This window comes from Sycon ciliatum, chromosome 3 (assembly GCF_964019385.1).
Source record: "Sycon ciliatum chromosome 3, ocSycCili1.1, whole genome shotgun sequence".
Taxonomy (NCBI): domain Eukaryota; kingdom Metazoa; phylum Porifera; class Calcarea; order Leucosolenida; family Sycettidae; genus Sycon; species Sycon ciliatum.
In genome coordinates, this window is record NC_088645.1 from 21181175 (window position 1) to 21253263 (window position 72089).

General features: G+C 47.8%; 2 protein-coding genes and 1 long non-coding RNA gene across 3 annotated transcripts; all 3 read left to right on the plus strand.

Annotated features, from left to right (window-relative positions):
* Window positions 1-19283: 19283 nt before the first annotated feature.
* On the plus strand, window positions 19284-21257 carry LOC135812925 (uncharacterized). The gene has a single exon (XM_065326143.1). It carries the CDS (start codon window positions 19284-19286, stop codon window positions 21255-21257), a length of 1974 nt encoding a protein of 657 aa, XP_065182215.1.
* Window positions 21258-34808: 13551 nt separating this feature from the next.
* Window positions 34809-37866, plus strand: LOC135812574 (uncharacterized). The gene is made up of 2 exons (XM_065325901.1): window positions 34809-35227; window positions 35753-37866. Exon 2 carries the CDS (start codon window positions 35757-35759, stop codon window positions 37737-37739), a length of 1983 nt encoding a protein of 660 aa, XP_065181973.1. The 5' UTR covers window positions 34809-35227; window positions 35753-35756; the 3' UTR covers window positions 37740-37866.
* Window positions 37867-60675: 22809 nt separating this feature from the next.
* Window positions 60676-62965, plus strand: LOC135812575 (uncharacterized). The gene is made up of 2 exons (XR_010552851.1): window positions 60676-61195; window positions 62126-62965. It is a non-coding gene; the product is annotated as an uncharacterized LOC135812575 (long non-coding RNA).
* Window positions 62966-72089: the final 9124 nt, after the last annotated feature.

The following is a 72089-nucleotide window of genomic DNA, read 5'->3' on the forward strand; positions in this document are numbered from 1 at the left end:
GAGCAAGTACAAGTATGTGTGTGTATGTGTGTTTATGTTTGTGCGTGGGTGTGTCTTTACCTTTCCATGTGTGTGTGTGTTCGTGTGTATGTGTGTGTGTCTCTCTCTCCATGTGTGTGTGCGCATATGCATGCCCGCATGCATGTGCACGTGTACGTACGCCGTCTCTACCACACAGATCCTGGTAAAAGCAGTCAAGAATCTTCTTCGCTCTAACGTTGGCCCAGACGTAGACGCAGAGTGGGCTGTGAGGGAGCTCGACAGGAATGGAGATTGTCACTCATTTCAGCGCCACTCATTTCCGCTGCTGTACATTTCAGCGCCCTCATGCCAGCGCCACCTTTACCTGTCGAATCTCACTTCTGCGCAATCTCATCTGAGCGCAATCTCACCTAGTAGTAGTTAGTAGTTAGTAGTGATCGTGATCGTGGTAGGTAGTAGTGATCAACAAGATCGTGGATCTGGTGGCGGAGGTTGCATGCATTCAGAATCATTTACCGCCGATGCACACGTCTTGTTCCAATGAGGCGTCCGACAAGAGTGATGTTGTGTTCTCTAATCTAGTGTTTGGCGGTAAAATCCATTCAGCAATTCGATATCTATCTCCAGAGTCAGCCGATGGTGTCTTGCACTAAGATGACGCGGTGGACGAATCTTCCACAAGAACAGTTCGAGATGTGTTGCGATCAAAGCACCCCACACCCGTTGACCCTCCGGAATCCATCCTACTGGAGGGCGATGCTGCGATAGTCAACCCTATCTTATTCCCGAGGATAACGCCCGAGCTGATTCGCAAGATGTCTCGACAGATGAAGGGTTCTTCTGGCCCATCCAGTGTTGACGCGGATGGGTGGTGCAGAATGCTCACAAGTTACAAGGCTGCATCTGATCACCTCTGTCGCGCATAGGCGCTCGCAGCGCAGTGCTTGTGTACAGAGGCAATACCGGCTTCCGATGTGAGTGCATTTACCGCATCTAGACTCATCCCGTTGACCAAGAAGCCGTCCGGTGTTCGCCCTATTGCTTTCGGCGAAGTGTTCCGTCGTCTGATCGGTCGGGCGGTGATGTCTGTGATCAAGCCCGACGTTCTACGTGCTGTCGCTCTCATACAGCTCTGTGTGGGTGTGCCATCTGCCTGCGAAGCTTCTGTACACGCTATGCGGAAGATTTTCAACCGTGATGATACAGAGGCGGTTCTCTTCGTGGATGCAACAAACGCGTTTAACTCCCTGAACCGAACTGCAGCACTTCACAATATTCCAAGGATCTGCCCAGCTCTGGGAAAGATATTTCAGAATACCTACTCAGATAAGACTAGACTGTTCGTGGCTGGTGGCGGCGAGGTTCTCTCCCAAGAAGGAACCTGTCAGGGCGATCCCCTGGCTATGGCGTATTATTGTTGTCACTATTATGCTGTAGCAACTGTACCGCTAGTTCAGAGGTTGCGGGAGGCAAACCCTGATGTCAACCAGGAGTGGTATGCCGACGACGATGCAGTTGGCGGTGATATTAACTCCCTCGCCAGCTACTGGAAAGATGTTAACATTATCGGACCCGAGTATGGATACAATCCCAATCCCACGAAGACCACTCTCCTGGTGAAGCCTCAGCACCTGGACCGGGCTGAGGAATTGTTCGAGGGGACGGGAGTCTGCGTCACGGCGGAGGGTCACCAATATCTCGGTGGGATCATTGGCTGTAAAGAGTATTGCCATCGTGCCGGAGACAGGTACGTCAACCACTGGCGACGGGAGATGATGACTCTCGCTGCAATGGCCGAAATGCAACCCCAAGCCGCCTACGCTGTGCTAACAAAGGGCTTATCGTCCAAATGGTCCTACCATTTGACAGCCTCATCGATAAACTCCGTCACCCTGGCCCCTCTAGATGAGGCATTGGATTATCATTTTCCTCCTGCCATTTTGGGCCAGGGAATGGCAGCTGACAGCTCGCTGAGACAGCTTCTGTCCCTTCCGACAAGATTCGGGGGCTTGGCTATCCCTATGGTAGCTAAGTCTGCAGAGGCAGACCATCAAGCATCACTTGCCATCACGGCGTCAATGGTGAACTTGATCGACGCCCACCGTAACCAGAGCGTCCGAGACTCTCCAGCCATCAGTCCGGACCAAAACACGCAGAGCATCTTGGCCCTCGCAGAGGACATGGCCAATCCTGTTCTAGAAGCCATTGGCGAGGCACGAGGCATCGCCCGACAAAAGCGTCAGGAAAAAATCGGTGGATGCCGCCAGATGCAGACAGAGCTTTCAGAGGGGCTTTCAACGGTCCAGCGGCAGCTGCTCGCAGTAGCGGATGAGAAAGGCGTCTCAGCATGGTTAACAGCACAACCGTCCTGGACAAACCGCACCGTGCTGAGAAAGTCGGATTTTAGAGATGCGCTATGCATACGATATGGTCTGCCACTGGATAGTGTAAGTGATCATTGTGTCTGTGGGAAGTCCATGACCACCCACCACGCCCTCACGTGCCCGACCGGCGGCTATCCGTCGGCTCACCACAACGAGCTTCGGGACCTCCTGGCGGGAGTGCTGCAGGAGGTACTGCCCGATGTGGAGGTTGAGCCACGTCTGCTCCCGCTACACGGTGAGGACATCTCTGCCGCCTCCGCTAATCGTCAGCCAGAGGCACGCCTGGACATACGGGCTAGGGGTTTCTGGTTGCGGCAGGAGGACGACTATTTTGATGTAAGGGTCACTGACCTTGGGCCGTCCTTGCTGTCTCGTCCGGAAATCCTTAGCCACCTGAGAACACATGAGAGACTGAAGAAGGCGGCGTATGGTGCCAGAGGCAACCAGGTGGAGAGGGCATCATTCACGCCACTGGTGTTTTCGACCTCGGGTGTGGCGGGTAAGGAAACTACTATTTCTGAAGTCGCTAGCTGCTCTCCTTGTAGACAAAAACAAAGACTTGGTATATTCTGCTGTGATGGGTGAGTTACGCACCCGGGTTTCATTTTGCCTGCTGCGATGGGCAGTCTCGTGCTTCAGGGGCTGCAGGGCCTCCTACATTCGCCGCAGGGTCGGGAGCCCCTTTGCAGCTTATTGCCGCCGGCTCTGCTGACACGGCCGGAGCTCTGACTGTTCGCCTTTGCATACAGGTAGGCATTATTATTAGGTGATGATTTCGTGTGAAGCTTTTGCGTTCAATTTTTATATTTCAATTGAGTACGAAGTAGGTGTTGCGACTTCGGCAATGATTTGTAAGAAAGGGTTTGCTCCCCACACCGGAGTCGGCGGAATAGCGCGAGCTCCGGTGTGGGGAGCAAACCCTTTCTTATTTCAATTGAGTGTTCTATTTTATTTCCGAAATTGGGTTGTCTTTTTGCTTTGACTCTAACTTCATGGTGTTGTGAATAAAACCGTTCTCAAGTAGTTAGTAGTAGTTTTTATTTTTATTTTACTAGGGGAGTCCCAACAGGCTACTGCCTTTTTACTGGGAACCCTAGGTGAAGTTTAACCTTAATGAACAGAGCAAGAGCCTGTCGACAGTCAGCTGGAAGCCTGCCGCCAGAAAAGAAGTAGAGCGCATGCCATACTGCGTATAAACGAGTGGGAGAACTAAGGCTCTTTGTGCCTTGCCCCGGGTGCATGCCTGGTGACCAGGTGCAGTTGCCCGACGCTGGTACAAAGACTGAAGAAGAGGACTAGCAAGATGCTGGGCCAAGCAGCGGTACACAAAAACATAGAGCTTGAGGCTAATACGGTGTTCAAAAGAATAGAGGTGATATAAGCGAAGAAGTAGTTCAGTGGGCGCGGTACGATCGAGTCCAAAATTTCTACGGCCATATCGGAAAGCAGTAACTTTGGCAAAACCGAATTACACAATTTATGGACCTGTGGCTGGACGGTAAGATGCTCGTCTATTAATAAACCAAGGTATTTGGCAGTGCTCGTAGGTGTAGGAGCCTTTCCTTTACAGGTCAAGGGCTGTGCAGCGCAAGGACAAACAATCATGTCGAGGGATGGCACAATCGATTCGCAGCAGTTGTCGGCAAGGTTCATCCAAATTAGTGGCGTCTCATCGGGGCGCTGCAAAAGGAGCAGGCCACGACGCCAACGTTGCTCCAACAAATAGCAGCAGGCCAGCAAACCCATCGAGTCCGTCGCAAATATAAGTAACTGAACGCCCGCATTGAAACCTTACAACGCCGGCTCAATGAAGGCGACGTTACGCCTTTCTGGTGTTGGACATAATTTAATGCATTGAAATGTGAAAATCTGTATAAATTTTGAATTGCGTCGAAATGAGTTACTTTGTGTGCTTTACAAAGGGATCATGCTAAAATGAGCCTGCGCTCAAATGAGATTGTTCTATTCGAGTGTGGTGGAGGTTGGGGTTCGCGATCGTGAGCGCGTTGGAATGAGCTAAGGGTTAAGGGTTTCGCTGAAGTGGGGGCTTACCGTAATGGAGTCCGTCTCGGTGAGGTCTATAGTTTATTTACAAGACTTGAAAGCAAGGGTAAACACCTTACTGCTCACAACCTGGTAGCTGCCTTGCTACAGGAGAATGGATCCCACCACAGTCCACAGCACTTTAGTAGTCGCATAGCTGGCCGACAGAACACGGAAGCGACGTCGTTCGGCGATGCAGATACACTACAGGTGATGTCCGTCCCCGAAGCTCTGTACCACCGCCGCCGTTGCTAGCTGGCCTACAACGACCACCCCCTGCCTTGTCGACTGCTGCTCCTGCTGCTTCTACAACGTATGGATTACCAGATGCTAGAGCACACGCACCAGCGACCAATGCATTTCATGCACCAGCGGCTATGAGATCACATGCACCAGCACCCCTTGTATCACATCCTCTGGCGACTATACAGCGTCAGACATGGCAGCGGGAATCACGTTCGGTGCAAGGTCTGGGCGTATGGTTCCACCAGGGGGGGGGGGGGACAATCGGCATAGAAACCGCCATCGTAAGCAGTACCGTGTCGCAGTGCATGAAGATCAGACAAGTCTCACCTCACCAAGGATGGCTAGTCATACCGAGCTAGCGGCTAGCTCTCACTAATAGAGTCACTCTGCTACCAAGAATAGCAGCGGTAGTGGTGGCCGCAGTAGTGCACATCTACACGACAGCTATTCTGGACCCACAAGTGTCCTGCAAGCACGACAATGGTTAGAGGATATTCAGGCACAACGACAACGTGGTCAGTTCAGTCTGTCCACTGAGGTGCTGGGATCGAAATCCGGGAACCCACCAAACTCTCACAGCGCCAAAGACTCCAGGGCTGGATTTCGAGAACACGTTTCCGCCACGGGTGGCAACTACCAGCCGTAGATAGCAAACACGGTTGTTGTAGCAGCGGGAAGGATGGTGCCAGAACAGCTGCTGCAGCAGCTGTGTCCTACAACACATACATACATACAATTAATATTGCGTCTAATATTGCGTCTATATTTTTGAAAGGGACAAGGTGCACATTGCAAACAGCACACACACACAAAAGCACACCACATACACTGATGTTGTGACCCATCCACCCAGTGACACGTATGCTGTTTTGTTCTTAGGAATTTCTTCTATTTCGTTTCTAACACAGGATTCAGCGGAATTATTATGATGAAATATCATCGAAGACGACCGATTTAGTCGCCCAGGAGCAGCCCTGAGGTCGTCAATCAAATTCATTGGAGGACTTGATATTTCGTACAGCAGCAACGACAGCAGCACGGCCGTTACTGCCCTAACGATATAATTATCACTTTCGTACCATGCAACACATGCATACAATTAATATTCCGTTCATATAACCGTCCAGTACAAACACGGCTTCTTGGAGTTTCGATAAGCCAGCCAGCCAGCCCTGGAACATCCGTTAGGAATACGGCGGCGTGCTGTGATTTTCTCTAACAGATTTGCCTGGCAGGGTAAGAGCGAAATAGACCTGTAATTCGTGGGCTCCGCTGTGCTGACTTTGTTCTTGAACGCAGGAATAACTGGGCTGCCTTTAGGTTTAGTATTTCCAAGAATGTTATATTGTGATATTCTACAGTTGGAATACATCACAGTCAAATACTTGGTAAGTTCAAACGTGATATAAGGAGCACAGTTTCAAACGTTAAAGTTTGAGACCTTGACTTAATGATGTTGATAGACGGTCATCAGAAGTTTATCTTTCTTGTATATGTATTAACTGATCACGATAACGGCGACACTGATCTTGTCATTGTCGTAGAAGTGTGTGAGGACGGCGACGCTGATGTCGAGGATGAGGAGACAGAAGATGTAGAAGTCGTCTCATAACTTTCAGGAGGAGAGGAAGATTATACTGTGTTAGTTTGTGGACTCTAACACATAAATACATTGAGTCCCTCTGATTTACATGTTTTGCATTTAATAAGTCTTTCTGCCCAACAATTTTAATAATATTAATTGCTGTTACTCCAATATCATTCTTGTTTTCACTGCTGAAGATAAGGCGGCTCGGTAAGCAGGAACAGCCGCAGCAGGGCCGGATTTCGGAGCCATGGCACCACCAAAACTCACAGCGTCAATTACTAACTACATCAACAACATGCGGGAACACAGCAACATGAAGCAAACGTCATCACAGAATAAATGCAGCCACCCTAACCATCCTACCTAGCACCGCAAAAGGAGACACACACTCATCGACAGGCTGTCGAGAAGCCGCTTCTCCCTGAACTGCTGTAGCTTCCAACAGTATGAATGCCGAGAAATATTACTGGCAAAAGAACCAATGACCATGTCGCCATAGTTTTGTTTGGCCGTCGTGTGGCCAATTCCATCTGTGTATCATGTTGTTTCTGCAATATTTTTATTCGAATTTTGTTCCATCAATATGTTGTCAATCGTTATGTCAATGGAGACGTCCGAACTGATGCTTTCCTTCTCGTTGACGTCGATGCATCTTCGGACTATGACGCCGATAAAGAAGAGTTTGGCGATGAGTTTGACATCGTCCAGTAAAAAGAAAGGAAGCGAAGAAGAAAGGCGAGAAGAAAGAAGCTATTGGATGCTGCTCGCGCTTTTCAAGAGTATGACGCCGATGATGAACACTCAGAGGAAGATTGTAGGTTTAGTGTTTCCAAAAATAAGTTATATGGTGATATTCGTCAGTTGGGAAACATCACTGTCAAATATTTAGGAAACTAGGAAGTTCAAATGTCCTGTACATGTACCGGTATAAGGAAAGCAGTTTCATGGAATCGAACATCCTAATGTCTGCAATACCAGTTGTGCACGACGATTCTGAAATGATCGTCAAACTACATGGGTAGTATCGACGCGGGTATGCGGCGGGGTTTTACGCCACCCCATGCTCGTGGTATTGACGGATGGTCATCAGATGTTCAATATCCATGCTTTAACGCATCAGGACAATGACGAGACTGATGTTATTTTTAAAACGGTTTAAAGTATGGACCTTTTCATGACAAGCTGGACATCCTCTTGAAGCCTATTCTGCTGCCTTCATTTGACCATGGAGAAACCATAGCCCCTCGAACTATAAAGTTTGAGTGTATCCTGACTCAGCAGCACCTTGCCATAATGGTGTTGATGAATGGTCATCAGAATTTCATTTTTCATGTACATGTATTAACTGATCGGGATAAAGGTAAAACTAATTTTGTCCTTGTCGTAGAAGTGTGTGAAGACTCGGACTAAACGACGCTGATATCGAGGATGAGGGGACGGATGATGTTGAAGTCGTTCAATACAAGTCAGGAGGAGAGGCAGATTATACCTTTTGTGATGGAGATTATGACGCCGACGACGAAGATGAATACTAGCAAGAAGAGTTTAGGCTCAAGGTGTAGCTAAAAGAACCCAGCTGTCATATGAGAATCGTGAGTACCAATGGTGAGGTAACCATGCTTTTTTACAATACATGTAGAACATGCGACAGCAATGTGAATGTGGAATGTACATTGAAGAAGAAGAAGAAGAAGAAGAAGTGTTCAGAACTGTTTTCTTGTAACGGACTTCAGTGAATGCACAGGTACGTAGCTGTGGATGAAATACTAAATCAAACACTATTATAGGAAAGAAAAAGAGGTGCGGAAAACGAAAAAGAGAACTAAGCAACTAGAATGGCGCTAAATTGCAATTTTGTCCTCTGGTGTGAGGCTCGCTCGCCACCGTTGTGCTTCTAACTTTCATGCTGATTTTAGTGCCAAATATTTGGAAAGACGAACGGAATAATTGCCACATCTCGGCAAACGCCTATCAGGTTGATCTCCTGTTTGAACATGCGCATATGTGTGTGTATGATGTGCCCTAGCTCACTTATAACTTACACACGTACATGCCAGTCATGTCCATGATACCTTTCCTCTGCACAGGTCCACCACACTATTGTTTTGAAGATTTACATATTATTACTTCTGAATCTGCGGACACAATGCTGTTTCGTTCTTTTTGAACTCATCAGCGCAGCACAGAGGAAATGAGGCCGAACCCGATAGCAATGGAAATAAAAATTTCCAATCAGGCCCGAACGTACCTTGCCAGAGTGCTCAAACTGACAAGTCAGTGAGCTCTGCATAACGCAAACAGCAAACAGCAAACAGTAAACAGCAAACAGCAAACAGCGTTACATACTATGATAACGCTGGCTCCATCCCTTATCTCCTAAGCTATTGATCAGGGGGTGGTGCTGTCTAGCAGATTTGCCGAGTGGAAGGTGGACGTTCTCCTCGTGTGCTCCGGATGGCAGTCGTGAGTCAGTGAGGTGTCAAGTTCGCCAAGAAGCGTGTGTTCCTAGTTGGAACAACCAACTTCATGACTATTACCGCAGAAGTCGCAACTTCTAAGTTCGTATTGTTGTCCCTCACGCGGACGTGAGACTAGTTGTTGGAGGTGACAGCGGTGTGGCTAGCTACTGGCTGTCAACGTCTGTTTAGCACAACTCCATGAGCGACACTGACTCATGCTGCTCCCTGAGGCTTCAAGAGGTGTTTTTCGCGCTCGAAATAAAGCGTCTCTGTAAGTTTGTATCCCTAGTGATGGTGTGGCCTTGAGAGCAGTATATGATTGTTGCTTTTCAAACACAATCTTCCTCGGCCTACTCAAGCTCAACTGATGAGGGGTGAATTCTCCGAAACACTGTGTATTGAGCAGGGAGTGGTGCTTTATTTATTTATTTATTTATTTATTCAAAATCTCCTGGCCCGTCCGAAGACTGCCAATAAACATGAGAGGTCAGGTGATAGCCAACCACGGCAAGCTAAAAGGGAGAAAAAGAAAGATGCTGTCAGAGAGGGAAAGGAGATAGGGAGAGAAAAAGAAAGGGAGGCACATTAGTAATACATGGGATCACTTCGGATGAGACAGTGTGGAAAGCTGGACTTTGAATTTCCTGATATCCTGGCATGTCTTAATGCTAGTAGGCAGGTTAGACCAAAGGGAGTATGCTGAGAAGAAAGGGGATTTCAAAAACAGAGAGGAACTAGCTCGGGGCAGTGATAAGGCATTGCGTGTTGGTCTAGTGGTAACAAACCAGTTGTACTTGGCAATATGTTTCGGGACTTGGGCTAGGAAGATTTTTTGCACAAGGATACAAAGATGCTGCTGATGTCGGGCAAGAAGAGGGTGCGTGGAAGCAAGTTTATAAAGACAAAGGGAGGCAAATGTTTGGTCTTTTCGAAACAGAATTTTCAGAAGCAAGCGTTGATGTACTTCCAGTCTGTGGAGTAAAGTCTGAGACAACCCGCACCAAGCTATATCGCAATAGTCAAATATAGGCAAAATGTACGACTTAAAGAACAATTTTCTGCAGTTATCATTCAAGTGTTGGCAGTGGGGTTGTAGCATACCTAAGGACGCACTCGCACGCTTGCACACAGACTGGACTTGTGGAGACCAGGAGAGTTGGCGGTCGAGAATAACGCCCAGGTGCTTGTGCTCGTTAACAACTTTAATAGGTGTACTATTTAGACCAGGAAAATACAGAAGCTGAGTGGGGGGCGAGGGAGAGAAGAACATGGCCTCGGTTTTGGCGAGGTTAGGCTTCAGTTTCCAGGTTTCCATCCATGTTACTGTAGCGTTGACCCCGGACTGCATGGAGGCCGTGAGGTTGTCTGCCGAGCTGTCGGAGCACATCAGAGCAGTGTCGTCAGCAAAAAGACTTACATTTGGTACAAGGGCTGGCAAGTCATTAACGTACAGTAGAAATAGGAGCGGCCCAAGTATGGACCCCTGGGGTACCCCAGACACGACTAGTAATGGGTCTGATAGGGAGGTAGATACTCTGACAGTCTGGTGGCGGCAGGAAAAATAGGATGAGAGCCATTGCAGGGCTGGACCATGTACCAAGAAGACGGACTCTAGCTTTGCAAGCAGACCACGATGCCAGACGGTGTCGAAAGCTTTCGCTAGGTCAAAGAACACGATGCCAACATGCCGCCTGAGGTTCCGCTGGGTGTAGATGTCTTGTACTAGACGTGTTAGTTGGAAAGTTGTGGAGTCTCCACGGCAGAAACCGGATTGAGATGGTGAAAGCGCTGGGGTGACGTGGCAGTACAGAGACTCAAAGAAAATACGTTCACAGACCTTTGACACAGCGGGAAGGAGAGAGATTGGTCTGTAGTTGCCAGCCTGAGAGCGTTGGCCTTTCTTATAGATCGGGACGATAACAGCAGATTTCCAGACGGACGGAAATACTCCTGTACGATATGACATGTTAAAGAGCAGGCGCAAGGGATAGGACAGAGATGGCGCAAGCCATTTGAGAACCTCATTGGGTATGCCATCTTCGCCAGGGGACTTACAATTCTTCAGGAGTAGCGATTTTGCCGGACAAGAATCGCAACTCCACCATATCCTCTGGTTGCCGTACCGGATTTGTTATCATGAGGTGGTCGGTCGCGACGAAATGTGGTATAACCGGAGATGGTGAGCGCTATGCTTGGATTTAGCCATGTTTCATTTAGACAGATGACATCAGGTTTGTTGAAATCAGCAATGACAGACAGTTCGGCAGATTTGTTAACGATTGAGCGGCAATTTACGGAAAGCAAGGTCAGTTTACCCTGGCAAGGGGGGAAGTAGGGCCGAGCCAGTGGATTCAGCTGTGGTCGCGCCATCATGCTGAGCCTGAGGAGAGGAGTTGTTTGCCTGGTTGGCATTGCTGGTGTCAAAACTGTCCGCGGCAAAACGCCAGGGCCTAACCGTGTGCGAAAGAGCATCCGGCCAGAACCCTTTGTCACCGACTGTGTTCTCATCAGCTGCCTCGACGGTCACCCGTGCGTAGGCAGTTCTGAAGTGCTTGGATGCAAATATGACACCTTCCTGAATCTGCACTCCTCGGGCAGAGCACCATTCAGCGATGCGGAGCAGTGTGGCTGCACGTTGCCAACGTAAAACACTTTGCGTTTGGCCCGGGGTGATGCCGTGAGGTCTACTGCCGGCTCGCTATCACGAGCCGGCTTGGTGTAGCGGGATGTTTCCACCCGCCTTGTTATGCTTTGAGCTAGCTGGGACTGACTACTAGTATCTGCCGCGTGCCTTTGTCTCTGGGCGGCTCGCTTTCTTGCACGTTTGCCGCGTGGAAGGTGCGACGTGCTCCTCGTGTGCTCCGGGTGGCAGTCGTGAGTCAGTCAAGTGTTAAGTTCGGCAAGAAGCGTGTGTTCCTCGTTGGAACAACCAACTTCACAACAATGATAATGAAAATAATAGTAAGGTTAGCGCTCCCCTTTGCTCTAAATGGTAAAATGATATTCTCAGCGTGTTTGTCGCTAAAATTATGATGATGACGACCATGGGCTTTGTTGTGGACTTTGGTTGGTGAAAATGGGCCAGGCCTGAACATTTGCGGTGACTTAGTCATGTGAGAATGAAAGTCTGCAGGAAAAGCTCCCACGTAAAATGCAACATCCCAATTATTAACTGGTTTTGAGGGAAAGAGACAAACGGGAAAAGTCTGAAGAAAAAATTGACTGTCACCACCAGGACTCGAACCAGGGACCCTCGCCCATTTATTATTATTTTTTTACGTTCATTTTCGCGTTGAAGTCGACCGATAGGTCCAAATCTTCGCTTGTGCTGGACAACGAAGACAGGAGGATAAAAAACAATATGCTGTGGGAAAAAACGTCAAACAATCACTGTATCAGAACCAAAAGAGCACAGATAAGAAGAAATGGGGCAAAGGAGCCGCAGATGTATTAATTCTCGCTCCATATACACTGGCACACACGGAGACATAGACAGAAATAGCGACAGCACACAACGTGAATGGTAGTTGGCCGCAGCCAGATATGACTCAGAAAAAGCATAGCACGGCGACAGGGAGAAAAAAGGCAGAGAGAACACAGGACAAAAGCGAGTAGGCCATGACCTACACAAAGTTGCTCATAGTCCAAGGAGCTAGCACCCTGATCTGGTGAACGAAACGTATAGCCGGTAGGACCATTCTACTGGGACCCGTCCAACATAGTACGTGGCAAGCGCATTCATTCATTGAGACAATCATACAGACTCAACTGACATCGCACATTGCACAATACGTCAATTAGTAACTAAGACATTGAGATTGGGAGGCGGCGGACATTACACACTACCCAATGCACCCATCCATAGAGACTGTTATACTCGAACTAGTCTGATGTCGAAGTTCCTGATCTGAGAGAAGGTTGGTGATGACTTGCAGCGGCCCATATTCGCCTCTACCTAGCAGAGGACGTCAGAGGAGTGTGGGTTTTCGCCGAGGGAAAATGTAATTCGTCTGTAACGTTGCCTAAAAGGCCCAGCCAAGGCTGCCGCCGTAGCGAAGCTCACGGTACCGGAGAACCTGTGTGGTGTGCGTGCGGGGGGGGGGAGTGTGTGGGGTGTGCGTGTGTGTGTGTGTGCGGGTGGGGAATGTTTGTGCTTACACACGAGTGCGTTTCCTTACTTCATCGCGCAGTGACTTCTCCCACAGGTCGCCATCTCAGCACAGTTGGATGTTGTTGTACCCAGTCTTCTCGACTCCAGTCATAACAGCCTGCATCACTGGTACCAGCGGCGCCATGCTGTGTTGCGAAGGAAAACGCTCCACTCTTCTGGATTCATTGTTGCGGCAATATTATCTTTCATTGGTAATTCTACGTAATGCCCAAGGACAAAGCGTTCGCCAGTATTATGACAGTACTCGCTGGGTACAGGTACGTGCGCCCTACCAGCACTTTCACACTAGTCGACAGCAGACGTACTAGACAAAGGCCGTGCGCGGATGCCCGGGTCAGCAAATAAAATTGTTAGCACTCTCCACATAGTGGCACGCACAGTAGCAATCGGCGTGGCTACAACATGTACTACTAGTCTCTCTGAGCTCCGCAGATGAGACCTAAGGGGCCTTCCGTAAATGCCGATATTTATTTAGAAACGAAAACTAGTCGTTTCTCTTTAACCCCCCTCCCCCCTCCCTGAGAAACGAACACATACAAATGGTACCGTATTTTTCGAAGTATAGTGCGCACCTTTGTATAACGTGCACCCTCAATCTTCATTGGGGGTGCGTACTTCAATCTTCATTGAAGTACATGCATTTCATATTCGGAGAATAGTGCGCACCTGCGATTTAGGGCCACTAATAGCACGGTACATAGTATCGATATTTTTGGGTTTTTTCTGGACCTGCTCACGCATGCAAAAATTAAATGTACATCGATATTTTTCAAGAAACGAACAGGCGCTCAACCCCCTCCCCCTAAACGGTATGCCCCCACATGAGCGCGACCCAAAACAGCGCCGTTGACTTCAGTGCCCCCCACTGCAGTCGTGGATAGTTGCTGCACAACTCGTTCTCATGTGTTTCTTGAACTTTCTTCTCTTTTTTGCATATCTTTTTTAGGAATGGGTTTGCTCCTGATATCTACCATGGTAATACTAAAAGCAAGAGTACATAACACTGATTATGCACTCTTGCTAACATGAGCCTGCACATTATGGGTCACGTGTGTAATGAGCTGGCTTATATTCGGACGTTAACGTAATTGGTCGCGCCAAAATGGGGCGTGCAAGAGATGAGACGAGCTGTAGTGACACCGTGTCACATTAGGTCGCGCTGTACTGGGGGTGCTAATATGAACACGCGCCGTTTATGGTTGCGCTGTTTTGGGTCTAAATCCCCTAAACGACTAGTTTTCGTTTCTAAATAAATATGTATATTTACGGATGGTCCCTAAGGAAAAAGTATCGCTGTGTTTCTCGCAGCTAGAGAGTGCTCTGACGTTGATGCGTTGAGCCGGTTTCAACAATGATATTGTTGTTCAATAGACATCATTGCGCTGGATTTGACCGGTCACTCTGAGCTCTGCTCATGAGACCTAACAAGGTAGAAGCAAGTCTCGATGACTCCGCTCCAAGACAGCCGTAAACGTCGTAAAGTTCTATTTTCATTTTCACAACAAAACCAGAGTGCACTGTCAGTACAACACAATCACGTCACTAATAAATCATACGCTAGCCTACACTACAACATACAGTACACAGACTACCCGCTACACGTTTTTTTAGTAGGAATTAGCGTCAAAACAAACGAGTACAGGTTAACACCATTATCCGTTTCCTTGAAACCACGACGGCCTGACTTCTAGTAAGTCTTGGTAGTAGTACTGTAGTACATAATTATCGACTAGGACCAGTACTGGCAGTAGGTATACGAACGCGTGTGCGCATAGGTATGCGGCGTAGTCGCAGATCTCGATCTACACTCCAGACGTTCGCATATGCATGATCGAGCATAGTACTGCCTGGGTAACGATGGTGATGGTGACGATGATTCCTCTTCTCTCTTTTTTCCCTTCACTTTTTGGCTTTAGTTTTAGCACCGGTTACACTCGAAGGTCCCTGGTTCGTGTCCTGGTGGTGACAGTCAATGTTTTCTTCAGACTTTTCCCGTTTGGGTCTTTCCCTCAGCCCAGTCATTATGTTTATGTTCGCATATTTCCATTCATTGTGTTATGTGTATTTTGCCCGTAAACATGATAAAAGAGGCTATGTCCAGTACAGTCAGCTTCGCGTATAACGACACTCGACGGAGCACTGGAAAAGTGTCCTTATTCGCGAAGTGTCCTTACTCCCGAAGTCTCATTATATGTATTACAGTTAGATGGGACTTTGGTCTGGGCATGGAAATTCTGTCGTTATTCGCGAATTGTCGTTATATCCGCAGTCATGCAGTTCATCGGCGCAGTCCTGTGGAACCAGCTCCCGCCTGATCTCCGTTCCGAGCCCAGCCACCTTCAGTTCTGCTAAAAGCGCATCATGGCTCCGTGTAAATGCTTTTCGGCTAGTGTTCTTCTGTGGTATAGCGGACTGAAGAATAGTAAACGTGTTTTTCAATATATGTGTGAAGGTATTTTGTATATAGTATGTTCCCATTCCGTTTTTGCTTTGGTGTAGCCCTGAGGTTGATTGCTTATTTATTTCTACCCTTCCTCTCTCCATACTTCTGTCCCACCCTCTCTCTCATTCCTTCTGTCGTCCACATGTATCAAAGGAGGCGAAATCGCCTGTTTGTGGTGCGACGTTAAATTAACTTCTACAACAACAACAACAACAACAACAACAACAACAACAACAACAACAACAACAACAACAACAACAACAACAACAACAACAACAACAACAACAACAACAACAACAACAACAACAACAACAACAACAACAACAACAACAACAACAACAACAACAACAACAACAACAACAACAACAACAACAACAACAACAACAACAACAACAACAACAACAACAACAACAACAACAACAACAACAACAACAACAACAACAACAACAACAACAACAACAACAACAACAACAACAACAACAACAACAACAACAACAACAACAACAACAACAACAACAACAACAACAACAACAACAATAACAACAACAACAACAACAACAACAACAACAACAACAACAACAGTCGTTATTAGTGAAGTTGACTGTACATGTATATCACATGTACACATAGTTGTGAATTCCAGCAGAAATCCAAGAGAGCTCGATACCGGGAAGGTAGAGCCGTGACACACTAGTCAGAACAACAGATGGCTTGATCAGTCACAACTTAAAGTTTCATGCCATCTCAGGCACTCATCAGGTGATATGAACATCAAGAAAAATAACCCACTATTTAAAGCCCAGCATGGCGGGACAAGGATTACAGAAAGCGCTAGGGGCACATACATGTACATGTACATGTATGTGGTGACTCTAGTCTAGAAGAAGAGTACGAACGCTCTAACAGAAGTTAACGCACTACAAGCCAGACATACTGACACGCTGTGCGTTGAGAAAAGTCAGTATCCCTGCCTGCAACTAACTAACTAGCTTGGAAGCCAACCAAAAACAGGTCAGGAACACTGTTCTCAGCTCAACCCAGTTACAGACAGTGGGAGTCTGAGTCCTAGATCCTCCGCCTCGTACATGTAGCTTCAGGATGCACAGAGGTCTGCACCATGGGGGGTAGACAGTGGGAGTCTGAGTCCTAGATCCTCCGCCTCGTACATGTAGCTTCAGGATGCACAGAGGTCTGCACCATGGGGGGTACCACCAGTGCACAGCTCAAGCGCTCACTCCTGCTACCTGCGTTAGCTACCGGCAAGGCGCACAAGGTCAAGGGTCCGAAGAAACCAGCACCAGCCACCAGCTGTATTTTGTGCGACTATCAAGTGCAAGTGTCGGCAGTCGCAGTGGAGAGACTCAGAGAGTAAAGATCATGATGATTGTGTGCTGTGCATGTGCTTGTGCTTGGTGACTGTTGCCTGCATGTTTGGGTCTTCATCAGGATTTTAAATTCTACTATTACTACGACTAATACTACATGTACTACTTGAAACCCCTAAATAGTAATACTACCATGCCGACAGACTCAGGAGATCTACTACAGTACACTCTACACTACAAGTACAGTGAAATCTCGTTAGAACGAACACTGATAAGACAAAAGTTTGCCTAAGAAGAACTAGTATTCGTAACTGTATTTGATAAAAGTTAAAACCCTGTGTATTCACTGGGTAAAACATATAGATAAGAAGAACTCCCGTTATTACGAACAAATATCATCGGTCACTTGATGTTCGTCCTAAAGAGGTTTGACTGTGCTTGTATTTATGTATTCTACACAGTAGGCCTTATACCGCCGAGGAAGTCTCCGTCCAAATCGAGTCTACACTCATGTATTTTATAAGTACAACGTTTCGTTTGGAATTACTAGTAACCCGCTTTACATGTTACTACTTAGCGGGCACGAAATAACAAACGTTTGTACCAAACTACAGAGTTTTTTTCTGAAATTTAGTACAAAACGAGCCTGCTGGTGGAGTCTAACGAAAGATTTCGCGAACGAACATTAACGGTTTCTATCATTTTAGAGTTTTTCAGTGGAATTGTCATGGCCAAGATGACGTCCGATCAGATCGACCATCTGTGATGTGGCTATTCCAAACTCTTTGGAACTAATTCACCTCTCCCTTCGGATGAGGTTGTGGAGTTTCGAAGAGTTTCGTTTTTCTGAAGAGGCCTCTTCAGGAAAATGAAACTCCTTGAAAAGTCAAAGAGTGACGAACACTCCTCGAACGCGCCCCAAAGTGTATGTTCTACAACCTTATCCAAGCTGGCCTGCATGCACTCTCGTACTCACCTTTTGTCTCCTTTTTCCGTTGGCCTGGGTAGCTACTTGCCCGCCCATAATTGCCGTAGCTACCCAGGCCCTTTATCTTGCCGTTCACACTTGATCTCTATCTCCTAGAGTACATGAAAACCAGAGTGTGCAGCTCGAATGGGTTGCTGTCACGGCGAAATTCGGTGATTACATCATTTTAGTGATGTAGCGCGTACAAGCAGGATTCAAGCAGGTCTCTTTCTGCACAACCGCAGCTCAGTTATACGCACTACGCCATTTCCCGCCTCAGATCTGCACCAAAATGATGTAATCACGGAATTCTGCCGTGACAGACACCCATAGCAGAGAAGGCCCCAAGCTGCACACTCTGGTTTTCATGTACTCTTGCTATCTCTTGTCTCTCTCTCCCATAATGTCGCCGTAGTAGTTCGTCTTTGTCTCCGTCTCCCCAATAAATGTCGTTCTACCTACCTGTCTCGTTGTCCGTTGTGTCTGGAGAATTGAGTGAAAGCTGTACTGAACAGTACTATACACGTCACGATCTACGTATTTCTATTCGCACTTGGTAAGCATGGTAGAATTACAGTTCGTGCAACACAATGACGTGCATGCAGTTCGGCTTCGGTTTGGGAAGAATATGAATTGGTGGGACGATGATTATTATTTGAAGTACGTAGGTCCCACCACGGGAGAGAGTGGAGTATTTCTATTGTTTGGGGGAAACTAGCAAGTACTAGTAGCATGATGGTTTGCTCATGTGTAGATAATGATGTCTACGTGTCCTGCTCATCCTCGCCATTTCCAGGCGCAGGTGCTAGATGCTCGCTACGAGGGAGCCACAGGTTGTCTGAGATCGTCATAAATGCTTGTGTTTAGAGCTGAGGGCACGGCATAATAGTACTAACGTTAGTAGTAGCGGACAAGAAAATCGTAGCTCTTTTTAGTTTTGCTCCTGTGGCCTGCTTTCGTCCTTTGCCAGTTTGTGAGGCGTTGTGACAGTGGAGTAGAAGTAGTAATTGCCTCTATCGTGCAGTGATACCCTCAGCTGATAGCAGTACGGTATAGTAGTCAAGTAGTAGCGTGTGCCGGCTGCCAAGCATCCACTCGGACAACGTCGGACCTGTCCGTTTTGCTTCAACACAAGGGTAAGGAAAGAAACTGAAACATCTGACACTGTCAGGGTAGATTCCACCTCTGCTAAAAACGACATCATAATAACATTAGGTGAAAACTATGGATAACATGATTGTAGAGTTGTGGCAAGTGAAATCCCCCATTTGCGATAAGGGGACAGCACCTCAAATGTACATCGATGATGTAATGCACTGCACCTAAGCTGTATGCATCGCAGACAGATCGAAAGGTTACAGCGTAGATACCCACAGTTCACAAACATGGTACACATCACTAGTGACATAAGGAGTGCTGGTATCCAATCTTCATTCATTTTTGCCAGCACCGTTTGAACCCTGACTGGTGAGTACAAGTACTGTCATGAGACAAATAAAAGTTGTATGTAACACATGTACTACGTATGCAGGGCTGCAGGTCCCAGTGCATGATGCATGGTGCAGTTCCTTATGCCAAGTGTAGAATTTCACTTGCCAAGACTGTAGCATGTTAGAATCCTTTTCTTTTAATAATAATGGGATTCAGTGTTGTCCATTTTGACCTTATCAGGATCATGGCATTGCGAAGTAAGATGAAAATCAACAGCAACAACATGGATGACGCGGTAGCTGCTGCCAATGACTTTGTACTGGCTGCGCGACACAACCACGACGGCCTGGCTGATACCTACCATCGTACAGTTCGCGATGGGAACGGGACAGCTTTGAGCGATTTGTTACGCCATATGAGGTCTTGGCCGGGTAAGTGTCGTTTACCAGAGCTCACAGTGAACATACAGCTCACTGGTAACGGTCCATACCCGAGCAAAGAGGAGCTCATGCTGTATGCATGCGGAAAGCTGCGCGAACGGTTTGCCCCAAAAAGCCGGCGGCCTAGTGCCCATGTGTCCAAGTCCTATCGAGATAACATCCATACTTTCAGTATGGATGTCACGCCAGCAGCATTGTGCGGGAGCCACACAGCTCTGCATACTGTTGCTACCTCGCCAGTCTCGCCAGGCTCAAGACGAGCACGGGCTGCAGCTCTACAAAGGGATGCAACTTCACGCCAAGCAACTGAGCCGTGTATCGAGCAATCAGTACCTGGATCAGCTGCTGCCAGAGACGACGACGCTACAGCTGACCTTGATCAAAGCAGCCTGCCACTTCGGCCCCGATGTCTGTTTCCGGACACGGAAGTATCCCGGGCTCATGATCCTCACTTTCAAACGCTGACAAGTACTTCAAATGGCTCTGGCATTTATGGCATAGATGCCAATGCTCATACAAGAAGCATGCGTTTGTCTTTGAGCAAGACAGAGCGCTTCCCAGACTTCCACCTGGTGCTTCTGCTGGGTGGCCCAAGTGCCATCGTAAGTGTGGAGGAGAAGCTAGTGCGCATGTGTGTACGCACTGGTCTAGATTGGTTGGACGACTGCCTGGACAGCTGTGCAGAATGTTGCAGCAGCAAGATCTTTTCCTCCACACCGAGAACCAGTGAGAAGTTACCGACGTACGAGGAAATAGACGGTGTTGGATCCGTAGTTGCCGGCGGCGTCTTCGATGATAACAGCCAAGACGTTGCTCAGTTTGCAAAAACGGTCCGGGCCAAAGTGACTGGTCTGTGTCCTGGTGCTACTCTCTGTGACAAAAGCCATACAATCTGGTCCTTCGGTGGCAACAATAGACAGAATTTGCTGACCACCGCAGCGACGTACTCCATAGCAAATAACCGCTGGCAGGAGCATACCGATGTTGTAAGGTACGGTTGGTCGCACGGACAAGGTGTGTTATTAGATGATGATGACAGTGTGCTTTGCGTGGGCGGAAGTTACCATCCATGCGCACATCCCAAGTGTACTGATCGCTCTGTTCTCAAGTATCAGCGTTCTCTCCTTGCTACCAAGCGGCGCCAAGTACCCACGTGGCTATCTCCCATGAGCACCAGTCGTCTGGACTTCGCGCTTGCTCCTCTCGACACAGGAAGCAAGGCACTGATAGCTGCTGGCGGAAGAAGCCAAAGTGGTAGTTACACGAGCTCGTCCGAGATTTACACCGTGTCAGAAGACAGCTGGAGTAGCGCTGCACGCATGTCCATGCCACGTTCTTGCTGCACGGCTCAGCTTGTCAACAAGGAGCGCGTGTATGCAGTTGGTGGTGTGTACGAGTCATTTCAGACTCCACTGGACACCGTGGACGTGTACGACATCGGCAGTAACAGATGGTCTACGCCAGGTGGTGCACGACTGGCCAGACCGCGCCACACCTCAGCATCCACTGTCCTCAATGGCAATCTCTTCGCATCCGGTGGTATGTGTGACGGCAGCGTTCTATCCAGTGTGGAAATGCTAGATACGCGCGAGGGCAAGTGGCGACAACTCACGGAAATGAATCGACCGCGTGCAAACCATGGCATGGTCACAATGGCGGAGATGGGCGCCATGGGCAACATATTTGTTTTCGGTGGATACGACGGTCGTGCCTACCTCAACATGGCAGAGTGGCATGATATGCGCTTGAATCGTTGGTTTAATTGGCAACAAATGTAACGTGTGTGTGTGTGTGTGTGTGTGTGTGCATGCGTGCATTCGAATGCATGCATGTGTGTGTGTATAGTATGTATGTGTGTGCGCGTGTGTGTTTATAGTACTTGTGCGTGTGTGTGTATAGTACGTGTGTGTGTGTGTGTGTGTGTGTGTGTGTGGATAATACTTGCGTGTGTGTGTGTGTGGCTGTGCGTGTGTGCGTGTGCGCGTGCGTGCGTGTGTTTATGCATTTGAATACTTGCTGCTGGGCGTATGCAGTTAATGTGTGGTGTGCCTGAACCTAAACCACTTCCTCCCATTGAACAACATTCCGTGACCGTACTGGCACCTTACTTCCTTTTTTTTCTCTGAAGTTCTACTGCTCATTTTTCTACTTTCGTATCTTTCTGTTTGGCGCGCATGAGCGGTGCTGAAACCAAGACCCCTGGTCGGTTTAGCTGCTTTTGCCCCGCCTCCACTGCTTCGGCTGCCATCGCCATGTGCATCTCTGTGCGTTTTGGTATGTGGCCATCTTGTGAAAAAAAATAGTATTCGGACACTCTGTGTGTGTGTGTGGGGGGGGGGGGCTGGTTGTCTGTATACATGGCTGTGTGTGTGGCTGTGTACTTGCACACACAATTGCATGCTATAAAGTCTAGCACTGTCAACTGTGTAATGTCCTCAGGTACATACACATACTGTTGAATGATTCGAATGCAACCAACTTACTTGCACTTCATTAGTGTTCGAGGGGACGGGAGTCTGCGTCACGGCGGAGGGTCACCAATATGTCGGTGGGATCATTGGCTGTAAAGAGTATTGCCATCGTGCCTGAGACAGGTACGTCAACAGCTGGCGACGGGAGCTGATGACTCTGGCTGCAATGGCCGAAATGCAACCCCACGCCGCCTACGCTGTGCTAACAAAGAGCTTATCGTCCAAATGGTCCTACCATTTGAATGCCTCATCGATAAACTCCCTCACCCTGGCCCCTCTAGATGAGGCATTGGATTATCATTTTCTTCCTGCCCTTTTGGGCAAGGGAATGGCAGCTGACAGCTCGCCGAGACAGCTTCTGTCCCTCCCGACAAGATTTGGGGGCTTGGCTATCCCTATGGTAGCTAAGTCTGCAGAGGCAGACCATCAAGCATCACTTGCCATCACGGCGTCAATGGTGAACTTGATCGACGCCCACCGTAACGAGAGCGTCCGAGACTCTCCAGCCATCAGTCCGGACCAAAACACGCAGAGCATCTTGGCCATCGCAGAGGGCATGGCAAATCCTGTTCTAGAAGCCATTGGCGAGGCATGAGGCATCGCCCGACAAAAGCGCCAGGAAAAAATCGGTGGATGCCGGCAGATGCAGATACAGCTTTCCGAAGGGCTTTCAACGGTCCAGCTGCAGGTGCTCGCAGTAGCGGATGAGAAAGGTGTCTCAGCATGGTTAACAGCACAACCGTCCTGGACAAACCGCACCGTGCTGAGAAAGTCGGATTTTAGAGATGCCCTATGCATACGATATGGTCTGCCACTGGATAGTGTAAGTGATCATTGTGTCTGTGATAAGTCCATGACCACCCACCACGCCCTCACGTGCCCGACCGGCGGCTATCCGTCGGCTCGCCACAACGAGCTTCGGGACCTCCTGGCGGGATTGCTGCAGGAGATACTGCCCGATGTGGAGGTTGAGCCACGTCTGCTCCCGCTACACAGTGAGGACATCTCTGCCGCCTCCGCTAATCGTCAGCCAGAGGCACGCCTGGACATACGGGCTAGGGGTTTCTGGTTGCGGCAGCAGGACGCCTATTTTGATGTAAGGGTCACTGACCTTGGGCCGTCCTTGCTGTCTCGTCCGGAAATCCTTGCCACCTGAGAACACATGAGAGAATGAAGAAGGCGGCGTATGGTGTCAGAGGCCACCAGGTGGAGAGGGCATCATTCACCCCACTGGTGTTTTCGACCTCGGGTGTGGCGGGCAAGGAAACTACTATATTTCTGAAGTCGCTAGCTGCTCTCGTTGTAGACAAAAACAAAGACGTGGTATATTCTGCTCTGATGGGTGAGTTACGCACCCGAGTTTCATTTTGCCTGCTGCGATGGGCAGTCACGTGCTTCACGGGCTGCAGGGCCTCCTACATTCGCCGCAGGGTCGGGAGCCCCTTTGCAGCTTATTGCCGCCGGCTCTGCTGACACGGCCAGAGCTCTGACCGTTCGCCTTTGCATACCGGTAGGCATTATTACATGTATTAGGTAATGATTTCGTGTGAAGCTTTTGCGTTCAATTTTTATATTTCAATTGAGTACGACGTAGTGGTTGCGACTTCGGCGATGATTTGTAAGAAAGGGTTTGCTCCCCACACCGGAGTCGGCGGAATAGCGCGAGCTCCGGTGTGGGGAGCAAACCCTTTCTTATTTCAATTGAGTGTTCTATTCATTTCCGAAATTGGGTTGTCTTTTTGCTTGCTTGCTTGCAGAGCAAGAGCCTGTCGACGGTCAGCTGGAAGTGAGTTCCACCTGCCTGCCGCCAGAAAAGAAATAGAGCGGGAGAACTAAGGCTCTTTGTGCCTTGCCCCGGGTGCATGCCTGGTGACCAGGTGCAGTTGCCCGAAGCTGGTACAAAGACTGAAGAAGAGGACTAGCAAGATGCTGGGCCAAGCAGCGGTACACAAAAACATAGAGCTTGAGGCTAATACGCTGTTCCAAAGAATAGAGGTGATATAAGCGAAGACGTAGTTCAGTGGGCGTGGTACGATCGAGTCCAAAAACTCTCTTCATTGCTATGTGACTAATGGTTGTGCTTAAACAATGTAGGTAAGCATTACTGGCATATTCTAGGGTAGACAGAATAATAGACAAGTAGAATGTTCGCTTTGCATCATTTGTTAAATTTCTACGGCCATGTCGGAAAGCAGCAACTTTAGCAAAAACCGAGTTACACAATTTATGGACCTGTGGCTGGAAGGTAAGATGCTCGTCTATCAATAAACCAAGGTATTTGGCAGTGCTCGTAGGTGTAAGAGCCTTTCCTTTACAGGTCAAGGGCTGTGCAGCGCAAGGACAAACAATCATGTCGAGGGATGGCACAATCGATTCGCGGCAGTTGTCGGCAAGGTTCATCCAAATTGGTGGCATCTCATCCGGGCGCTGCAAAAGGAGCAGGCAACGACGCAAACGTTGCTCCAACAAATAGCAGCAGGCCAGCAAACCCATCGAGTCCGTCGCGAATATAAGGAAATGAACGCCCGCATTGAAACCAAGGAAATTCCTTTCCTTTCTTTAATGCATTGAAATGTGAAAATCTGTGTTAATTTTGAATTGCGTGGAAATGAGTTTCGTTACTTTGTGTGCTTTACATAGGGATCATGCTAAAATGAGCCTGCGCTCAAATGAGATTGTTCCATGTGAGTGTGGTGGAGGTTGGGGTTCGCGATCGTGAGCGCGTTGGAATGAGCCACGCGGTTAAGGGTTTCGCTGAAGTGGGGGCATTACGGAATGGAGTCCGTCTCGGTGAGGTCTATAGTTTATTTTCAAGACTTGAAAGCAAGGGTAAACACCTTACTGCTCACAACCTGGTAGCTGCCTTGCTACAGGAGAATGGATCCCACCACAGTCCACAGCACTTTAGTACTAGTCGCATAGCTGGCCGACAGAACACGGAAGCGACGTCGTTCGGCGATGCAGATAGCACTACAGGTGATGTCAATTCCAGCAGCTCTGTACCACCGCCGCCGTTGCTAGCTGGCCTAGAACGACCACCCCTGCCTTGTCAACTGCTGATCCTACAACGTATGGATTACCGGATCCTAGAGCACACGCACCAGCGACCAATGCATCTCATGCACCAGCGGCTATGAGATCACATGCACCAGCACCCCTTGTATCACATCCACTGGCGACTATAGCGTCAGACACGGCAGGGGGGATCACGTTCGGTGCAAGGTCTGGGCGTATGGCTTCACAAGGGGGGGGGGGGACAATCGGCATAGCAACCGCCATCGTAACCAGTACCGTGTCGCAGTGCATGAAGATCAGACAAGTATCACCTCACCACGGGTGGTGAGGTGCTAGCGGCTAGCTCTCACTAATACTTATAGAGTCACTGTGCTACCAAGAATAGCAGCGGTAGTGGTGGCCGCAGTAGTGCTGCACATCTACCCGACAGCTATTCTGGACCCACAAGTATCCTGCAAGCACGACAATGGTTGGTGGGGGATCTTCAGGCACAACGACAACGTGGTCAGTTCAGTCTGTCCACTGAGGTGCTGGGATCGGAATCCGGGCACCCACCCAACTCTCACAGCGCCAAAGACTCCAGGGCTGGATTTCGAGAACACGTTTCCGCCACGGGTGGCCACTACCAGCCGTAGATAGCAAACACGATTGTTGTAGCAGCGGGAAGGATGGTGCCAGAGCAGCAGCAGCAGCAGCCGTGTCCTACAACACATCCATACATACAATTAATATTCCGTCTAATATTGCGTCTATATTTTTGAAACGGACAAGGTGCACATTTCAAACAGCACACACACACACTTAAAAGCACATCACACACACTAATGTTGTAACCCATCCACCCAGTGACACGTGTGCTTTTTTGTTCTTAGGAATTTCTATTTCGTTTCTAACACAAGATTCAGCGGAATTTATATGATGAAATATCATCGAAGACGACCGATTTAGTCGCCCAGTAGCAGCCCTGAGGTCGTCAATCAAATTCATTGGAGGACTTGATTTTTCGTACAGCAGCAACGACAGCAGCACGGCCGATGCTGCCCTAACGATATATCACTTTCGTACCATGCAACACATGCATACAATTAATATTCCGTTCAGATAACCGTCCAGTACAAACACGGCTTCTTGGAGTTTCGATAAGCTAGCCAGCCAGCCAGCCCTGGAACATCCGTTAGAAATACGGCTTCGCGCTGTGATTTTCTCTAACAGATTTTCCTGGCAGGGTAAGAGCGAAATAGACCTGTAATTCGTGGGCTCCGCTGTGCTGACTTTGTTCTTGAACGCAGGAATAACTGGGCTGACTTTAGGTTTAGTATTTCCAAGAATGTTATATTGTGATATTCTACAGTTGGAATACATCACAGTCAAATACTTGGTAAGTTCAAACGTGATATAAGGAGCGCAGTTTCAAACGTTAAAGTTTGAGACCTTGACTTAATGATGTTGATAAACGGTCATCAGAAGTTCATATTTCTTGTATATGTATTAACTGATCACGATAACGGCGACACTGATCATGTCATTGTCGTAGAAGTGTGTGAGGACTGCGACGCTGATGTCGAGGATGAGGAGACAGAAGATGTAGAAGTCGTCTCATAACATTCAGGAGGAGAGGAAGATTATACTGTGTTAGTTTGTGGACTCTAACACATAAATACATTGAGTCCCTCTGATTTACATGTTTTGCATTTAATAAGTCTTTCTGCCCAACAATTTTAATAATATTAATTGCTGTTACTCCAATATCATTCTTGTTTTCACTGCTGAAGATAAGGCGGCTCGGTAAGCAGGAACAGCCGCAGCAGGGCCGGATTTCGGAGCCATGGCACCACCAAAACTCAGAGCGTGAATTACTAACTACATCAACAACATGCGGGAACACAGCAACATGAAGCAAACGTCATCACAGAATAAATACAGCCACCCTAACCATCCTACCTAGCACCGCAAAAGGAGACACACACTCATCGACAGGCTGTCGAGAAGCAGCTTCTCCCTGAACTGCTGTAGCTTCCAACAGTATGAATGCCGAGAAATATTACTGGCAAAAGAACCAATGACCATGTCGCCATAGTTTTGTTTGGCCGTCGTGTGGCCAATTCCATCTGTGTATCATGTTGTTTCTTCAATATTTTTATTCGAATTTTGTTCCATCAATATGTTGTCAATCGTTATGTCAATGGAGACGTCCGAACTGATGTTTTCCTTCTCGTTGACGTCGATGCATCTTCGGACTACGACGCCGATAAAGAAGAGTTTGGCGATGAGTTTGACATCGTCCAGTAAAAAGAAAGGAAGCGAAGAAGAAAGGCGAGAAGAAAGAAGCTATTGGATGCTGCTCGCGCTTTGCAAGAGTATGACGCCGATGATGAACACTCAGAGGAAGATTGTAGGTTTAGTGTTTCCAAGAATAAGTTATATGGTGATATTCGTCAGTTGGGAAACATCACTGTCAAATATTTAGGAAACTAGGAAGTTCAAATGTCCTGTACATGTACCGGTATAAGGAAAGCAGTTTCATGGAATCGAACATTCTAATGTCTGCAATACCAGTTGTGCACGACGATTCTGAAATGATCGTCAAACTACATGGGTAGTATCGACGCGGGTATGCGTCGGGGTTTTACCCCACCCCATGCTCGTGGTATTGACGGATGGTCATCAGATGTTCAATATCAGTGCTTTAACTGATCAGGACAATGACGACACTGATGTTATCCTTAAAACGGTTTAAAGTATGGACCTTTCATGACAAGCTGGACATCGTCTTTAAGCCTATTCTGCTGCCTTCATTTGGCCATGGAGAAACCATAGCCCCTCGAACTATAAAGCTTGAGTGTAGCCTGACTCAGCAGCACCTTGCCATAATGGTGTTGATGAATGGTCATCAGAATTTCATTTTTATTGTTCATGTATTAACTGATCGGGATAAAGGTGAAACTAATTTTGTCCTTGTCGTAGAAGTGTGTGAAGACTCGGACTACGACGCTGATGTCGAGGATGAGGAGACGAATGACGTTGAAGTCGTCCAATACCAGTCAGGAGGATAGGCAGATTATACCTTTTGTGATGGAGATTATGACGCCGACGACGAAGATGAACACTAGCAAGAAGGTTAGGCTCAAGGTGTAGCTAAAAGAACCCAGCTGTCATATGGCAATCACGAGTACTAATGGTGAGGTAACCATGCTTTTTTACAATACATGTAGTAACAAACATGCGACAGCAATGTGAATGTGGAATGTACATTTAAAAAGAAGAAGAAAGTTTTCAGAACAGTTTTCTTGTAACGAACTTCAGTGAACGCACATGTCCGTAGCTATGGATGAAATACTAAATCAAACACTATTATAGGAAAGAAAAAAAGGTGCGGAAAACGAGGAAGAGATCAAAGCAATTGGAATGGCACTAAATAATTAATTGCATTTTTGTCCCCTGGTGTGAGGTTCGCTCGCCACTGGTGTGCTTCTAACTTTCATGGTGATTTTAGTGCCAAATATTTGGGAAAAGGAACGGAATAATTGCCCAATCTCGGCGAACGCCTATCAGGTTGATCTCCTGTTTGAACATGCGCATATGTGTGTGTATGATGTGCCCTAGCTCACTAATAAGTTACACACGTACATGCTAGTCATGTCCATTATACCTTTCCTCTGCACAGGTCCATCACACTACTGTTTTTAAGATTTACATATTACTTCACCTAATTATGCGTTACATACTATGATCACGCCGGCTCCATCCCATATCTCCTAAGACATTGATCAGGGGGTGGTGCTGCCTAGGAGATTTGCCGAGTGGAAGGTGCGACGTTCTCCTCGTGTGCTCCGGATGGCAGTGGTGAGTCAGTGAAGTGTCTAGTTCGCCAAGAAGCGTGTGTTCCTAGTTGGAACAACCAACTTCATGACTATTACCGCAGAAGTCGCAACTTCTAAGTTCGTATTGTTGTCCCTCACGCGGACGTGAGACTAGTTGTTGGAGGTGACAGCGTTGTGGCTAGCTACCGGCTGTCAACGTCTGTTTAGCACAACTCCATGAGTGACACTGACTCACGCTGCTGCCTGAGGCTTCAAGAGGTGTTTGTCGCGCTCGAAATAAAGCGTCTCTGTTAGTTTGTATCCCTAGTGATGGTGTGGCCTTGAGAGCAGTATATGATTGTTGCTTTTCAGACACAATCTTCCTCGGCCTACTCAAGCTCAACTGATGAGGGGTGAATTCCCCGAAACACTGTGTACTGAGCAGGGAGTGGTGATTTCTTGCACGTTTGCCGAGTGGAAGGTGCGACGTGCTCCTCGTGTGCTCCGGGTGGCAGTCGTGAGTCAGTCAAGTGTTAAGTTCGGCAAGAAACGTGTGTTCCTCGTTGGAACAACCAACTTCACAACAATGATAATGAAAATAATAGTAAGGTTAGCGCTCCCCTTTGCTCTAAATGATAAAATAATTTTCTCAGCGTGTTTGTCGCTAAAATTATGATGATGACGACCATGGGCTTTGTTGTGGACTTTGGTTGGTGAAAAAGGGCTAGGCCTGAACATTTGCGGTGACTTAGTCATGTGAGAATGAAAGTCTGCAGGAAAAGCTCCCACGTAAAAAGCAACACACCAATTATTATTATTATTATTATTATTACGTTCATTTTCTCCCGTTGAAGTCGACCGATAGGTCCAAATCTTAGCTTGTGCTGGACAACGAAGGCAGGAGGATAAAAAACAATATGCTGTGGGAAAAAAACGTCAAACGATCACTGTATCAGAACCAAAACAGCACAGATAAGAAGAAATGGGGCAAAGGAGCCGCAGATGTATTAATTCTCGCTCCATATACACTGGCACACACGGAGACATAGAGAGAAATAGCGACAACACACAACGTGAAGGGTAGTTGGCCGCAGCCAGATGTGACTCAGAAAAGCATAGCACGGCGACAGGGAGAAAGAAGGCAGAGAGAACACAGGACAAAAGCGAGTAGGCCATGACCTACACAAAGTTGCTCATAGTCCAAGGAGCTAGAACGCTGATCTGGTGAACGAAACGTAGCCGGTAAGACGATTCTACTGGGACCCTTCCGACATGGTACGTGGCAAACGCATTCGTTCATTAACACAATCATACAGACTCAACTGATATCGCACATTGCACAATACGTCAATTAGTAACTAAGATATGGATATTGGGAGATGGCGGACATTACACAGTACCGAATGCACCCATCCATAGAGACTGTTATACTCATCTACCTGTCAGTCCTTTCATTTTTCTTCTTTTTTTGGTGCGTTTTATGTCCCCATGACGTCGAGACCTCAGGTCGGCTGAGGGCAAAAAGCCTCACCATCACTATGCTCCCACTATGCAATTTTTTTGTCTTTGCCTGTGAGCTGTGATCATTGTAAAAAAAATATGTAGGACTCAGTGAGCAGTCACGTCTCGATGACCGATCACGATCCCCGTGACCAATCAAACAGTCACAAATCCCCGAAGAGCAGTCATAAAGTCACACACCAGTTTGAATCCCGATGACCAGTCAGAAACAGCCGCGACTTTCTCTGTGAACGGTCACAGGATCCACGTCAAAATATTACGACTCAACTGTAGGCATTCACGCGTTCAGCATACTTTTTTCCTTCACAGGTTTCAGAAGTGAGCAAGAAAGATTTCGATCAACTCTCGATCTCCGCGTAGTTTACTTGTAGCTCGAGTCTGGTGTGTGTGGGCTCCTCTCCAAAACGAAGGGTGGTCGAAAATCTTGCAGGCTTCTGATAGAATCTCTTTTGAGAGGACGTTCTGGCTAGTAGGTTGTGCTATTCATCATATTTGAAGAACAAACTTCGTCGTTCAGAAAAGCTATTTCGGAATATTTTCAGTCATGTAATTTTTGCATGCCGATCTTGCTAGAGCAGAGACTGACTTCAACTGATCCAGCATGCAAGCAGCACTCGATTTGTGTTTTTGGAGAGGATGGGTGACAAGATTACGGAGTCAGAAGTGGACATCGTCGACGATGCAGAGACGAAAATATAATGAAGATGGAAATGAAAATATGTTCATTTCCAAGAAGGTACTGAGTACATCAAGCACCTTCGTGTGTGTAGCTCTGTCTTTCTTGTGGAAGACTCCACAGAAAAACAATGTCCAGCTTGTTGAAACTGAAACTGCCTCTCAGTTGAAGTCGTTCAGGAAGACATCTATTCAAGACATCATTGATCCATTCTCAAGGACCATCGTAAGAAATTAAATCAAGTCATGTTTATCGATAAGAATGGCGAACTAGACCAGAGAAGTGTGAGTGTCTTGTTTTGACTGCAGGAAACTGTATTTCAATATTCTGGCTCAACGTAGTGCTTACGCAGTTTACTGCTTCGAACACATCTTCATTTCTACTCCCAAAATAACTCTGTAAAATTTTATTGATGCAACATTATGCATCATGGTCTTTCTCGTTGTGCTGCTATAACGTGTATAAGTACATGCATACGAGTACTGTGTACCGTTTACTGTCTCCTTGTCAGTGTTTTTGGGCGATCCTCCACATCTTCATTTGTCTTCCAATTATTAATTTTATAGAAATATTCACTCACTTCAACTTCTTTTGATTGCTGGTGCGAATGTAGCCTGCGATGCCTGCTTGTTAGTGAGAGTGCACCAGACATGTATCGATATGTATGTCTGACGAGATGTTCTTGAACTGGCATGCTGCTTTGCTTAGATAAGGTTTAGAATTGGGTGTTCAATGGCCTGGAGGAATTAATCATGTTTGCGATCAGTATCACCAAGAGTACGGTTCTTCCGTCTACGCATCTCTTCTTGGCTTGTGGATTGGTTGAAAAGAGATAAAATAATAATACAGAAGTACTTGTGTCCAAGTGTCGTCGTGAAAACAAGTTCTACCTCCGTAACTTTGTCCGCAAGGTCACGTGAATCTAGCTGGTAGTCCCGCTGCCTATTTGTGTGTGTGTGTGTGTGTGTGTGTGTGTGTGAGTAAGTGTGCGCGCGCATGTGTGAGTGTGTGTGTGTGTGTGCATGCGTGAGAAAGAGAGTGTGTGTGTGTGTGTGTGTGTGTGTGAGAGAGAGAGAGAGAGAATGTGTGTGTGTATGTGTGTTTGTGTGTGCGTGCATGGATGTGTGTGTGTGGATGTGTGTGTGTGTGGATGTGTGTATGTGTCTCAAACTCTCTCTTCTACTCCCCCCTGTCTCGGGGGGGGGGGGGCGGCGTGGCCAAGCATTTGGCAGCTGTACACCAGGCCAGGTGTGTGTGTGTGTGTGTGGATGTGTGTGTGTGTGTGTGTCTCAAACTCTCTCTCTTCTACTCTCCCCCTGTCTCGGGGGCGGCGTGGCTAAGCATTTGGCAGCTGTACACCAGGCCAGGTGTGTGTGTGTGTGTGTGATGTAGAGAATGAATGACATATGTGCGTGTGTGGGAGAGAGAGAGAGATTTAGAGAATGAGTGTGTGTGTGTGTGTGTGTGTGTGTGTGTGTGCGCGCGTGTGAGTGTATGTGAGAAAAGGGAGAGAGTGTGGGTGTATGTGTGTGTGTAATGGTGTGGGCATGTGTGGTCCCCAGCTCTATTCCATGTCATTCACGCTGGAACTGCTGCTGCATAGCCCCAAGTCTGAAGACTGGTCATGGGGGGTTTGTGACTGTTTGACTGGTCACGGGGACCGTGATTGGTCACGGGGCCTTGACTGGTCACTGAGTCCTACAAATAAATAAAAAATAAATAAAAAATAAAAAAACTCGAACTGGTCTGATGTCGAAGTTCCTGATCCGACAGACGGTTGGTGATGACTTGCAGTGGCTCATACTGTATTCGCCTCTACCTACCAGAGGACGTCAGACGAGTGTGGGTTTTCGCCATTGGAAAATGTAATTCGTCTGCAACGTTGCCTAAAAGGCCCAGCCAAGGCTGCCGCCGTAGCGAAGCTCACCGTACCGGAGAACCTGTGTGGTGTGGGTGCGGGGGGGGGGGGAGTGTGTGGGGTGTGCGGGGGCCAGTGTGTGTGTGTGTGTGTGTGTGTGTGTGTGTGTGTGTGTGTGTGTGTGTGTGTGTGTGTGTGTGTGTGTGCGGGGGGGATGTTTGTGCTAACACAAGTGTGCGTTTCCTTACTTCATTGCGCAGTGACTTCTCCCACAGGTCGCCACCTCAACACAGTCGGATGTTATTGTACCCAGTCTTCTCGACTCCAGTCATAACAGCCTGCATCACCGGTACCAGCGGCGCCATGCTGTGTTGCGAAGAAAAACGCTCCACTCTTCAGGATTCATTGTTGCGGCAATATCTTTCATTGATAATGCTACGTAATCATGGTAATGCCCAAGATCAAAGCAGTCGCCAGGATTATGACAGTACTCGCTGAGTACAGGTACGTGCGCCCTACCAGCACTTTCACACTAGTCGACAGCAGACGTACTAGACAAAGGCCGTGTGCGGATGCCCAGATCAGCAAATTGTTAGCACTTTCCACATAGTGGCACGCACAGTAGCAATCGGCGTGGCTACTACTACTAGTCTCCCTGAGCTCCGCAGATGAGACCTAAGGAAAAAGTATCGCTGTGTTTCTCGCATCTAGAGAATGCTCTGACGTTGATGCTTTGAGCCGGTTTCAAAAAATGATATTGTTGTTCACGAGAGAGCTTGGAAGCTCAGGGCCCTACGCTATGCTTTTTTGACTTGATGACCTAGACAAAAAAAAGCATAGGGATGTTATAAATTCTTTAAAAATTCCTTTTTTATAGACATAACCTGGGATTCGAACCCGCACTATCGCGCCCTGCATGCATCCCCCGGTCGTTAAAAAATTCCTTTTTTTTTAAGACATAACCTGGGATTCGAACCCGCACTATCGCGCCCTGCATGCATCCCTCGATACACTTCGCATACATACTAATTCTTCCAAGTTGCTTGACATTATGATCTTGCATTTGAAAGCCCTGTTTGAATATGCATTGTGGCCAGCCGTCTTTGATGGTACGGTACGGAAGGGATAGGTACGGGAGAGGTACGATCGAGGGTAATACGACACCGTCTCCCGTACCATACCATCAAACACAGCTGGCCACATACAGCTGCCCGCAATATTCAAATAGGGCTTTCAAACGCAAGATCATAACGTGAAGCAACTTGGAAGAATGAGTATGAATGCGTGAAAAGAATGAGTATGAATGCGAAGTGTATGGGGGAATGCATGTAGGGCGATAGTGCGGGTTCGAATCCCAGGATATGCCTGAAAAAATAGGAGAATTGAAAAATTTATAACATCCCTATGATTTTTTGCCGTCAGATACGGGATAGCGGCAGGTGTGACACAAACAAACACACAAACAAACAAGCAGGATTCAAGCAGGTCTCTTTCTGCACAACTGCAGCTCAGTTGTACGCACTACGCCATTTCCCGCCTCAGATCTGCACCAAAATGATGTAATCACGGAATTCCGCCGTGACAGACACCATGGACACGCATAGCAGAGAAGGCCCCAAGCTACACACTCTGGTTTTCATGTACTCTTGCTATCTCTTGTCTCTCTCTCCCATAATGTCGCCGTAGTAGTTCGTCTTTGTCTCCCTCTCCCCAATAAATGTCGTTCTACCTACCTGTCCCGTTGTCCGTTGTGTCTGAAGAATTTAGTGCAAGCTATACTTAACAGTACCATACACGTCACGATCTACGTAATTCTACTCGCACTTGGTAAGCATGGTAGAATTACGGTTCGTGCAATACAATGACGTGTTTGCAGTTCGTCTTCGGTTTGGCAAGAATATGAATTGATGGGAAGATGATTATTATTTGAAGTACGTAGGTCCCACCATGGGAGAGAGTGGAGTATTTCTATTGTTTGGGGGAAACTAGCAAGTACTAGTAGCATGATGGTTTGCTCATGTGTAGATAATTATGCCTACGTGGCCTGCTCATCCTCGCCATTTCCAGGCGCAGGCGCTAGATGCTCGCTACCATGGGGCCACCGGTGCTCTGAGATCGGCATAAATGCTTGTGTTTAGAGCTGAGGGCATGGCATAATAGTACTAACGTTAGTAGTAGCGGACAAGAAAATCGTTGCTCTTTTTAGTTGTGCTCCTGTGGCCTGCTTTCGTCCTTTGCCACTTTGTGAGGCGTTGTGACAGTGGAGTAGAAGTAGTTATTGCCTCTATCAAGCAGTAATACCCTCAGCTGATAGCAGTACGGTATAATAGTCAAGCACTAGCGTGTGCAGGCTGCCAAGCATCCACTCGGACAACGTCGGACCTATCCTTTTTGCTTCAACACAAGGGTAAGGAAAGAAACTGATAAATCTGACACTGTCAGGGTAGATTCTACCTTTGCTAAAAACGACATTATAATAACATTAGGTGAAAACTATGGATAACATGATTGTAGAGTTGTGGCAAGTGAAATCCCACACTTGCGATAGGGGACAGCGCCTCAAATGGACATCAATGATGTAATGCACTGCACTTAAGCTGCATGCATCACTGACAGATCAAAAGGTCACAGCGTAGATACACACAGTTCACAAACATGGTACACATAACTTGACATACGGAATATTGGTATCCAATCTTCATTCATTTTTGCCAGCACCGTTTGAACATTGACTTTGAACCTTGCCTGTGATGAGTTCGAGAGGCAGATAAAAGTTGTATGAAACACATGTACTATGTATGCAGGCCTGCATGATGCATGGTGCAATCCCTTATGCCAAGTGTCGAATTTCACTTGCCACGACTGTAGCATGTTGGAATCCCTTTCTTTTAATAATAATGGGATTCAGTGTTGTCCATTTTGTCCTTATCAGGATCATGGCATTGCGCAGTAAGATGATAATCAACAGCAACAACATGGATGACGCGGTAGCTGCTGCCAATGACTTTGTACTGGCTGTGCGACACAACCACGACGGCCTGGCTGATACCTACCATCGTACAGTTCGCGATGGGAACGGGCCAGCTTTGAGCGACGTGTTAACCCATATGAGTTCTTGGACTGGTACGTGTCGTTTACCAGAGCTCACAGTGGACATACAGCTCACTGGTAACGGTCCATACCCGAGCAAAGAAGCGCTCATGCTGTATGCATGCGGAAAGCTGCACGAACGGTTTGCCCCAAAAAGCCGGCGGCCTAGTGCCCATGTGTCCAAGTCCTACCGAGATAACATCCATACTTTCAGTATGGATGTCACGCCAGCAGCATTGTGCGGGAGCCACACTGCTGTGCATACTGTTGCTACCTCGCCAGTCTCGCCAGTCTCGCCAGTCTCAAGACGAGCACGGGCTGTACCACTACAAAGGAATGCAACTCCGAGCCAAGCAACCGAGCCGCGTAGCGAGCAATCAGCACCTGGATCAGCTGCTGCCGGAGACGACGACGCTACAGCTGACCATAATCAAAGCAGCCTGCCACTTCGTCCCCGATGTCTGTTTCCGGCCACGGAGGTATCCCCGGCTCATGGTCCTCACTTTCAAACGCTGACAAGTACTTCAAATGACTCTGGCATTTATGGCATAGATGCCAATGCTCATGCAAGAAGCATGCGTTTATCTTTGAGCAAGACAGAGTGCTTCCCAGACTTCCACCTGGTGCTTCTTCTCCGTGGCCCAAGTGCCATCGTAAGTGTGGAGGAGAAGCTAGTGCGCATGTGTGTACGCACTGGTCTAGATTGGTTGGACGACTGCCTGGACAGCCCTGCAGAATGTGGCAGCAGCAAGATCTTGTCCTCCACACCGAGAACCAGTGAGAAGTTACCGACGTACGAGGAAATAGACGGTGTTGGATCCGTAGTTGCCGGCGGCGTCTTCGATGATAACAGCCAAGACGTTGCTCAGTTTGCAAAAACGGTCCGGGCCAAAATGACTGATCTGTGTCCTGGTGCTACTCTCTGTGACAAAAGCCATACAATCTGGTCCTTCGGTGGCAACAATAGACAGAATTTGCTGACCATCGCAGCGACGTACTCCATAGCAAATAACCGCTGGCAGGAGCATACCGATGTTGTAAGGTACGGTTGGTCGCACGGACAAGGTGTGTTATTAGATGATGATGACAGTGTGCTTTGCGTGGGCGGAAGTTACCATCCATGCGCACATCCAAAGTGTACTGATCGCTCTGTTCTCAAGTATCAGCGTTCTCTCTTTGCTACCAAGCGGCGCCAAGTACCCACGTGGGTATCTCCCATGAGCACCAGTCGTCTGGACTTCGCGCTTGCCCCTCTCGACACAGGAAGCAATGCGCTGATCGCTGCTGGCGGGAGAAGCCACAGTGGTATGTACACGAGCTCGTCCGAGATTTACACCGTGTCAGAAGACAGTTGGAGTAGCGCTGCACGCATGTCCATGCCACGTTCTTGCTGCACGGCTCAGCTTGTCAACAAGGAGCGTGTGTATGTAGTGGGTGGTGTGTACGAGTCATTTCAGTCTCCACTGGACGCCGTGGACGTGTACGACATTGGCAGTAACAGATGGTCTACGCCAGGTGGTGCACGACTGGCCAAGCCGCGCCACTCTTCAGCATCCACTGTGCTCAATGGCAATCTCTTCGCATCCGGTGGTATGTGTGACGGCAGCGTTCTATCCAGTGTGGAAATGCTAGATACGCGCGAGGGCAAGTGGCGACAACTCACGGAAATGAATCGACCGCGTGCAAACCATGGCATGGTCACAATGGCGGAGATGGGCGCCATGGGCAACATCTTTGTTTTCGGCGGATACGACGGTCGTGCCTACCTCAACACGGCAGAGTGGCATGATATGCGCTTGAATCGTTGGTTTAATTGGCAACAAATGTAACGTGTGTGTGTGTGTGTGCATAGCATGCATTCGAATGCATGTGTGTGTGTGTGTGGATAGTATGTATGTGTGTGCGCGTGTGTGTTTATAGTACTTGTGCGTGTGTGTGTGTATAGTACGTGTGTGTGTGTGTGTGTGTGTGTGTGTGTGTGTGTGTGTGTGTGTGTGTGTGTGTGTGGATAATACTTGTGTGTGTGTGTTGCTGTGCGTGTGTGCATGTGCGCGCGCGTGCGTGTGTTTATGCATTCGAATACTTGCTGCTGGGCGTATGCAGTTAATGTGTGGTGTGCCTGAACCTTAACCATTTCTTCCCATTGAACAAAATTCCGTGACCGTGCTGGCACCTTACTTCCTTTTTTGCTCTGTAGTTCAACTGCTCATTTTTCTACTTTCCTATCTTTCTGTTTGGCACGCATGAACGGTGCTGAAACCAAGACCCCTGGTTGGTTTAGCTGCTTTTGCCCCACCTTCACTGCTTCGGCTGCCATCGCCATGTGCATCACTGTGCGTTTTGGAATGTGGCCATCTTGTGAAAAAAAGTATTCGGACACTCTGTGTGTGTGTGGGGGGGGGGGGGTGCTGGTTGTCTGTATACATTGCTGTGTGTGTGGCTGTGTACTTGCACACACAATTGCATGCTATAAAGTCCAGCACTGTCAACTGTGTAATGACCTCAGGTACATACACATACTGTTTAATGATTCGAATGCAACCAACTTACTTGCACTTCATTAGTGTTCGAGGCGACGGGAGTCTGCGTCACGGCGGAGGGTCACCAATATCTCGGTGGGATCATTGGCTGTGAAGATTATTGCCATCGTGCCGGAGAGAGGTGCGTCAACAACTGGCGACGGGAGCTGATGACTCTCGCTGCAATGGCCGAAATGCAACCCCAAAAATAAAATAGCAGCAGGCCAGCAAACCCATCGAGTCCGTCGCTAATAAAAGGAACTGAACGCCCGCATTAAAACCTTACAACGCCGGCTCAATGAAGGCGACGTTACGACAAGGGAATTCCTTTCCTTTCTGGTATTGGACATAATTTAATGCATTGAAATGTGAACATCTGTATAAATTTTGAATTGCTTCGAAATGAGTTTCGTTACTTTGTGTGCTTTACATAGGGATCATGCTATAATGAGCCTGCGCTCAAATGATATTGTTCCATGTGAGTGTGGTGGAGGTTGGGGCTCGCGATCGTGAGCGCGTTGGAATGAGCCACGCGGTTAAGGGTTTCGCTGAAGTGGGGGCTTACCGGAATGGAGTCCGTCTCGGTGAGGTCTATAGTTTATTTTCAAGACTTGAAAGCAAGGGTAAACACCTTACTGCTCACAACCTGGTAGCTGCCTTGCTACAGGAGAATGGATCCCACCACAGTCCACAGCACTTTAGTAGTCGCATAGCTGGCCGACAGAACACGTAAGCGACGTCGCTCGGCGATGCAGATACCACTACAGGTGATGTCAGGCCCCGCAGCTCTGTACCAACGCCGCCGTTGCTAGCTGGCCTACAACGACCACCCCCTGTCAACTGCTGCTCCTGCTGCTTCTTCAACGTATGGATTACCGGATGCTAGAGCACACGCACCAGCGACCAATGCATCTCATGCACCAGCGGCTATAAGATCACATGCACCAGCACCCCTTGTGTCACATCCACTGGCGACTATAGCGTCAGACACGGCAGCGGGGATCACGTTCGGTGCAAGGTCTGGGCGTATGGTTCCACCAAGGGGGGGGGGGGACAATCGGCACAGCAACCGCCATCGTAAGCAGTACGGTGTCGCAGTGCATGAAGATGAGACAAGCCTCACCTCACCAAGGATGGCTAGTCACACCGAGCTAGCGGCTAGCTCTCACTAATACTAATAGAGTCACTGTGCTACCAAGAATAGCAGCGGTAGTGGTGGCCGCAGTAGTGCACATCTACCCGACAGCTATTCTGGACCCACAAGTATCCTGCAAGCACGACAACGGTTAGAGGGTATTCAGGCACAACGACAACGTGGTCAGTTCAGTCTGTCCACTGAGGTGCTGGAATCGGAATCCGGGCACCCACCCAACTCTCACAGCGCCAAAGACTCCAGGGCTGGATTTCGAGAACACGTTTCCGCCACGGGTGGCCACTACCAGCCGTAGATAGCAAACGCGGTTGTTGTAGCAGCGGCAAGGATGGTGCCAGAGCAGCAGCAGCAGCAGCCGTGTCCTTCAACACATACATACAACAATATTCCGTCTAATATTGCGTCTATATTTTTGAAACGGACAAGGTGCACATTGCAAACAGCACACACACACACACACACACACACACACACACACACACACACACACACACACACACTAATGTTGCAACCCATCCACCCAGTGACACGTATGCTTTTTATATCTTAGAAATTTCTTCTATTTCGTTTCTAACACAGGATTCAGCGAAATTATTATGATGAAAATAATATCATCGAAGACGACCGATTTAGTCGCCCAGGAGCAGCCCTGAGGTCGTCAATCAAATTCGTTGGAGGACTTGATATTTCGTACAGCAGCAACGACAGCAGCACGGCCGCTGCTGCCCTAACGATATATCACTTTCGTACCATGCAACACATGCATACAATTAATATTCCGTTAATATAACCGTCCAGTACAAACACGGCTTCTTTGAGTTTCGATAAGCCAGCCAGCCAGCCAGCCCTGGAACATCCGTTAGGAATACGGCGGCGTGCTGTGATTTTCTCTAACAGATTTGCCTGGCAGGGTAAGAGCGAAATAGACCTGTAATTCGTGGGCTCCGCTGCGCTGACTTTGTTCTTGAACGCAGGAATAACTGGGCTGACTTTAGGTTTAGTATTTTCAAGAATGTTATATTGTGATATTCTACAGTTGGAATACATCACAGTCAAATACTTGGTAAGTTCAAACGTGATATAAGGAGCGCAGTTTCAAACGTTAAAGTTTGAGACCTTGACTTAATGATGTTGATAGACGGTCACAAGAAGTTCATCTTTCTTGTATATGTATTAACTGATCAAGATAACGGCGACACTGATCTTGTCCCTGTGATAGAAGTGTGTGAGGACTGCGACGCTGATGTCGAGGATGAGGAGACAGAAGACGTAGAAGTCGTCCGACAACATTCAGCAGGAGAGGAAGATTATACTGAGTTAGTTTGTGGACTTTAACACATACATACATTGAGTCCCTCTAATTTCCATGTTTTGCCTTTTATAAGTCTTTCTGCCCAACAATTTTAATAATATTAATTGCTGTTACTCCAACATCATTCTTGTTTTCACTGCTGAGGCGGCTCGGTAAGCAGGAACAGCCGCAGCAGGGCCGGATTTCGGAGCCATGGCACCACCAAAACTCAGAGCGTCAATTACTAACTACATCAACAACATGCGGGAACACAGCAACATGAAGCAAACGTCATCACAGAATAAATGCAGCCACCCTAACCATCCTACCTAGCACCGCAAAAGGAGACACACACTCATCGACAGGCTGTCGAGAAGCCGCCTCTACCTGAACTGCTGTAGCTTCCAACAGTATGAATGCCGAGAAATATTACTGGCAAAAGAACCAATGACCATGTCGCCATAGTTTTGTTTGGCCGTCGTGTGGCCAATTCCATCTGTGTATCATGTTGTTTCTTCAATATTTTCATTCGAATTTTGTTCCATCAATATGTTGTCAATCGTTATGTCAATGGAGACGTCCGAACTGATGTTTTCCTTCTCGTTGACGTCGATGCATCTTCGGACTACGACGCCGATAAAGAAGAGTTTGGCGATGAGTTTGACGTCGTCCAGTAAAAAGAAAGGAAGCGAAGAAGAAAGGCGAGAAGAAAGAAGCTATTAGATGCTGCTCGCGCTTTGCAAGAGTATGACGCCGATGATGAACACTCAGAGGAAGATTGTAGGTTTAGTGTTTCCAAGAATAAGTTATATGGTGATATTCATCAGTTGGGAAACATCACTGTCAAATATTTAGGAAACTAGGAAGTTCAAATGTTCTGTACATGTACCGGTATAAGGAAAGCAGTTTCATGGAATCGAACATCCTAATGTCTGCAATACCAGGTGTGCACGACGATGCTAAAATGATCGTCAAACCACAGGGGTAGTATCGACGCTGGTATGCGGCGGGGTTTCACGCCACCCCATGCTCGTGGTATTGACGGATGGTCATCAGATGTTCAATTTCCATGCTTTAACTGTCCAGGACAATGACGACACTGATGTTATCCTTAAAAATATGGACCTTTATGTATATAGTGTATATAGTATATAGTATGGACCTTTCCATGAAAGGCTGGACACCCTTTTTAAACCTATTCTGCTGCCTTCATTTGGCCACGGAGAAACCATAGTCCCTCGAACTATAAAGTTTGAGTTTAGCCTGACTCAGCAGCACCTTGCCATAATGGTGTTGATGAATGGTCATCAGAATTTCATTTTTCATGTACATGATTGTATTCACTAATTGGGATAAAGGTGACACTAATTTTGTCCTTGTCGTAGAAGTGTGTGAAGACTCGGACTACACGCTGATGTCCAGGATGAGGGGACGGATGATGTTGAAGTCGTCCAATACCAGTCAGGAGGAGAGGCAGATTATACCTTTTGTGATGCAGATTATGACGCCGCCGATGAAGACGAATACTAGCAAGAAGGTTAGGATCAAGGTGAAGCTGAAAAACCCAGCTGTCATATGGCAATCGCGAGTACCAATGGTGAGGTAACCATGCGTTTTTACAATACATGTAGTAACAAACATGCGAGAGCAATGTGAATGTGGATTGTACATTTAAAAAGAAGAAGAAGTTTTCAGAACGGTTTTCTTGTAACGAACTTCAGTGAACACACATGTCCGTAGCTTTGGATGGAATACTTAATCAAACACTATTATAGGAAAGAAAAAGAGGTGCGGAAAACGAAAAAAGAACTAAGCAGCTAGAATGGCACTAAATTGCATTTTTGTCCCCTGGTGCGAGGTTTGCTCGCCACTGTTGTGCTTCTAACTTTCATGCAGATTTTAGTGCCAAATATTTGGGAAGAGAAACGGAATAATTGTCCAATCTCGGCGAACGCCTATCAGGTTGATCTCCTTTTTGAACATGCGCATATGTGTGTGATGTGCCCTAGCTCACTTATAAGTTACACACGTACATGCTAGTCATGTCCATGATACTTATCCTCTGCACAGGTCCACCACACTATCGTTTTTAAGATTTACATAATTATTATTACTTCTGCATAATTATGCGTTACATACTATGATCACGCTGGCTCCATCCCTTATCTCCTAAGCTATTGATCAGGGGGTGGTGCTGTCTAGCAGATTTGCCGAGTGGAAGGTGCGACGTTCTCCTCGTGTGCTCCGGATGGCAGTCGTGAGTCAGTGAAGTGTCAAGTTCGCCAAGAAGCGTGTGTTCCTAGTTGGAACAACCAACTTCATGACTATTACCGCAGAAGTCGCAACTTCTAAGTTCGTATTGTTGTCCCTCACGCGGACGTGACACTAGTTGTTGGAGGTGACAGCGTTGTGGCTAGCTACTGGCTGTCAACGTCTGTTAAGCACAACTCCATGAGCGACACTGACTCACGCTGCTGCCTGAGGCTTCAAGAGGTGTTTGTCGCGCTCGAAATAAAGCGTATCTGTTAGTTTGTATCCCTAGTGATGGTGTGGCCTTGAGAGCAGTATATGATTGTTGCTTTTCAGACACAATCTTCCTCGGCCTACTCAAGCTCAACTGATGAGGAGTGAATTCCCCGAAACACTGTGTACTGAGCAGGGAGTGGTGCTTTCTTGCACGTTTGCCGAGTGGAAGGTGCGACGTGCTCCTCTTGTGCTCCGGGTGGCAGTCGTGAGTCAGTCAAGTGTTAAGTTCGGCAAGAAGCGTGTGTTCCTCGTTGGAACAACCAACTTCACAACAATGATAATGAAAATAATAGTAAGGTTAGCGCTCCCCTTTGCTCTAAATGGTAAAATAATTTTCTCAGCGTGTTTGTCGCTAAAATTATGATCATGACGACCATGGGCTTTGTTGTGGACTTTGGTTGGTGAAAAAGGGCCAGGCCTGAACATTTGCGGTGACTTAGTCATGTGAGAATGAAAGTCTGCAGGAAAAGCTCCCACGTAAAAAGCAACACACCAATTATTATTATTATTATTATTATTATTATTACGTTCATTTTCTCCCGTTGAACTCGACCGATAGGTCCAAATCTTAGCTTGTGCTGGACAACGAAGGCAGGAGGATAAAAAACAATATGCTGTGGGGAAAAAACGTCAAACGATCACTGTATCAGAACCAAAACAGCACAGATAAGAAGAAATGGGGCAAAGGAGCCGCAGATGTATTAATTCTCGCTCCATATACACTGGCACACACGGAGACATAGAGAGAAATAGCGACAACACACAACGTGAAGGGTAGTTGGCCGCAGCCAGATGTGACTCAGAAAAGCATAGCACGGCGACAGGGAGAAAGAAGGCAGAGAGAACACAGGACAAAAGCGAGTAGGCCATGACCTACACAAAGTTGCTCATAGTCCAAGGAGCTAGAACGCTGATCTGGTGAACGAAACGTAGCCGGTAAGACGATTCTACTGGGACCCTTCCAACATGGTACGTGGCAAACGCATTCGTTCATTGACACAATCATACAGACTCAACTGACATCGCACATTGCACAATACGTCAATTAGTAACTAAGACATCGATATTGGGAGATGGCGGACATTACACAGTACCCACTGCACCCATCCATAGAGACTGTTATACTCGAACTAGTCTGATGTCGAAGTTCCTGATCCGACAGACGGTTGGTGATGACTTGCAGTGGCTCGTACTGTATTCGCCTCTACCTACCAGAGGACGTCAGACGAGTGTGGGTTTTCGCCATCGGAAAATGTAATTCGTCTGCAACGTTGCCTAAAAGGCCCAGCCAAGGCTGCCGCCGTAACGAAGCTCACCGTACCGGAGAACCTGTGTGGTGTGCGTGCGGGGGGGGGGGAGTGTGTGGGGTGTGCGGGGGCCTGTGTGTGTGTGTGTGTGTGTGCGGGGGGGGGACGTTTGTGCTAACACAAGTGTGCGTTGCGTTTCCTTACTTCATTGCGCAGTGACTTCTCCCACAGGTCGCCACCTCAACACAGTCGGATGTTATTACACCCAGTCTTCTCGACTCCAGTCATAACAGCCTGCATCATCGGTACCAGCGGCGCCATGCTGTGTTGCGAAGGAAAACGCTCCACTCTTCAGGATTCATTGTTGCGGCAATATCTTTCATTGGTAATGCCACGTAATCATGGTAATGCCCAAGATCAAACCGGTCGCCAGGATTATGACAGTACTCGCTGAGTACAGGTACGTGCGCCCTACCAGCACTTTCACACTAGTCGGCAGCAGACGTACTAGACAAAGGCCGTGTGCGGATGCCCAGGTCAGCAAATTGTTAGCACTTTCCACATAGTGGCACGCACAGTAGCAATCGGCGTGGCTACTACTACTAGTCTCCCTGAGCTCCGCAGATGAGACCTAAGGAAAAAGTATCGCTGTGTTTCTCGCAGCTAGAGAATGCTCTGACGTTGATGCTTTGAGCCGGTATCAAAAAATGATATTGTTGTTCATTAAACTTCATTGCGCTAGATTTGGCCGGTCATTCTGAGCTCTGCTAATGAGACCCAAGAAGGTAGAAGCAAGTCTCGATGACACCGCTGCAAGACAACAACATCGTAAAGTTCTGTTTTATTCCCGTAGCTATGCAAAAGACGTTACTGCAGTAACGTCTGGCGCTAGCCAGGGTCCACACAGCTTTAATTTGGTATTTGTTTGTTTGTGTGTTTGTTTGTTTGTTTGTGTCACGCCTGGCGCTATCCCGTATCTGACTGCAAAAAATCATAGGGATGTTATAAATTTTTCAATTCACCTATTTTTTCAGGCATATCCTGGGATTCGAACCCGCACTATCGCCCTACATGCATTCCTTCATACACTTCGCATTCATACCCATTCTTCCAAGTTAGTTGCTTCACGTTATGATCTTGCGTTTAAAAGCCCTATTTGAATATTGCGGGCAGCTGTATCTGGCCAGCTGTGTTTGATGGTACGGTACGGGAGACGGTGTCGTATTACCCTCGATCGTACCTGTCCCGTACCTATCCCTACCGTACCGTACATTCAAAGACGGCTGGCCACAATGCATATTCAAATAGGGCTTTCAAATGCAAGATCATAATGGGAAGCAACTTGGAAGAATTAGTATGTATGCGAAGTGTATCGGGGGATGCATGCAGGGCGCGATAGTGCGGGTTCGAATCCCAGGTTACGTCTTAAAAAAAAGGAATTTTTTTAAGACCGGGGATGCATACAGGGCGCGATAGTGCGGGTTCAAATCCCAGGTTATGTCTTAAAAAAAGGAATTTTTAAAGAATTTATAACATCCCTATGCTTTTTTTGTCTAGGTCATCAAGGAAAAAAAGCATAGCGTAGGGCCCTGAGCTTCCAAGCTCTCTCGTTTACACAACAAAACCAGAGTGCACTGTCAGTACAATACAATCACGCCACTAGTAAATCATACTCTAGCCTACACTACAACATACAGTACACAGGCTACCCGCTACACGTTTTTTTAGTAGGAACTAGCGTGAAAACAAACGAGTGCAGGTTAACGCCATTATCCGTTTCCTGGACACCACGACGGCCTGACTTCTAGTAAGTCTTGGTAGTACAGTCAAATCTGCCGTTAGCGACCTCTGCTGTAGGCGACCATCTACCGTTAGCGACCGATTTTCCGTGCACCGACGGTTTCACATACAAACTGATCTGTCCTGAGCGACCATCTGCTGTGCGCGACCAGCGACCGCGATTTCATGCACGGTGGCTGCATTCAAATCTGCTTTTAGTTTAAGCGACCGCGACCCAGGTTCAGTAAGGTGCGAAACTGTACCTGCCAGTGCGCTGTCAACTGCAAAGTGTGAAAATGCGCTGTCTTGCAAGTGCGATCGACTGGCGCCTGGCCTGTACTGAGGCTGTGCTGTAGCTCTCGACTCAAGTCCAGGCAGTAGTGTCGATCTACTGTCGCATACGCGTACTATAGTATACGGGTATGGTCGTCGTTGAATATCCGATAAAATGATATTAAAAATTACATTATTCTCGTCGATTTGAGTACATGGAAGCATATACCTGGTATGCCGGATTTACCATACATCTGCCGTAAGAGAACATCTGCCGTAAGCGACCGCTTTTTCTTGCACCAAGGGGCGGTCACTTACGACAGATTTGACTGTAAATGGAATGCACCAAATTTTCGGGCATGGCCCATCTTCAGGGTGAAAAACCATTCCAAAAGGGAACCGTTGAATGGTTTTTCACCCTGAAGATGGGCAATGCCCGAAAATTTGGTGCATTCCATTTATATCTAATTTTTTTATTTTTGGAAGTGAAGTGAACCTATGCAGCGAAGAGACCGTAGTTGGAGAGTTTGAAGTGAGGTACCCTGTAATGTGTGAGTGGCTGCAATGGAGTCTGCGAGTGCTTAGAAAAGTTTATACTGATGTAGTTACTATAATCGTTTAGCCGATAAGCCGATCGCTATGGTATCAGCTAAGCCACTAAGGAAAAAACGTAATCGTTTCAGCACTATGAATAATACATGTGTACATAGCCATTTCGTGGCATATGTAAACCGTGCAAAGTCTTTTAGCGGAAATTCCAGAGTCGCCCGGCGCCCATGATTCTCAGCTCCAAACTGAAGCTGGATGCTGGTACGTCGCTGATGCAGGTGCTCGCTAGCTTGGCCCTGTTGAAAGCCATGTGCTGAGCGGGCGCTCACTGATCACGGATAACAACAAGTGAAAATTAATGGTAAGATAGAAAGACCGTGTTCAAGAATCGCACTGAACGAGCAGGGACGCTGGGGTTGTTGTTTGTGGTTGTTTCTTTCATTGTCTTTTATTATTATTAGACTTGTCTTTACACATTCAAAGGGTATGACGACCCAATGCAATGATGGCGAAAGCTTACAGTTCATTTTAAAACTATAGACGCGTAGGGTTTTTGAAATATTTCAAATTTGGCTGGAACTTTTTGAGAATAGTTTTCGGAATATTGCTCAGGACCGCTCCACAATTACTCTCATGTAGTTTCTAAACGATTGGATAACAGACACCCAATTTAGAAAATGTTATGCACAAAGTGATCACAGATTTTATGTGGTATAGATGCTGGCATAACGGTTTTTGCCGAGGTACGCGTCTATAGTTTTGAAATGGACTGTAGCCTAGAACTAAAATTATTTGAAAGTGGCTATGGACGCGCATACATGTACATGTACATGTAGTCTCTCATTGAGAGGGTAAAAGAAGTCCATGTACATTTAATATTAAGGGGGCACATCACCCAAAAATTCGCTGAAAAATCGAATTTGTAAATTCATATTGAGTGCTACGTCCGTTGAAAGAGCATGAATAGCTGCAAATTCTCTGAAAACTGTGTCCCTATCTGACCAGCTGTTCAAGAGTTATGGCCGAAAATGTGCCCTTGCAAGGAAAGATTTTTTTGTTGCATGCTGTCATTTGTTGGCAGCACTGTATTTGAATGTGAGCAGACCGTGCGCAACTTGTCGTATTATGGAAACACGCGAAAGTGTGCAGAATTTTGCCCCAAGTCCAAAAAAGTCCAAAAAATCACGTTAAAAAACCACGTATTGGGCTGCACGGCGGCGGGCGAAGCCCGCCGCCGTGCAGCAGGACTTTTGCCAGCACCCTCGTGACGTTGCAGATATGTGGCTTGATTATTGTAGTTGACGTTGATTTAGTGACTTTGGCAAGTTTGAGTCGTGTCAAGAAGTCAGGTAGGATTCAGTACTAGGCAGTAGTGAAACGTGAGTGGCAGTCTTTGCCGGTTTCTGAGGGCATCCTGGATTTGGTTTGCAGCGCTGTGGAAATGGCTTGCTGTGGAGGTCCCAGCACTGGATGTTGTATCAAAGGTACGACCTCGTAGCACGTGCCAAACCTAAAAAAATTCAAAAATTGCCTTGGGTCTGTGGGAGTCCGTGAAAGAACGCCCACTCGTTCCGTTGTGACAGATTCCAGGGCCACGTTGAGGGGCCCTACCCCACCACCCATGGCTGCTTCTGGACTTGTTTTAGGTTTGGGTCCCGCGCACGGACAGAATGGGCACGAAAATGTGAAAAAAATGTAAATGGATTTGTTTGGCTCCTGGGTGGCTCGCACACCGTAGCACTATGCCGGAAATTTGAGTTTTTCCGGCCTGGAAAGCCTGTCAGTGAGACGCAAGAACTTGTAAATCATGTCCTGAGGGCCAGCATAGTGGCAGGAGTGTGTGGTCAAAATTTCACTCAAATCCACTGAGAAACACCAAAGTTACGGTCAATTGAATGCCATATGAAATTTTTGGGTGATGTGCCCCCTTAAGGGGGCACATCACCCAAAAATTCGCTGAAAAATCGAATTTGTAAATTCATATTGAGTGCTACGTCAGTTGAAAGAGCATGAATAGCTGCAAATTCTCTGAAAACTGTGTCCCTATCTGACCAGCCGTTCAAGAGTTATGGCCGAAAATGTGCCCTTGCAAGGAAAGATTTTTTTGTTGCATGCTGTCATTTGTTGGCAGCACTGTATTTGAATGTGAGCAGACCGTGCGCAACTTGTCGTATTATGGAAACACGCGAAAGTGTGCAGAATTTTGCCCCAAGTCCAAAAAAGTCCAAAAAATCACGTTAAAAAAACACGTATTGGGCTGCACGGCGGCGGGCGAAGCCCGCCGCCGTGCAGCAGGACTTTTGCCAGCACCCTCGTGACGTTGCAGATATGTGGCTTGATTATTGTAGTTGACGTTGATTTAGTGACTTTGGCAAGTTTGAGTCGTGTCAAGAAGTCAGGTAGGATTCAGTACTAGGCAGTAGTGAAACGTGAGTGGCAGTCTTTGCCGGTTTCTGAGGGCATCCTGGATTTGGTTTGCAGCGCTGTGGAAATGGCTTGCTGTGGAGGTCCCAGCACTGGATGTTGTATCAAAGGTACGACCTCGTAGCACGTGCCAAACCTAAAAAAATTCAAAAATTGCCTTGGGTCTGTGGGAGTCCGTGAAAGAACGCCCACTCGTTCCGTTGTGACAGATTCCAGGGCCACGTTGAGGGGCCCTACCCCACCACCCATGGCTGCTTCTGGACTTGTTTTAGGTTTGGGTCCCGCGCACGGACAGAATGGGCACGAAAATGTGAAAAAAATGTAAATGGATTTGTTTGGCTCCTGGGTGGCTCGCACACCGTAGCACTATGCCGGAAATTTGAGTTTTTCCGGCCTGGAAAGCCTGTCAGTGAGACGCAAGAACTTGTAAATCATGTCCTGAGGGCCAGCATAGTGGCAGGAGTGTGTGGTCAAAATTTCACTCAAATCCACTGAGAAACACCAAAGTTACGGTCAATTGAATGCCATATGAAATTTTTGGGTGATGTGCCCCCTTAAAGCTTTCCCATCATTATTCCTATTGTGTCGTCATCCCGCTTGAAGGTGTATTATGGAGAGTTCTGTAGCGCCACGCATCTCACAATTCGCTTTACTCGACAATACTAATCATCCACACTGAGAGGTCAGATTACTGATTAGTACTTACAAGACGTTTCCCTGGCCTTAGCTTAGCCTTGAAGTTAGTTGAGTGCTGGTGGCGCTCGGCCGCATACGATGTATAATTATTATGTAGGAATACAACTAGGATAAATAGTGCATGTCATTCATGGCCACGCATAATGTACAGGCTGAACCTAGGTCGAAATAAAAATTGTTAGGGGATGCACGTGCCCCTCGTGCCCAATGCGAGCGACGCCGCTGCTTACTCTTGCCAGTCTTGGGTAGGCGTTTGGTGCAGCCGCGCTTCACGAAAAAGTCACGGATAGCACGAATAGAAAACAATGCCAATGGAGCCAGAATCGCGCGTGCACGCTCCTGGTAATCTGCTGCGTGCCAGGCAAGTAAGTTGAGCATGGTGTGTACGGTGCAATTGGGCTGTAGATGTATTGTATTGTATTGTTTTCATTTTACATTGCATGTGCCGCTTGGAGTCGTTCATGTTCCAAAGCAGATACTAGAATACTGAAACGGTGAAGTAGTAAGGAGCAAGAAAATAAACGGCAACACAACAAGAGAGTATTTCATCCCATTGGTATTCTGTGGTGCTTCACCACTGTGCATTGCAGTCTTACGGCGTGTGTGTGTGTCGGACGAGGTCGGGAGGACGGCTGAAGAGTATCGCGTACGGGTGAGTCCGCTAGCTATGTTTCGTTTTAAACGTTTCAATTTGCTGTGCTGTCTGCCCAAGGGGCTCATTCCTGTCATCCGCTAGGCATTAACTCCTTCCCTGCAGGCTTGTAGGTTTGTGCATAAAGATATAATGAATTCACGGTTCGCGTTAGACTCGCATCGATAGGAACGCCCGCCACCCTTCAAAGAGCAAGGCGCAAATTCTGGTTCTAAAGCTGTGCGAGGTGAGTAAATCACACCCACCCAAATGGTCAAACAGCAAAAATCCCATTCGCTTCATCCCTCACTGATGTACCCCACTATGAGGAAATGAGCCCTAAGGTAAGGAGGATGCGGAAAGGACGCAATAATTGCTTCTTTATTAATTTTCTAGAACCGGCTGCAAGGCATGAAAAGCTTACTGCCAGTCAATACCCAGGGACGACCCTGAAGAGAAGGCCAGAGCCGCCCCGTGGGTGAGGCCAACAAAGAGAAAACTAGGAGCTCAGGGATAGTTCAGGTGCGTGGCAGCCGAACTGGTTTATCATTTCCTAGAGCTATTATTTGAATGGCACACCTTTCGAAGCTACTTTTTTGTTGTTCATGAAAAACTGGTATTGTGAACCTGATTCCGCTTCGTTCAAGGAGAAATGTTTGAAAAGAAGTCCCGAAAAACAAGAAGTTAGGTCCAAAAGTCACCCTGTCACGGACCGTGCCTTATGACTGTCGCCGTTCGCTGTTGAACGACGCAACGACTGCATCATGTGTCGTACGAATCGTACAAGATTTTACAGCTCACCCCAGCTTTCCCATCATAAAGCCTATTTCACATTTGACCCAACGCCGACGGTACGGGACGTGAGGGCTTGTCGGGAGGGCTGGGTTGAGCTGCAAAATCCTGTACGGTTCGTACGACACGACATGCAGCAGTCGTTGCAACGTTCAACGTCGAACGGCGCGAGTCATAAGACACGGCCGTGACGGGGTGACTTTCGGACCTAATTTTTCGTTTTTCGGGACTTCTTTTCAATTATTTCTCCTTGAAAGGAGCGGATTCAAGTTCACAATGCCAGTTTTTCATGAAGACCAAAAAATTCGCCCTGAAAGTTGTGGCATTCAAATAATAGCCCCAGGAAATGATAGAATTGTTCGTCTGTCACGTTTCTGAACTATCCCTAAATACAATAACTGACATGCGATCTTATGTTGCTATAATTCAACTCAAGCGTGCTAGCCATTCTATGAGTTATCATGGGAAGTGCAGTGTTTGAAATGCGAAATATTTCCAAGTACGAATCGGGAGTAGTCGGTGCACGACGCCGTCTCCTGTTCACACTCGAATTGCAGCCGTTTTGTACGCTTGCGTCCCCGTCAACGCCCGTCTACCGTATGAAAAGTTGGATCGATGCAACCAAGAGCACATAACCCCTCCCCCCCCCCCCCCAGAGTGTGCAACGCCGATCCAGCTCTGTGTAGGGTCTTGGTCGAGCGGAATCGGATCTTCTGATGTCATGCGTACACTTCACACCAGCGCAAGGCCGGTCTCGAGGCAGGGCACCATTGTTTTTGATCCAAGAGTACCCGCGACTCCCCGGGTTCCCCTCAGATGTGTACGGTATTATGACGCAAAGATCCGATTCCGCTTGACCAAGACCCTATGCAGAGCTGGATCAGGCGTTGCACACTCTGGGGGGTTATGTACTCTTGATGCAACTCTTCCCGCCGCTTCCCGATCTGTACCGAAGTACTGTTGCGTTCCTGTTCCTGGTGTTCATGTGGTGACTTTAGCAGTTCCCATACCTGTAACTTTTCCGTTTTCACTCCTGGGTTTTCCATAATCGGTGACTTTGATTTGTATGGCCATTTCCCGGAATTATAATGTGTACGCTACTTCTGGTTCAGATTCCAGATTGTACGCATATATCCCATCATGCATCCTAGTATTTCGCCAGGCATTTATACCGTAGCGTATCTGTATATAGGACATATACACACTGTCACTGTACTATGTCATTACTACACATGTACACCCTTTTCCTTACTGGCCAAGACATTCTCAACCTAGAGCTTTAGGCCAGTAGATAGTTTGGCAAGCTGACAATCATATGCTCAAGCGCAGAGCTCTGCCCTAGACTATGTCTTTTTCTCTTTCTTTGCTCACCTATTGCTCAATACTTCTCTTACAGATTTGGTATTATGAAAAGTTTGGAAACCCCCTCGATAGGCGAAAGCCTTTGAGGAATAAAAATTACAAAAAATGGTTTCATCGAAGGCAGTTTTGCCTTTCTATCTCTCTTTCATTGCTTTGGCAATATTACAGTAATAATACAACTCTATCGATTTACGCCATTTGTGTGCGTTTTAAGAGTTGTGCTAGGGTTAAGACCCTACATTCACATTGGACGCCGTCAGACCGTCCCGTCGCTTCTCGTTGATCCTCACGTCGCGCCCTGTCGAATGTGAACTAGAACAAATTATCTGCTTCCTCTCGGTTAAATTCTTTTAAAGTACACATACACCACACACATACTTTAGTACAGTGCACACACGTACACACACACATACTTTAGTACAGTGCACACACGTACACACACACATACTTTAGTACAGTGCACACACGTACACACACACATACTTTAGTACAGTGCACACACGTACACACACACATACTTTAGTACAGTGCACACACGTACACACACCTGTTCCTGTTCCTGTTCAGCACTGCCACAAGGGCCACGTGGCTCTCCTTAAGAGAGAACCGGGGAGGAGGGAGGTCGCTGGCATCTGTGTCGGGTGAGGTCGCTCCCGCGGCGAAAACGGCGGCCACAGTCGGGGCAGGACCATTCAAATGTCAATCGTGTTGCTGCAGTCGGGCGATGCGTACTACGGTGGCATTTGTGTCGTGATCTGTCAGACGGTCTGGCGAAACAGCGGTCACATGTGGGGCAGTGAGCTGCGCAACAGTCCCTTGCAATAGCTTGGGGATGGTCTTCACGGGGCTGAGGATCATGGGGTGTGCATTTATGCCGCGATAGCCCACCACGGCTGCGTAGCCACCGTTGACATTGGGGACATTGCACTGCACCGCGCTGCTCTGCTATGGGCTTGGCCCTTTCATCCAAGCACTTGTGACGGCGCTTGTCCGAAGGCCTGCTAAATACGCGTCGGCAGACAAGACATTGCACATTACGCACTGGTGACGAAGCTGGTTCCAGCTCACGGTAGATGTTCCTCCACCCTGGTCGTGACTGGGTATCTTCTGGCCAAGAGTCCTGTACGTCACATCGCTGTAGATCCGGACTCAGAGCGTCTCGCCAGCGCTTTCGTGGGCCGCATGCAGGTCGGGTCTCCGGTCGGCAGCCGAACAGAACAACCCGGGGTGTCCGTTCCATATCCATGCGCATAACGTGGCCAAACCATTCCAAACGGCGTTGCACAATCCGGTCCTTGATGGGCAGGGGTCTGGCATCATTCCACTGCTCCAGGATGGTGGTGTTGCTGATGTGGAAGTCCCAGACGTCAGAGCGTGACACACCCATGATGGTGCGGAGGCATCTCATGTAAAAAGATGACAGCTTGGCAATATCGGCTTGGAGTGGTACCCAGCACTCAGACGCATACAGCAGCAAGCTCAGCACACACGCCTCAAACACTGTTCGCTTGGTGGCCAGCGTTAGATTGTTATCCCGAAACACTGGGCGACTCAGAACGCCAAAGGCACGTGATGCAGCAGCTATCCTGGACTCGATATCCCGGGAGCAGCGGCCATCAGCGTGGATATTAGTTCCGAGGTAGCGAAACTCAGAGACCACCTCCACCGCATGGCCATTCAACATCAGCGGACGCACATCCTCTTCAGTAACATGATGACCGGTGACCATGAGCTTGGTTTTCTCTAGGTTAACTTTGAGACCGAATGCACCTGCCACCTCAACAAATGCCGTTAGGCAAGTCTCTATTGCCTCCCGACGCGTGGCCATCAGGGCAGAGTCATCTGCAAATTGGCAGTCAAGGATGGAACGTCTAGTGTCTGTGCGGTGTCGTCGGAAGAACAGACGTTGCCTTGCATTAGTATGAATCGGAACACCAGCTCCGGGGATATCTGCGACGCGGGCATACCACCGTTGGAAGACTGCCCACATGAAGATGTTAAATAATGTGGGAGCCATGGAGCAACCTTGACGGAGGCCATTCCTCACAGCAAATGGATCGAGTCTATCACCATCAACGCAAATTGTAGCCTGCATAGAGGTGTGGAAGGACTGAACAATGGATAGGAGACGGGGAGGAACACCAGCTTTCTCCAGTACGCGCCACAGGCAATCCCGACTGACAGAGTCATAAGCCTTGCGGAGGTCGATGAACAGGAGGAAAGCTTTCCCTCGATGTTCAAATGCCTTCTCCACCATCTGGCGGACCACAAATATCATATCCGTACAGGATCGCCCTCGTCGAAAACCACACTGAGTGTCTGGTAAGAAGGACTCAGCCATAGATTGCAGGCGAGTCTGCACAATGCGGGCAAGTACTTTACCGGCAACATCCAAGAGGGAAATGCCTCGCCAATTATCGCAGCGACTCAGGTCGCCTTTCTTGGGAATGGGTATAAGATTACAGTCGACCCATTCCTGCGGTACTGTGCCATCATTCCAGACGCGATGGAGGAGTTCCAACAGAGACTCACTGAACCTCTGGCCACTGTACTTGATCATCTCCGGTAGGATGCCTGACTCACCGGCCGCCTTTCCATTGCGTAGTTTGCTTATAGCTCGCTGTAGCTCCTCAGCAGTTGGCAGGTCATCGAGCTCTGGGACTGGATCCCTGGCCTCTAGCTGATCAATCTCCTCTGGGTCAAACACGGACGCGACATTAAGTATGTTGGCAAAGTGCCGTCGCCACTGCGTACCCTGCTCTGCTCGAGACTTGCATATGTTGTTGTTCAGATCACGTATAGGCACAGTTGCCTTACTGCGCAAGCCTTGCCGTGCGGCCTGCATATCGTGAATACAAGACCATACGTGGGCTGAGCTGAAACGTGACTGTTCCAACTCCGCTGCCTTGGCCACGAACCAGTCATTTTTCGCCCTTCGCACAGCGGCGCGGGCCTCTCCTCGAGCCCTCCGGAATTCTACCAGTACTGGATTGTTGGACTGGCCAGTCTTGATCCATCGGGAGTACAACTCGTTCCGTCTGGTAAGTAGAGGTTGGATGATTTCCCGGCTGTCCACGTACCAGTCTGGTTGCCTGCGTTTGCTACGGCCGAGGACATCCCCTGCCGCTTCAGTAAGCGTGTCACGGAGAACATGCCAATGCTCCCCAGTAGTGGTGATGGGTGATGATAACTTCCCATTCAATACTGTCTCCGTCTTGGTCTGATATTCCCGGATCAACTCGCAGTCTACGTTTCTTCCCCGAGCCAGTGTATCACGGAACTTGGAGACATCAAACCTCGGCACTCCATGTTTAGTTGGTCTACGGTGCCTTTGAATAAAACCGATCCGGTAGCGCATGGCGACCATTGCGTGGTCCGTACCACACTCAGCACTGTGTATAACCTGTGAGTCCAAACATCGTTGCCAGTGATTTCTTGGAATAATGACGTAGTCAATGCAATGCTGTGTTTTGGTGCGGGGGTGTTGCCAAGTCCATCGTGTGTCGTATTCTTTCTGGAACCAAGTATTACAAATCATTGCCTCATTTGTGAGCAAGAAACTCATCAGCTCCTGTCCAGAAGAATTTGCCACTCCATGTCCAAACGGGCCACGCACGTAACTCCAGTCATCGTCAGCATGTAAACGTGTACCCACACGCGCGTTGAAATCTCCCAGTAGGATGTACTGTTCAGTTGCTGGGACGCCAGTGATAGCTTGTTGAAGGGCGCCATAGAAGGACTCCTTCAGGGTCTTCGAGCTACTGAAAGTTGGAGCATACGCACTCATCACGGTCACCCAGACGCTGTCACCGTCCTGGAGAGTAAATAGTAGTCGAGCTGACACCAAACGTGATCCGTGGGCTGTCCATTGACAGCCGCCAGCACGCCACGCTTCGATCGCGTCGCCGTTCAAAACAATACAAACACCTTCGCCACGACGGAAAGAAATTTCGCCAGCATTATTGTCATCGCGAGGGACTGGTCGTCCTGAGGCCAGCACAACAGCTCCCTCGACTGGATATACACCCTCGCCAAACCAGTGAGTCTCCTGTAGGCCAGCGACATCAACTCTCAAACGTAATAATTGCTGTTGACAAATTTGAATTTTCTTGTCCTCCACAACACGATGGGAAACAGCTCCAGTCTCGACAGGGCCGTCGCTCTCCACCAAGGAGCGGACATTCCAGGACACAATGCTCAACCTCTTCTCTCCTCCTCTCCGGTTTCTACGTGCCAACATTTTTCCCGTTCGTCGTTTGGCAAGAACTGACGGCGGCTTCTACGACGAGAACAGTGTGGAGTGACGGCATCAAACGCACGTCCTGAAGCCCACACTGTTATACCTCGACGTAGGGGACTAGGGAAACTTCCTAGGGCGGCCTTTGGGCCGCCCTAGGGCTGGTATAAACTCTTTGGAGATTCAGAAACAGGAGCTCAAAAAATTCAAACTGTCTTCCACTGGAAGACAGCACACACACATACACAGCACGTACACACACACATACTTTAGTACAGTGCACACACGTACACACACACATACTTAGTACAGTGCACACACGTACACACACACATACTTTAGTACAGTGCACACACGTACACACACACATACTTTAGTACAGTGCACACACGTACACATAAACATACTTTAGTACAGTGCACACACGTACACACACACATACTTTAGTACAGTGCACACACGTACACACACACATACTTTAGTACAGTGCACACACGTACACACACACATACTTTAGTACAGTGCACACACGTACACACACACATACTTTAGTACAGTGCACACACGTACACACACACATACTTTAGGACAGTGCACACACGTACACACACACATACTTTAGTACAGTGCACACACGTACACACACACATACTTTAGTACAGTGCACACACGTACACACACATACTTTAGTACAGTGCACACACGTACACACACACACATACTTTAGTACAGTGCACACACGTACAAACACACACACTTTAGTACAGTGCACACACGTACACACACACATACTTTTGTACAGTGCACACACGTACACACACACATACTTTAGTACAGTGCACACACGTACACACACACATACTTTAGTACAGTGCACACACGTACACACACACATACTTTAGTACAGTGCACACACGTACACACACACATACTTCAGTACAGTGCACACACGTACACAAACACAACAAGATAACGACGGCCGTAGACCCAACAAAATGTACTTAGCGTTCCTTGATGACGTGTAGATGCATGGTCGGTTTTCCAAAAAATAAACGTCACGCGCTGTTACTTGGCTTTAGTGCTTCTCACAGGTGACCACGTGACCACTTATGCTATGGACAGCAGCATCAGGAGCACAGGAAACAGCGACCAGTCACGTCCAGCTGCAGGGAATCGTTCAAGGCGGACTGCGCCCATTACACCGCGGCGGCCAGCCAGCGACCCAATCCCAATACCGGCTAATCCCAAGGGGAAGTAGCCCCCAGACTCCAGGCGGGAGGTGGTGTTTAAGCACATTGATGCTAATCCCAACTTGCCAGTCGAGACTCGCTGGAAGCTTGTACTCAATGCTTAGCTCCGCGCCCACAGGTAACTATCCATGCATTGCAATCTAACGAACGGGTGACGGGTGGTAGGAAAGTGTGTTACCAGGGTGATAGGAAAGTGTGTTACCAGGGCGATGAAAAGTGTGAACGTAGCGGACAATGTACACTGTATATGTAGTCGAATTTTTCTCAACGATGAGATTTCTTTATCGATCCTTTGAAAAATACTCACGTTGAATATGATATTGTATTTTAAAAAAAATGTATTCTTGGACTGGAAATTTGGAGATTCAGTGAAACCTCGTTAAGAAGAACACTGATAACACAAAGTAAAAAAAGTAAAGTTTGCACGTCCGCGTTACCATCGGCTATACAATTGCGTTGAGAAACACAACCAGCTTACGAAGTTTCGCATGTGCCAGGCCACCACCATGCCTGTGCTACCAGGGTGGCAGATGCAGCGCCTAATGCAGTAATGGCGAGGGTGAGGTGGTCAGTCTCACAACCAATGCCCGACAAGGGGGCTAACCTCGTTAGCTGCATCCATGTTACCCTCACTCCGAGTAGTGGGCGGCTCGTCGGCGCAGTTCACTGCATGTAAAGTGGTTCACGCATGCATCACCGCATTTGCTAGCACAGTACACGCTCCCCGCTCCCAGCGCGGGTCTCGAACTCGGGACCTTGTGATTCGCACGCAAGCCTACAACCACTCGGCCAAAGCGCTGGTATTGATAGATGACTAGCAGCACCCCCGGCCAGCGTTGCCTGGCCGAATGTGGCATGCGGGTGAAGCAAGTACATGAACAGCACACGTGCTCAGCACGTGGTGGTGGCCAGACCGCTGAAGTCCTGGTGAGGGAGGTTCTTCATCGTTGGAAGGAGAAGGAGGGACGTCTGTTACGCCTTCGGGAGGCTGGTCAGGGTTGTCCATCACCTGGTGGCGGATGAAGCGGCTCAAAAAATTCATAAACTTACGAACAAAAGTGCGATGCGCTCTTCACTGCAGATCAGATGCAGAGTGCAGTCAGTGCAGATCTTTTGTATCCTTTTGTTGCAGATGTTTCTATTTGCAGAGAACGGTTCACGTGGTCCGCAGCGCTTGTACTAATCGTGCGGCTGCTAGTGCTACCTTAGGCTTAGCTATGGCCTAGGCTAGGTGGCTACATGATTCGCACGCTTCGCGTGCTCAGTGCTTCTGCGCGCGGCTGCTACTGCTACTCGTACTGTTCGTGTCTGCTACCTACACTGTTCGCACGCTTCGCGTGCTCAGCACGTGGTGGTGGCTACACGATTAGCACGCTTCGTGTGCTCAGTCAGTCAGTACTTCTGTGGCTGCTTCCGCTAGCTACACGATTCGCACGCTTCGCGTGCTCAGTGTTTCTGCGGCCGCTAGCTACACTGTCACTGTGCTACACTGTTCGCACGCTTGGCGTGCTCAGGGCAGCGCTGCTCCGCAGCATGGCCTGAGCGTGACACACACACACACGTCACAGGTGCCTCTTCTTTATAAGTAAAGATAAAACAAACGCTCGCTTAAGAAGAACTAGTATTTGTAACTCTATTGGATAAATTACGGTGTATTCACTGGGTATAAGATTATGGATAAGAAGAACTCACGTTATTGCGAACAAATCCCGTCGGTTCTTTGGTGTTCGCCCTAAAGAGGTTTGACTGTATGTTTAGCTGGATGTCAGATCGTCGAATATGGCAGTACATGAAATCAGCCTGGTCGAACCTCGGGCCTGTGAATCCGTACAAGTAAGTTGTGCCCGACCCTGGTGGCATGCAGCCCTCCCCTGCATGTAAGTACACTAATGGCGACTGAACTCCCGACCCCTGAGCTAACAGCTAACCCCTGAGCTAACATCGCAAAGACCTACCACGGGATAGTAAAGCCACGAAATAGAGACCGCTAGAATACGAGTGCACCGTTCAGTGGTAGGATTTCAGTTGCCAGCACCATGCAGTGACCCACGCAACAATCTTCTATTGCATCATTTCTCTGCTGCATGGGCCACGGAATGCCATGGGGTCGTGCTGAGTACAACATAATCATTACACTGACAGTGACAGACACACGGTGCGAAAGCTAGCGGGCACGTAAAGATTTTATAACTAAGTATAAGTATAAGGACTATCAGCTACAATCACGCGAGGCGGGGGACAATAAGATGATTAAACTCTTCTTGGCGCCCTTTGCACGTCAGAGTGCGTCTGGCTTCACAATGTTCATCGAACTGGGCTTCTCCATAGTACTATAATTATAATGCAGTCCAAGACCTCTCCGTACAGCACATATCTATTTTTCCATCGCAGTCTTTGAAGCTCTGCCCGCTGTTGCACGCACGCGCGTAGACATTATTTTGGTCAGAAATATTCTACTATTAGTCGGCTGTCCTATTCTATGTCCATATCGTGTACGAGAAGGTCTTCCAACTACAGGAGAACTGAAGATCAAGTTAGTGGACGTCAGTAACAAGCGTGAGTACGGCTGATGAGACTGTGAACATTTGGACATTAGAGATGTTTTGCAGCGCGACTTACGGGTCAGGCTGGGATTGCTTTCGACGAAGTGGCCTTGTTCGTTTCTTTGTATATTTACTTGAATTAGCAAATTGAAACGAGCAAATGCTCAATGACAAGGCAGCGATTATGTTATGGCCTTGAAGTTGTCAGGTCCGCCTGCAGAGGAAAAATAGGCATCGCTGATGTAGGCTACTCTGAGGAAATGAGCAGGTCTTAGTGATTGAGGGGATGTATCAGTACGGGCTGCCATTTTGGAAACCTGCTTCAAGCAGGCAGGCATGTATTTCCCATCATATTGCCAGGTGTGTATTTACTATCATGCTACTTGTTTTTAATGGAACTGCCTCTTGTACGGGCAAACTCCAAACAATTCATTGAAAACCAGCACGTTCGGGTTGTCGGCCTTCTCCGTGAAAAAAAGCAACCATAAGTACAGCTGCAGTGGAGTTTTCAACTAAATTCTATTACTAGCAGACAAAGCAAAGTGTAGATCTACTGGATCGTGGAAGGTGAAGCACAAAACATTGCACGAGGATAGTTCACCACCGGTCCGCGATCGGGAATAGAGAGTTTACGCGGGAATAGAGAGTTTACGCTCCCCTGTTTTTAAAACAATTTCGACCCTTATATAACACGTGCGTTGAACCACTTGATTGCATTCGAGTGCTTGAGTGCGCCATTACGTGAGGTTTCAGAAGTATTGTCGCACTTTCCTTCACGTAGATCTACGTGTTGCTGGTATTGAGGCCAAGACCATGAGCCTGTCGCATCGGATCGACACCGCTGTTTGTGCAGCCCCGCACAATAGCTGTCCCGTTCGTTCTTTCCAGGTCCTTTCCTTCCGTCAGCACTATCTGCTGTGATCTTCTTTTGTGTTTCTCACAGGCGACCACTTAAACTATGGGCAGCAACACAGGAGACGGCCTACAGTGGCTTCGAGACATTCGTTCAGAGTATGCACGGTTTGGTCCACCCATTCTACCACCGTACCCACTCAGCCGACTCATCCCCGCAGGAACTGATCCAGAAAGGGAGGAGGAAATCCGAAGGGTAGTGCGGGAGAAGATGTTCGATTTCATCGATGCTCATCCTGAACTCAACCTCGAGTTTTGCTATAAGCTTATACTAGGCACCTACAGGTAATGATTGATCCAGCGCAATCTACAGAATGAGCGACGTGGAAGCAAGAGTGTCATCAGTGCTATGAAATGTGTGAACACTGAACGTTTAAGTAGCATCATAATTCCGAACCACGCAAGTTCATAAAACATTGATTGAGAAAAATCCGCCCTGAAATAGTACTAGAAAGAGGATGTATTCTCGATTACGTAATTGTACACCTGGTCAGCAGGATGGTGACGTGGTTGAATTTCACACTGCATGTAATGAGTCAGTTTTGTTTTGTACTTACTTGTCACACGTTCTTACTTAAAATCCACCTGGTTATATTTCTGAGACACTGTACTCATAATTCTAATCCATGTGTTGGTTCTTCTCTTTTTATTCCTTTTCAATTCAATTACGTTTCTTTCTCTCTGTGATGTGCTTACTGATGGTGGTCACTGAAAAGGGCAATAGAAGATGCATGAAAATGTTAAGCCCTGCTTCGCGCGCACAATTGGCTCTTGTGCATACGTAATGTTTTGTTACGGAGGTTAGGTTTCACGTCAAATTGCACTTAACGTCAAAAATTTAAAACACTCCGGTAAAATTTGCCGTGCTTTACGTTGGTTGGTTGGTTGGTATGTTATATTTTACTTCGCCAGAATGAGCAGGCATTGCTGCCTTCTTGCCTGGACAAGTGGATTGTCCATGCTCTCACCAAAACACGAAGAAAAGAAAGAAAGCGCATACATATTATTATAGTAAGAGAGGGCGAAAGAAGTACATGAAAGCTTAGTCACTTCTAGCTACATGTAAGCTTTCGCCATCATTGTTATTGTGTCGTCATCCCGTTTGAAGGTGAACTGTGGAGCGTTCTGTAGCGCCACGCATCTCACAATGCCCTTTACTCGACAATAGTCACCCACACTGAGAGGTCAGATTCGTACTTACAAGAGGTCTCTGGCCTTGGCCTTACCTTAGCCTTGAACTTGAACTTGAAGTAACAGTTAGTTGAGTGCTGGTGGCGCTCGGCCGCATCAGATGTATGTGTAGGATAGATGGTGCATGTCATTCCTGGCCTAAAATGTACATGCTGAATCTAGGTCGAAAAAAATTGTTAAGGGATGCACGTGCCCCTCGTGCCCAATGCGATCGACCCCGCTGCTTACGTTGAGTCTTGGATAGGTGTACTGTTGGTGCAGCCGCGCTTCAAGAAGACTCACGAATAGCACGAATAGAATAGAATGGAGCCAGCATCGCGCGTGCACGCTACGAATTTCCCTCGTGGTTAACTGCTGCCAGACAAGTAAGTAAGTTGAGCAATGTGTGTACGTCTGCCGATGTAGTGTATTGTACTGCTTTCGTTTTACATCGCATGTGCCGCTTGGAGTCGTTCATGATCCAAAGCAGATGCTAGAATGCTGAAACGGTGAAGTAGTAAGGAGCAAGAAAATAAACGGCAACACGACAAGAGAGTATTTCATCCCATTGGTATTCTGTGGTGCTTCACCACTGGGCATTGCAGTCTTACTTCGTGTGTGTGTCTGACGGGGTCGGAGAGGACGGCTGAAGGTTTTCGCGTGCGGGTGAGTCCGCTAGCTACGTTTCGTTTTCAACTTTTCAATCTGCTGTGTTGTCTACCCAAGGGGCCCATTCCTGTCATCGACACAGGCATTAACTCCTTAGCTGCAGGCTTGTAGGTTTGTGCATAAAGATAAAAATGAATTCACGGTTCGCGTTAGACTCCCATCGAAAGGAGCGCCCGCCACCCTTCCAAGAGCAAGGCGCAAATTCTGCTCCTAAAATCGGTGCGAGGAGAGTAAGTGAGACCCACCCAAGTGGTCAAACAGTGAAAATCCCATTCGCTGCATCCATGCTTCTCTCGCATAATCTTTGTCATTATAGGGTCTATGTTTGCTCTTCTGTGCATGAGATGATTGGTTAGAGTAAGGGTTGCGTCTCGCAGGAACTGCAAGGTAGAAATCTGAAGTGAGTGTCAAACAGTCGCTGATTAGAGAACAGTTACACAAATAATGTCTCAGTGGTTAGAGATTTAGAGCATCTGTGACATATGGTGAAGGCGCTCGTTCATTTTCTAGTGGTGAAAGGAGTCAACACTGCAACAATCTCTCCTCCTCCCCTCCTCGTTGCGCTCTCAGCCATGTCAATTGCCATACCCTTTTCAGCATCACCTTCTCTGACGAGCCTTCGGTTGGCGAAGCAGGTGCAATATTATCGATAACAATACATGTACTTGAAGTACGTGTGCCCGTAACCCCATCTTGTTTTCCAAGTATTGGTGTGTGTAATGGCTACTGAGGGTAGCCACGTGTTGGCGGAGAACGCATGGCGGAGAAGAGAAGACATTGTTGCATTTTTTTTTGAAAAGCTGAATGACACCGTTCACAGCTTCGTTGAAAGTCATTATTTCTACTTTTATTCATTGGTTCGAGGGAAAATTGCAAACTGGGAAATTTCTGAAGAAAACAATTGACTCTCACCACCAGGACTCTCACCAGGAACCTACGCTCGAGACCAGCAATTCACTCACCACTGAGCTTGGATGGAGCTGTCATCCCAGCAGACACTGTTCAACTTTTTCTTCAGACTTCGACTCTATTTTTTCATTAACGTTTATCATTTATCCACGATGGTGGGATAGCAGTAGGGAAGATGCAGAAAATTAATGCATAATGGCGAGCACATGTTCCTTCAGAGATGCGTGTCAATTCAGAAGTATAGAAAATATGGCAAACCCGACTGGGAGGACTGGGAGGACCAACTAGAATCCGGCTTCCACTACATGTGCATATAAACAGCAGCACGAGTGGTATCTGTTGCGCATAATTGTAATAATTCACCGACTACTGGTAACCGTTGGTTAGCCACTCTAAGGGTGCTTTCCAAACGCCTCTGGGAAAGGTTCGAGAATTGTGCTAACATCCTCTCCGAACTGCAGTGGTGATAGCAACTTGGAGATTCCTGCGTTTTAACCAATTTAGGGTCAGCGCATGCGAGCTACTGCTAAACGCTACATTATGATCATGAGTGTATGACTTTGCCATTTCGCATATGCACAGAGCGTACTATATTTGTGCGACTGAAGATCACGGCTCCTGAGGTGCTACACATATGCAAAACATCTCCGAATTTTTCGAGACCCATTCCTAAATTATCCCAGTTTCTTCCGCCTTCCAGGAGAGCTTTCATCGAGAAGCTTAAGAAAATATAAGTGCACCTTGTGTCCAACCTGCACTCTCTAGAGCAGCGTATTACTCTTTATTATTAGTAGTATTACTTGCATGTACGCGTTGGAGTCAACCATGTAAGCACGATCCAAAACTTCGCTTATGCTGAACATGATAAACAGGACTATAACAGGGGAAAGAAATTGAGCCAGAACGATGATATAATGATATAATTATCATATACAATGGAGCTCATGGGTATTGAAGATATGTCATTTATGAATATGTCTTTAATTATGTCATTGAATATTGCAGCCTGAGTGATAATAATAGTGCTATTTCCTGAGTCTGACTGTTTCAGGACCTGTCGGAATATCACGATGCACAGATCTTCATACATAGATCTCGCCATGCGGGTCGGTCATGGGCAATGGCTCGCAGGCTCTGCAGAGCGTCTAAGTTCCCGAGCAATCCGGCATTGGCTTGGCGCAGATCTCCCACCAATGCCTGCGGCAGGGTCGTCCGCGGTCTACCCCTCCAGCATTTCTGTTGCTGATTGGCGAAGTACGCGAACATAGCCATAACAGCTGGAGATTCATCTGCCATCCGCAGGATGTGGCCAAACAGCCTCCAGCGTGATCTCTTGACCATGACACTCAAGGGTTCAGCTTCGCATCTCGTATAGAGAGCATCATTCGGTATTATTTGTGGCCATTTCACACCGATGAGTGACCTTAGCTGACGGCGGTGGAAGGATCCAGGCGAGACAGAACGGTCACACTGACCCCCCACGTACCCGGGTTGTACGTCAGTACTGGAATAATAAAAGTGTTCTACAGCCGCAGACGCAACTTCTCGCTGATGTGCTGATGCCTCTTCCAGAGGCTCCATAGGGACTGAAATGCTGCAGTCGCCAGCTGTTTTCGTCGCATAATATCCTCTTCGTCGCCCAGCAGCGAACCCAGCTTGCGCGTTGTCCTCCACTCTTCATCGATCCTGTCCGCACTTATGAAGATGTCCGTATACTCAGTTTTGTCCCGGTTCATGATCAGGGACCACTGTGGTAGCACCGTGCTGGCAGTCGCCTCCACGTCCGCCAGCCAGGACTTTGAGGTGCTGACAAAGTCTGCATCATCCGCATATACAAGTTCGAGCGGCAGACCGTTGTCGCTGAGAGGTCTTGCTGGCACCTCTTGCCTTAGTTGTCGGAGCGCAGCCTCCAAGTAAATCGTGAAGAGAACGGGGGAAAGGCAATCCCCCTGTGGCGTCCCCTTCGTTGTAGCAAATGATTCCGACTGGCACCTCCCAAGTCGAACACGAAGTCTGGTGTTAGAGATCAAGACCCTGATCAAGCGAACGTCATCGTCACTCAGAAACGCCTCCAGAACAGTCAGCAAGGTGTCTCGCTTGATCGTGTCAAAAGCCCTCGACAGATCAATGCCCAGCAGGTGAACGGTGCTGTGGTAGCGCTGGGTCTTTGCCACAAGCCATCGATGCGCCCATACCACATCCGCGGTTAACTCTTTAACTCCTTGTATTTAGGCAGAAATACACAAAAGACTAAGACTAAGACTTTCTCGACGGAATATGCTCAAGACGCAAGAGGGACAATCTAGATAAAACGGTTGAGTCGGCGGACGATGTTGAGCTTGGAAGACAATTGAAGTCGATTGTGTCATTTACACCTCTGCTGTGCTAGTGGTGGCGAAGGCACTCATCCAGTGAACCTGCAGTGATCCTACTGAGTCTGTATAAGCATTACTATCTCTGATGATTCGTTTTATGTAATTGTGTTGATTCTTCACAAAATGTGTTATTTTGTCCGTACAAGAGGCTCAAGGAGTTCATTCCTAAAACAAATTGTGTCATGTATTGTCCACACACACAAATCTTCCCATATTAGAGACAATGTACATACGTATCCAAAAGCAAGACTTATGGCAGCAGTAAGAATGTTTAACTACCAGGTACACTCTCACTCTTTCCATGATACCACACGCACGCGCACACACAAGAGAAGGCTGATGAACACCATCAGCCTTGCAATGTGGTGAATGGTGTAGTCCCAGCACAATTTGCCATGTCCTGCAAAGCTTGTTCGTTATTATCGCTACAATGAAGAACGTGTGTATAATTTAAGTGTGTGCGTGCGTACGCGCGCATATGTGTGTATGCGTGTGTGTCTGTATGTGTCTGTGTGTGTGCCGCGTGCGTGTGGTATCAGGGAAAACGTGAGAGTATAGATGAACCTATACACAAACTCACGCATATTCACACACACACACACACACACACACACACACACACAGATGCACGCACTAGCAACGCACTTTGTATACACATTCATGTTCATTATGCCGCTCGCTCTGAATTTCCAGCCATAGTTATATTGCTTTTTTGCTGGGGTTTCTGGTGTTGTTTCTTTTACCCATGGGTATTTTATTTTGGTTTGAGGAAAAGCTGCAAACGGGAAGGTTGTGAAGCAAAACGTTACTGTCTCCACCAAGACTCGAACCTGGGATCTTTCGCTTGGGGCCAGAGATGATCTAGCCACTAATGTATAGTGTAGCTGTCATCTCAGCAGAGACCGTTCAACATTGGTTGGGTAATTAAAATATTTGTTGTTGTTCATATCCCTTTTGAGATGATGATTTCTGAGAGTTAGACGGATTATGAATTTTGTGTTGTTCTTGTGTTATGGCGTGACTGCGTGCACACTTTTTCTAAGGTAACCCACAAAATTAATGTCATTGCCCATTGGGTCATCCTGCATGCAACATGGTCTCACGCAGAGCACACCACTGACGGCTGGGCGCTTGTTACAACAGCTAGTGGGTAAACAATTAATGGCGGGCTTTCCACTTCAGATTGCTGGCTTCAAATTTTCGCGGAACAGGTGCTCTTCCAAAGTAGGATATTTTGGAGTCCAAGACCTACAGTACATAGAATTCGCAATCCAAGCAAAGGACTGCAGTATGCGGAGAGCACAACCAGTCGATGAAGGTCTGTATGCTGTGACAGTCTCGACTGCAAATTGTGTCAGGAATATCCAGTATTCTTTGTTTGTACTGTTCTAATGTCCATATCTTATACGAACAGGCCGGCCAAATCCAGGAGAACCAAAGAGCAAGCTGGTGAACGCAATTGACACGCGTACGTATTGCTGTACGGACTGTTACACACTTCGACATTGGAGATGTTTTGCAGAGGGAAGCTTCGCGTGCATGTTCGCGTCTGGTTGAGTTCGCTTGCGAACAATGGGTCTTGTTCCTGAGATTAATTTGCTGCAAGCAGCGGCACACTGAGCTCTTTGACTGTCTCCTCGATCTGTAACTGTTGCCCGGTGCCATTATCGGAGCATCACAGCCCATGCCATTTGTTTATTGTATTCATTTGTTTTGTATTCAATTTCAATTGGGAAGTCGTGGTCGGGCATGAGGGAAACATGGATGCAGTGAATGGGATTTCGGACTTTGACCACTTTGTGGTGGGTCTGATCTATTCACCTCCCACCGCTTAGGAGCTGCATCTGCGCCTTGATTCTAGGTGGTGGTGGCGTTCCTACAGATGCGGAAAACTTGGCTTCCAGCAAAGTCTCACGCGAACCGTGAATGTTATATTTTTACTTCAGCATTCCCAACGTAATGGTCTTCTTGCAGTGGGCCCAGGACGAATGAATGTGTTTTAAAATATCCTTGCGAAATGAATTGGGGATATAATCAGAGAGAAGTAATTCGGAAAACGCATTTTAAAGGCTTTCAGTACCAAAGAATGAAAAAGAGTTGTATCAAGCTTGAGTTTGCACAATGGGTAAAGAAAGGAAATTATTGGCTTGCCCTTGGGTGACTTTATCTGTGCGAGCGCAGTCGGCCATCTGTAGATGAAGACAACGGCGTCACGGCCAACTATGAGGAAATGAGCACTAAGGAGGATGCTGAAAGGACGCAAGAATTTTTCTTTTTTTCTAGAACCGGCTGCAAGGTATGAAAAGCTTATTGCCAGTAAAAATCCAGGGACGACCCTGACCAGAAGGCAAGAGGAGGCCAACAAAGAGAAAAATAAGAGCTACCAAATTGTCTTCCTCTCGGTTTTATTTTTAACACACACCATATTTGAGTATGGGTCTAATTCCTTTGCTCACTGCCTTTCTGCCTCCCTCCATGACCGTGTTGTCCGACTTAGCAATAGAGCGCTGCGTATTGTATTTTGCATGCCCCGCCTATCTGATGTCTCCCTTGTTCTTGCCCGCTACCTTAATTATCATTCCCTTGTCTGTCAGGTACCAATTCAAGCTGTACGTTCTAACGTACCGTGCGCTTCATGATCTGGCTAGTGTCTTTGTTGCTAACTGTTTCTGTCTCCGCTCTAATTCTACCTGCACTAGTTCTCGCACCCGCTCTCAAGTGTCCTCTTCCCTTGCTCTTCCGACAGCCAAACGTCGCTATGGTTTATTTTCTGTCACTTTCCTTGGCTCTGACCGCTGGAATGCCCTCCCAGCGGAGGTCCGCTCAAGTTCTTCCTTGCATACCTTCCGTAATTCTGTTCTTCATTTTTTATGCTACACTGTCAAAAGGCCTTAGGCCTGTGGGGATTGCCCTATCAAAAATTTAATAATAATAATAATAATAATAATAATAATAACACACCACACACAAACACGCACACACAAAAACACACACATACTCCAGTGCACACACGTACACACAACAAGATAACGACATATTTCGATTCGTTCTGTGTGCGGATCACTCTTGTCAGATCATTGTGTTTCACTCGTTTATGAGCTTTGACTCGTTTGTGAGTTTGTGAGCTTTGACTCGTTTGTGAGCTTTGACTCGTTTGTGAGTTTCTTGCTTGCTCGTAGTGCTTCAGAGTTTGTGAGTTTCTTGCTTGCTCGTAGTGTTTCACAGTTGGTGAGTTTATTCGCTCCTAGCCGCCGTTGTGCTTTGACTCGTTCTTATACTTGTTTTCGCGACGCCATGGCTGCCTATACTGACGACGAAATCCGCGCCATGACGGTTCCGCGTCTCCGCAGCAAACTCTCGCCGTTGGATTTGGATACTTCGGGCCAGACGGCTGCCCTCGTTGATCGCCTGATTCAGGCCCAAGTTCATCACGCTGATCCCTGCGAGTCTGCAGCGAGCACATCACCAGTCGGGGAGATGTCCTATCTAGGACATCGCACTCTGAATGAGTCTGATTGGTTACCTGTCCCAGAGTTGTCATGGAAGCGTCGGTCGCGCACACGCGATGAAAAGAAGTGCTGCGTGAGCATTTCTGAATGTATGTGGAGGATGCACGATCGTAATGGCGATGGATTTCTTTCCGAATTGGTCAAGTTTGAGGGAACAGGCGGAGAATATCAGACATCGGCGGGGATTGAGGTAGTGTATATTCGATTCGCCATCGAATACCCGACCGAATGGCCGTTTTCGTTTGGGGATTTCATGTGGGGTTTCTCGTAGCCACGCGGCGCTTCTTCGGAAACGATTGCTTCTAATTATTTGAATGTTTTGCCTTTGGAATGTTTCTTCACGCCCCGTGCGTTCATTTCGCCCCAAACCTGGCCATGCAGAGGAGGAAGACGAGGCAGCAGGCGCTAGGCCCGTAAATCACTACCTGGAAGATATTATTTGGCCAAAGCTTGCTGTTGGCGTTTTTGATTTCTTGGATACGACAGCTCTTGGCTAAAACTGGACCTTGGACGGTCTTTCTTGGATATCAACCCAGGACGTGGTGGTCATGGACGTATCGCCATCGCTTTCAGCCAGATCCTTCTGCTGCCTGAAACCAGTGGCGAAAGTAAAAACTTTATCGCAGCAGCAGCTACTGCTCTGCTGAAAGTGCGAACACAAATTAATTGCTTCGCCAACCCTCTTGTGCACCTGCAATTTTCAATGCGACCAAAACGATTCGCTTGCCAGTTCCTTTGTCCAGGCGTACTCCACATCGAGGAAAATAAAATTCGTGAAGGCAAGAGGCAAGATACGAATCTCGACTCGCTTGAGGCAAGCCGCCAGGAGAACGACAACTAATAATAATTACTTTTGAGACGAAAGGCCTTCGTTGCGTTTGTTTTGAGTGAGACATGTTCGTCTTCCTCGGCCGCGACACAAAGTTTTGAGTCACGTGTCACGATTACTATGGGAACAGCATAGTATGTATGCTGGGGCATGCTGGGTTCCGTGATGTCCTATCTAGGACATCTCCAGGACTGATCACGGCGAGCAGAGCAGGCAACAGAGAACACTTCTGGCGGCCATGGTTCCCGATTCTCTGCCTCATAGTCATCCGAACTCGACTCGTCTCCCAGCCAGCTCAGGTAGCAGCAAGTCGTTCGCCGCCCACCTGGGAGCTAAACATCGCGAGCGGATTTTGATGGGTGAGTTCGTGGAATTGAGTGAACTCTTGCCCTCTGTGTCTTGCTCTGTGCCGCACGCCCGCACACAGAACGTGCTCCATTTTGAGTCGTCGGGTGGGGGCCCGTTGCGGGTGGTCGAGGACGGCGCTGCCCGCGGCAAGAGCAGGCACGTTCACGAACTTGCGACGTGGGTGGA

Excerpts from the sequence above, each read along its gene's own strand:
- LOC135812925 (XM_065326143.1), top strand. The coding sequence starts at position 19,284 with ATGGCATTGCGAAGTAAGATGAAAATCAACAGCAACAACATGGATGAC.
- LOC135812574 (XM_065325901.1), top strand. The coding sequence starts at position 35,757 with ATGGCATTGCGCAGTAAGATGATAATCAACAGCAACAACATGGATGAC.